This window comes from Elaeis guineensis, chromosome 7 (assembly GCF_000442705.2).
Source record: "Elaeis guineensis isolate ETL-2024a chromosome 7, EG11, whole genome shotgun sequence".
NCBI lineage: Eukaryota > Viridiplantae > Streptophyta > Magnoliopsida > Arecales > Arecaceae > Elaeis > Elaeis guineensis.
In genome coordinates this window covers 49,142,041-49,209,612 of record NC_025999.2, presented here as the reverse complement: position 1 = coordinate 49,209,612, position 67,572 = coordinate 49,142,041, and the positions used below count along the sequence as shown (strand labels likewise).

At 40.5% G+C, this 67,572-nt stretch overlaps 1 protein-coding gene across 1 annotated transcript; it reads right to left on the bottom strand.

The window, feature by feature from the left end:
- Window positions 1-28,115: 28,115 nt before the first annotated feature.
- On the bottom strand, window positions 28,116-48,658 carry LOC105035408 (DNA repair RAD52-like protein 2, chloroplastic). The gene is made up of 4 exons (XM_010910956.4): window positions 48,220-48,658; window positions 34,685-34,722; window positions 33,509-33,600; window positions 28,116-28,366 (listed from the first exon to the last, which is right to left on the bottom strand). Exons 1-4 carry the CDS (start codon window positions 48,561-48,563, stop codon window positions 28,220-28,222), a joined length of 621 nt encoding a protein of 206 aa, XP_010909258.1. The 5' UTR covers window positions 48,564-48,658; the 3' UTR covers window positions 28,116-28,219.
- Window positions 48,659-67,572: the final 18,914 nt, after the last annotated feature.

Below are 67,572 nucleotides of genomic sequence, written 5' to 3'. Positions count from 1 at the left end.
TAGGGTTTACAGACTCTAGTTTTCAGTCTGATCATGATGACAGCAAGAGTATGTCAGGATTTATTTTTACCCTTAATGGTGGGGCTGTCTGCTAGAAAAGTTCCAAACAGCACACAGTGGCTGATTCAGTTTGTGAGGTGGAGTATGTCGCTACATCAGATGCTGCCAAAGAAGCGGTGTGGCTGAGAAAATTCATCACCGAGCTCGGAGTAGCACCCTCCCTTGTTGGTCCAGTTCTACTCTACTGTGACAGGTCTAGAGCCATTGCTCAGGCGAAGAAACCAAAGGCACACCAGCAGACGAAACATATTCTGCATCGCTACCATCTCATCCGAGAAATCATGGATCGAGGTGACATCGACCTTCAGAAGATTGATGGGAAGGAGAACCTGGCTGACCCATTCACTAAAGCCATTGCGGTGAAGGAGTTCGACGACTTCAAGTCGAAGATGGGTATTAGATACTGCACCGATTGGCTTTAGGCCAAGAGGAAGATTGTTGGGAATAGTATCCTAAAGTCAATCGTCAGCTTGTTGATGGTTGTGCTCTTTGTTGTACTAGTACATAAATTATAAATAAATAAAAATTATTTTGATATTTTTCATCACAAATTGTCATCTTCTAATGAACTCCTGTGTTGTGGTGAAATTCTTAGGACTATTTAGACTCGACAAAGGAGGATTTATCGTTTAGTCCTTAAACTTATTCGCGACCAAATGATGCATTGTTACCAAGGACAACAATGTTTATCGAGCATAGGTCGTTGTGTGCCATATAGGTTGGTTGTCCTCTTAACCAAGGAGTGTGGAGACATTGGTATGGCATACAGGTGAGATGTAAGGGTACATCTGCACTGAACATGACCGACTCTGGAGCTATCTCTACTGTCAAGATTTGTTCCAATGGGATATGGGTATAAATATCCCTCCGACCTGAGACCGCCATGGTGACTTGCAAGCAACTCACTGCACTTAGGCACTGGACTACCTGAATTTCTAATTCAGTGACGGAAGGCTGCTAGGTGTAGTCAAGTACTTGACTTGTCGGTACGTGTGTCAAGATGGGATTGACCACTCCAGTTTAGGAGCTATGTATAGTCATGTTTCAATTTAGCAAAATCTTGGCCAGGGTAGTCCTAGTGAGGAGTCACAGGACTGTTTGAGTTGAGCACGATTCGGATGATCTACTCAGGGTTGACAGTTTAACCCTGAGTCATCCTAAATACAGGGATCAAAAGGGATGAATTATAGAGTAACCATATTCACGTAGGTTCTGAGTGTTGTGATTGTGACTATTCGACCTATCCAAATGTCGGGTACCATTGCTAGATGGTCACTTCGATTAGTACAGGAATTGGTTCATGTGCTACCGGCTTAGGTTCGAACCTGCGGGGTCACACACATTAGAGGTTCCTATCTAATCTGATGGCTGATGAAGAGTCTTAAAGTTCGTGGACTATGAGTCCTACATGTCTGAGACTCTGTGATCGAGAATCAGGATTCTCTGATCATGAGTCCCACATATTTTGGGTACCGGGGTCAAGAGTCGCACTGGTTTGGGACTTTTCGATCAGAATTTCATATCGATGAATTCTGATGCCCGATTGCCCATCGGATTTAGACTCAATATTTTTGAGAGGTTTAATTAGTGATTTGATTGCTAATTAACTCAATTTAATTGAGTAATTATTTTTGGATCAAGTCCAATTGAATTGAATTCAGTTGGGTTTGATCCGATTAGGTTAAGAGTTGACCTAATCATCGAGATGGTTTGGTCCCTGATTTGATCAGGGGTTGGGCTTAGTCAATTCATGATTTGATTAAAATTTTATTGAGCCTAATTAAGTCTAATTAAGTTGGATTTAATTTAGTCTAGTTGTGCTTAACCTATTTTGATTAGGTTGGTTCAATTAAGATTAAACCACCATTTGAATTTGAATCCCTGCGCCACTTCATATCTCTGCGCCCATTTGAATTCATGAGAAGAAACTTCTCGTGAATTTTCTCTCATGCAAAGCCCTTCCCACTCCCACATTTGTGCGCCACATAGGTGGATAAGGATGGTTGGTTGGCCATTCAAATTCAAAATAAAATTTGAATTTGAATGAGCAACCAATCCATGCGCCATGTCCTTATCCTCTTTAGTATCCCATATCTTACACGAGAAAGAGTTTCTCGTGAAACCTTTCCATGCACAAAGCAACCTTGCACCTTCTCTTCTCATGCCCAAGTGGATAGGGATGAGTTGGTTTGCATTTGAATTCAAATTTGATTTGAATTCAAATGTGCAACCACTTATCTTTATCCTCTCACACGGATAAGACACGTTTTGAACTGTTTTAAAAGAGATAGGGAGGTGGGGCGTGCATAGAAATTTTTTGAGGGAGAAAGTGGGGTGTGAGGAATCCTTGTGCATGAGTAGGAAGTCTAAAACTTCTAAGAGAAAAAGAAAGAAAAGAAAGAAAATTGGACGCAGGGTTTTCAGTGTGTTCCCTAGGGTTTCAGCCTGGGGTTCGGGAAGTGAAAAGGTGAGCTACGAGTGTCGTGAGCCCACCAAATTTTAGAGAGATATTCATCAACCTCTCAAGCATACTTGTTGATGATCCAGAGCATCCAAGAGTCAGCAAACATCGATCGAAGGAGTTCGATCAGCATCGATCGTCGAAAGGGCTCTATAACGAGCTAGCACTCGTGAGGAGCTGATCAGATCGGGAGCTTCGTGTGAATGATCCGCAGAGGCCTGACATACTATGTGGCTACATTGCGATGATCAGACCCTCCCGACGGTGATCAGATTGCAGAGATCGACTACCTGCATAAAGGTATTGTGTTCTGCACACAGAACAGTAAATTATTTACTGTTCGAATTTAAATTTAAATTTAAATGCATGCATGCTATATATCATATTTAGATCCTAGTGTAGGATAAACACATATTAATTAATTAGATTAATTAATAATTTTCACTGTAAAATAGTGATTTTGAAAAGGTTTTAAAATTACCATTCTACCCCTGTACTCAAATTTCGCTTCATTAATTGCAATTAAGTTAGCAAGTAATTATACCTAGACACCTACAGATTTCTTAGACCTAACAATTTAATGTAGAGTGGCTCAACCTAAATGCAAGTTGGGTCTATTATCACTTCTTTCAACTAGCCAGATAAGAGGTGGAGTCATCGGGGTCCCCCTATTGCTTATCTTAGACACTAATTGGATTGGTCAGGTAAGCTAACGGAATCAATTAAATAATCACGAATCTACTTAGGCTTAGTCTTTGTAACCTTTTGCCTTAGATATCAGTTTCAGAGATGAGTTCAAACTTACTTTGTACTTGACTTCACCATAATACTCAAACTGAACTCAACTGATCCTAGGGGCCAACGTTAATTTAATTTTAATTAGAGACAGTACTTTGATTAAAAATTTTTGATTTTATAAAAAAAATTAAAAAAAATAATTTAAGTCAAAAAATAAAAATTAAAAGTATAAAAAATAAATTTGGTACTAAGATCTACTATTTAGATCCTAGCTTCTACTTGCAATAAAAATAAATGATAAAAATATAAAATATAAAATAAATTTTATATTAATTGAAAGTAAAATTTAATTACAAAAAATTTAAAAAATAAATAAAATAAAATAAAATAAAACTATAATAAATATCTAAAGTTGATTACTGCAGCTTCATCGGGAAGATGGTTGACGATCTCTCATTCTTCCTCCGTACTCTGCAGAGCGAACTGCCTTCTCTTCTTCTTCTTCTTTGGATTCTTAAATCTCTCTAATTTTTTTATTTTTTTTACTAATTTTTTTATTTTTTTCTCTTATTTCTGGACCTTCGATTTATAGGTAAATTTTTTTATCTTTTTCTAATAGTAAAAGGAGTCCTAAAATCTTTAGAAATCGTATTATACCCATATCTTAATTTTTGCCTGTTGGATTACATTTGGACCGCCCAAATCAACCTAGAAATCAGTGTTTAAATCCTTATCATGATCGGGATTAACCGCAGCCATCGGATCGCGCATTTGATGTGTTTTCAGCTATCGAATGGTGCTCAATCTCTCCTATTCACAGTCAGAAATAACCACAATCGTCAGATTAGGCAATGGATCGAATTTCGACTGTTGGATCACGCATTGATCTCCTTCTTCATTTAGTTTTCAACTGGCAATCAACAGCAGCCATTCGATCTTGACTCAAATTAATTTGGACCATTGGATCATGCACTGGGAGAGGGCCACCACTGCTGGATATGGGATAATGTGATCTCAGCAGTCCGATCTCATATTTGGAGCGATCTCCACCATCTGATCGTGCAAAAATAAGTCGTCCACCCATGAACCACATCGTGCGTCGTGAACTATTCCTGTAGACCGCGTTCTTGAATCTGTGGATCAAGTGACCCGTCCACCATGCATCGAAGCTATTTTAAATATTTTTTGAGATATTTTGGCTTGATTTTTGCTCTGATTTTGTACCTAAAAAATTAAAAAAAATATGTATTAAATTGTTCATTAATTTTTTATTATTTTGATGCTTAAATTATTCAATTAACTTGACATCTATTTTTCATAAATATACTCTAATTTTATATTTTCTAAAATTATTTATTTTTTATAAGAAAATTAATTTATTTATGAAATTAGATTTTTTAGAAGATGTTGCACCAAAAATCATCAAAAATCTTTAAAATAAATATAAAAATATGCGACTTATCAAAGAGGGAGTACACATAATGGCGTAAAGATTCAAGAGGGTGCCTCCCTTTTCTTTCTTTCTTACAGCCAGGAGTTGGTTGTTAGGTAACTCTATCTCTCTCCCTCTTTGTCCAAGAGTTGGACATCTCCCCTCTCTCTCTTATGTCCAAGAGTTAGACATCTCCCCTCTCTTTCTTGTGTCCAAGAGTTGGACATGTACCCTCTATCTTCTTCTCCTAGAAAGTTATCCAAGAGTTAGACAAACAAAAGAGAAGAAGGAGATTTGATCTCTCCTCTTCTCTAGATCTTCTTTCAATTCTCTTGAGAAGAGAAAATAAAAAAAAAAATCAGATATGATCTGATTTCTTCCTCCTCATGTAAGATCTTTTTTTTTTAAATAAAATCAAAAGATCAAATCAATTCAACAATCGAGGGAACGATCTCTGTAAAGGAGCTAGCATCTCGATAAGATCGGGATCTCCTTATCAGATCAGCCTCATGTGGATATTTATAGAGGTGGATACTTGTGTAGCTACAATGGGACCTCGAAAATATTCACAGACCATCGGATCGTGGTGAAGATCTACCCACACAAAAGTATAAATCCAGATCCTTCCTTTTAGGTCTTTAATCTTGTATTTAATGATGATGCTTGGACTTTATTTTGAAATATGATCTTTTTATGCATGCTAGATTAGATTAGATCTAATCAAAAATTATTTTAATATCGTTCAGACATAGGGTTGCCTTGGCATAATGATAAAATATTATGTTGAATGGTTGTCCTAAAATGATACTGAAAATAATTTAGAAATTTTTATTCCACTACTTTGTTTAAAAGTTTTTGTGCATACCGAAATGCATGAGATGAGATTTTCTACATAGTCAAACTACAGCAACCCCATTATGGTAGCCGAGGTACCGTAGGTCGAATCAATCACACCACTACAGCATCGAGAGTCACTGACGAGTGAGTAGACATCTAAGTAACTTTTTGTGTTGCTTATGCTTGGTATCTTTATTCTCTAACAATCATCTGTACCCTTACTCATGTCCTCACACTATAAACTTGAGATTCATCTATCTAAAAAAAGTAATCTATGTACCAATCTTATCGGATCAATCACCATCCCTGTGATGATCCATCGATCGAAAGTATTTTAGAAATTAATCATCAATGACACATACCTCAAATTCTTAACTCTTAAGAATATGTGTCATTATCTTATTAATTCTTTAGACGATTCATGAACACATATACTACATGAATGAAATTAAACTACCTAATCTTATTATTAAATAATAAGGTCAAGTACCAAACTATTATTGAAAATTATGTTTCAAAATCAATCATCAGCCTTGTTGGTGCAAAAATTCGCTTGCGCCGGAGAAGCTGGAGTCGAGGAAGTCACGGTCACCGTCGGGACCTGCAAAGGAAGTCTAAACCGGGGTGGGGTTGCTCCGGCAAGACCCTCCGACGCTCAAGTCAGTTCTCTGCCTCAACAAGAATGGAGTGCTCGAACGGAGAATTTAGCAGAGTTTTTAGATGAAAGATGAGAGCTTATGGAATAACATATCTGGAGCCCCCTTTTATAGGCAGAGGGGGCAGTAGCCTGACAGCGACCTCTGTAACCGTCTGGCAGTGGGCTGCCCAGGGTCAGGCAGAGTTTGCTGCGAAGAGTAGTGGAATGGACCCGTGGCTATCATCGGGGTGTGCCACGTGGAGTCTATCATGGGGAGTGGAGCGTCGTCTGTTGTCGCGACTTGCCAGCGGATGGGAGAATCGCGCGGTATCCGTCGCAGGAAGTGGAGCAGGATCGTGGCCGTTATTGTGGCCTGCCAGGGAGTAGTGGAGCTGCGTGAGATCCGTCGTAGGAAGTGGAGTAGTGCTGTGACCGTGACTGCGGCCTGTCAAGGAGTGATGGAGCTGCACGGAATCCATCGTAGGAAGTGGAGCAGTGCTGTGACCGTTACTGCGGCCTGTCAGGGAGTGATGGAGCTGCGCGGAATCCACCGTAGGAAGTGGAGCAGGATCGTGGCCGTTATTGTGGCCTGCTAGGGAGTGCAGATCCGTCGGCTGAAGTTTGGCAGCGGTCGGAGCTGATGACGGAGTCTGGCTCCCGTAGGAGTCCGGGCGGAGTCCTCCTTGCGGTTGAAGTTGTCGGTGGAGTCCGGCTCCCGTAGGAGTCCGGACGAAGTCTGTCTGCAGCCATTGGAGTCGAGGATGAAGCCCGGCTCCCGTAGGAGTCCGGGCGGAGTCTTCCTGCAATTAAAGTCAAAGGCGAAGTCCGGCTCCCGTAGGAGTCCGGACAAGGCTTACCGGCAGTTGATGTTGAGGACGGAGCCCGGCTCCCGTAGGAGTCCGGGCGGAGTCTACTTACGGTTGAAGTTGTCGGCGGAGTCCGGCTCCCGTAGGAGTCCGGACGAAGTCTGTCTGCAGCCGTTGGAGTCGAGGATGAAGCCCGACTCCCGTAGGAGTCCGGGCGGAGTCTTCCTGCAATTAAAGTCAAAGGCGAAGTCCGGCTCCCGTGGGAGTCCGGGCAGAGTCTTCTTGCAATTAAAGTCAAAGGCGAAGTCTGGCTCCCGTAGGAGTCCGGACAAGGCTTACTGGCAGTTGATGTTGAGGACAGAGTCCGGCTCCCGTAGGAGTTCGGGCGGAGTCTACTTGCGATTGATGTTGTCGGCGGAGTCCGGCTCCCGTAGGAGTCCGGACGAAGTCTGTCTGCAGCCGTTGGAGTCGAGGACGAAGCCCGACTCCCGTAGGAGTCCGGGCGGAGTCTTCCTGCAATTAAAGTCAAAGGCGAAGTCTGGCTCCCTTGGGAGTCCGGACAAGGCTTACCGACAGTTGATGTTGAGGACGGAGCCCGGCTCCCGTAGGAGTTCGGGCGGAGTCTACTTGCGGTTGAAGTTGTCGGTGGAGTCCGGCTCCCGTAGGAGTCCGGACGAAGTCTTTCTGCAGCCGTTGGAGTCGAGGATGAAGCCCGCTCCCGTAGGAGTCCGGGCGGAGTCCTCCTGGAGTTGATGCTGCGATCGGAGCCTGGTTTCCGTAGGAGTCCGGGCGGAGTCCTCCTTGAGCTGATTCTGCTGAGGACTTCGACTGTGGGTATTTTATACCCAACACCAGTCCCCCTACTTCCGAGTTTGAATTTCGAACGAAGGAAGTACAGAGAGATGGGCACAGCCGAAACCGTCCCCTCGAATCCTGCGCACTGCCGCCCCCAGATATTTTGGCATTAAATATGCGCGTGCTGGAGTCTTTTCAGATCGGGGCGATACGAAGGGACCCTTCGAAATTCTCGCTGGTACACTGGCCCAGGTACGGCGCCATAATGGCCCTGCTGATCCATCAGCCGCTTTTAGCCGCCCGTCGGGGGGAGTGGGACACGTGCCTAGTGCGGACTGGCTTGGGGGGATTCGTGATCATTATGTCGTCGGATCTCAGGGTCTATTTAAACCCGTCCTCCCACCTTTAGGTGCCCTATTCCGTTCCAGAGTTTCTATCAGTGTCTGCCTTCTCTTCGAGAGCCCTGTTTCAGTGGGCATCTTCTCGAGCCGTAGGTGTCTTCCAAATCGTCCCTGTCTTCGTCCCTCTGGTCCCTCAGAGCGATATAGGTTAGTTCCAGCACCTTCAACCTTCTTCCCACCGCCTAGGGACTTCTTCTCTGTCATTATTTTTTGCATCCCTCCGAGTTAGTTTTCTGTGGCCTCTCATCCCCCATCCTGTCCATCCTCTTAGGGACCTTTATAGCCCTCCTTCGAAACTTCCCAAAATGTCGTCCGGCTCTTCCGCTCCCTGCAGTTCCGGGAGCTCTTCCGCCTCACACCCCCAGGTCCCCTGCTCTGTAGACGAACCTGCGTCTAGGGCTGGGCTCCACCCGTTTTTGCACCGGGCACCATTTCATGTTCCCTGACCTCAGAGGAACTCCTTCTGATAAGGGTTCAGTATAGAGTTCCTCCGGAGTACGACCTGGAACTGCCTGGCCCTTCTGACCGGGCCAGCACTCCCCCATCTGGTCATTTTTGTTTGTACCAGGAAGCGTTCCGTGTCGGACTCCGGCTTCCGCATCCTCCCTTTGTTGTTGCCCTCTTCCGCTCCTTAGACATCTCCTTGGCTTCCGTGGCCCCGAATTCTTTTAGGTTTTTGATAGGATTTCTCTCCCTTTGCCACGTAGTCGAGGTCTAACCATCCCTCTCCCTGTTTAGGCACTTCTATACTTTCAAGCGCCATCCTTCGACGAAGGACTGGTGGTACTTCTCCCCCAGTTCGGCAAGAAGGGGTTGCTGAAAGGTGCCCCTTCTTCAATCCACAATTGGAAGGGGAAATATCTCTTCGTCCACTGCCCGACCTTGAGACTGGGCCTGCCCTCTTGGGGCTCTCTGAGGGATTCTGTCCGCCGGGCCCCCAGCCTGAGGGAGGATGACCTCCAGGCTGCCCGGAAGCTTCTAGCTTACTCCGCTCCTTCCCTTCCCAATCTTCTGAGGAAGTAATTTCTTTTCAACATCGGCCTGAGTCCCCAGGATCCAGCGAGTATTCATCTTTTACCTTATCTTCTCTTTTCATGCCTTTCTCCTTTTCCTTTCTCTTTTTACCTCTTCTTCCTTCTCTCTCTTTTTTCCCTCTATTTCTTTCTTTCTTTCTTCCCCTTTCTTCTCTCTTCTTTTTTTCTTTTTTTTTTTTGACTCTTGACTGATTGGTTTGCTTCTTTTTCTTCTTTCCTTTTCTCTCTCTCTTTTTCTCTTTTTTTTTTTTTTTTTTTTCTTTAGGAATGGACGCCGAAGCAGCGCGGATGCTTGCCAGGGGCCTTAGGGCCCACAAGAGAAAGGGCGCTGCGACCTCTGGATCGACGAAGAGGGCCAGGGCGGAGGAGTCGAGCTTAGCTGCACCCATTCAGGTGGCCCCGGCCATCGACATTCCCTCAGATGCTGAGCCAACGGCTCCCCGGGCCTCCTCGAGGAGCCCGCCGACTGGGGCCCCCATTTCGGGGGTCTGCTCCACGGAGGCGCCCATAGCTGAGAGGAAAAGAAGGAAATCGGTGGCCCGCAAGGCGAGTAGCCGCCGAACTGCTGCGGACGAGTCCCTCTGCTCTGAAGAGGGGTCGGAGAATCCCTTCAACGATAGGGACTTGATCAAGCGGCTGATCGACGGCTGCATTCTGTCTGACGTCGTTGAAAGGATCGACCGCATCGATCCTGAGCAACGGGCCTGAGACTCTTTGGGGTCCTTCCTTGAGGTAAGCGGATCTTCATTTACATGGCTATTCGGCCTTTGTTCTAATTCCCTAGCCGCCCTTGCAGATTGGGCACCAGCTCCTCGCCTATATCGAGGCGGTGAGCCGTGCGAGGAGGGACATCCTCCAGGTGGAGGAATGCTGTCAGGCCGAGGCTGCTCGCCTCCAAGCAAAGATGGCCGAAGTAGTCGCCCTCCAGGAGGCCCTGGAAAGAGAGAAATGAGCTCGGGAGGAGGAGAGGCAGACCTTGGAGGAATCGGCGAGAAAGGTGGAGGCCGAGGTCGCCAACTTGGTCGAGCAAACTCCGGTCCTGGTCTCGGAGGCCAGAGTCCTTGCGGTAGAAGAATTCAAGGCCTCCACGGAGATGAGGGACCTGAAGGTCCAATTTGGCCAGGAAGCGTTCATAAAGGGGTTCGAGCTCTGCCAAGACAAGGTGGCCAGAAAATTTTCAGAGCTCGACCTCAGCTTCCTAGGCGAGGAGTCTGAAGACGAGACCGGTCCCTCGCCAGCTGCCACTGCTGTCGCAGCCCCCTTGCCGGGGACGTCGAGTTCTCCACCCCCCGCCCCCGAGGTCTGAGACCTCCAATCTTGTACCTTTATTTCGTCGCAAGTTTTCTTTTCTGTTTGTCTTCAAAAATCATCCAATCAATAAAGTTGAATTTCTTATTGCGGACGGCTTCTCCTCCCCTCCTCCTTCTCTCTGTTCTCCTTCCTGCAATGAGTCGTGCTTTGACGCTTTTGCCTTCCGATGGCAGTGTCCTGCAGAAGCACTCCCCCTGCCCCTGGGGGTCCCGCTGAAATCGACGATCCAGCGGCTGAAGAAGGAAGTCTTTCACCTGACAAAGAAGTTAAAGAAGATGGAAGGCGAGCTCCGCAGATTGAGAGAAGGTCATTCTGAAGCCACCGCTGAGGCCACCCACTTTCGAAATCTCCACGTGAAGGGGATCATGGAGTATAGCCGTAGGAAGGCAGACTTCACGAAGGAACTCGAGGAATGCAAAAGAGCGCCAGCGACCGAATTTGGGCCCAAGCCACCAGGATCAGCGCCCTCAAGGTGGAACTGTCAGCTACGAAGGGGAAGATCGGCCAGCTGGAAGGAAATTCATCCTGGCTCTTGGCCCGGGTCGACGGTGACCAAGAGTGGTCGAAGAAGGTCTCCGACCTTCAGCAGTAACTTCAGGAAGCCGAGGTGAGCCACGACGTGCATCGGGCTAGCTGGCGCAGGCAGGTGGAAGAATATAAAGGGAGGTTCAGGGCGGCGGCCGACGAAGTCGTCCGTCTCCAGAGGCAGCTGGCTAGCAGGGCACAGCTTACTTCCGCCCAAGATTCTGATGAGCTCCAAGCCCTAAGAGGCACCGTTGAGGAAATTTCTGTCTCTCTCGGGGAAAAGAAGCTGAGCTGCAACAACTGAAGATCCAACTGGCATACGAGCAGCGGGCCGTCACGGACGCGGAGGCAGAATCCGAGGTCTTGAGGAAGAGGCGTCGAGAGGCGGAGGCCGAGAGCCAGCGACTTCGTCGGGTGCTCCAGGATGCGCTGCAGAAAAGGGGAGAGCTAGAAGAAGAAATTGAGAATCTAAGGCAGTCCTGGTTAAGGGATGGAGTAGATAACTCTAGGTCGGAGGAAGCAGGGCCTCCTTAGAGCTCTTTTCGTCTTTCTGTCTTTTCATGTATTTACTTCCCTTTTTGTCGTTTTGCCTTTCTTTTCTTGGCCTTCCGGGCTTTGTAGCGTGTATATCAGAAATGGAATGAAAAGGGCGTTTTGTGTTACCTCATCCGCGCGTTGCACTAAATTGCCGTCTGCCGAACTTTTTTTGTCGTTTGACTTGTCTGATGTAGACGTTGTTGGGGGGCCCCAGTCGTCGATGCGTTAGCTCGTCTTTCTCGTCGTACATGGCCGCAAGCCCGAGCTTGGCCGTCCGGGCTCCGCATTATTTCGGGGATGTCGTTGTCTTCCTAATCGGTGTCGAAAGTCTTTTTAGAGGCCGGGGGTGTTCGGTAGGAACTCCCCGTTTCAGTTGGGATGAAGTCCTTTAGGTCTTTTGGTGTGGTTCATCCTTCATCTGTTCCCGTCGTAGTTCGTCATCCTTCCTTTTTAATTTTCCTCCTCTTCTCAGAGTGGGGGCCCTCCTCCTGCTTTTTGCGGGGTTGCATAGAAGCGAGGAGGTGCCGCTGAGGGGCTTTTTCCTTTCATCCGATCTTGTTGGGCAGTCGGGTTTCGTCGCCATCAGCCCTTGCTGCAGAAGTCGCGGGTGGAGCCCAGCTCCCATAGGAGTCCGGGTGGGGTTTTCCTTGGCATCGTGTACAGAGCCCGACTCCCATAGGAGTCCGGGTGGAGTCTTCCTTGGCGTCGTGGACGGAGCCCGGCTCCCATAGGAGTCCGGGTGGAGTCTTCCTTGGCGTCGTGGATGGAGTCCGGCTCCCGTAGGAGTCCGGGCCTTCCACTTTGCTCGAGCCAGGGCGAAGTTCTCCTCCCGTTCCCGGCTTGACTGCGGGGGCGTGTTAGGGCGCTGTAAGGCCTCTCCCCCCATCCGGTCTAAAAGAACCGGGCCTTTGACTTTGCTCATATCAGGACGAGGTTTTCCTCCTGTTCCTGACATGGCTGTGGGGGCACATTAGGGCGCTGTAAGGCCTCTCCCCCCATCCGATCTAAAAGAACCGAGCCTTTGACTTTGCTCATGTCAGGATGAGGTTCTCCTCCTGTTCCTGACATGGCTGTGGGGGCACATTAGGGCACTGTAAGGCCTCTCCCCCCATCCAGTCTAAAAGAACCGGGCCTTTGACTTTGCTCATGTCAGGACGAGGTTCTCCTCCTGTTCCTGACATGGCTGTGGGGGCACATTAGGGCGTTGTAAGGCCTCTCCCCCCATCTGGTCTAAAAGAATTGGGCCTTTGACTTTGCTCATGTCAGGACGAGGTTCTCCTCCTATTCCTGACATGGCTGTGGGGGCACATTAGGGCGTTGTAAGGCCTCTCCCCCCATCCGATTTTGAGATAGTCGGACTTTCATTTTAGGTATGTTAGGATGGGGTTTTCCCCCATTCCTAACATAACTTTGTTTCAAGCGTTTGGAGGGGTCATATCCAGTCGTAACAAATCCACGCCAGATGGGAAGAGTACGTCAAGTAGAAAGAAATTTAGATTCAAGGTGAAATCGTAAGTGATACATTTACAGATTTTTTGAGTTCCACGGTCGCAGTGGTCCGCTCCTCCTTGAGGCCCTCCGGTGATGGAGTCGATGGTCCCGATGGGAGGCCGGTCCCCGGGTTGCTCCTCCCTTCTTGCCGGTTCAGGCTGCGGAAGGGCCCTTGGCCGATCTCCTCTACCCTCAGGCCTGCGTCGGATGAACCTGTCGAGTCGACCTCGCCGAATGAGCTCCTCGATCTCATCCCGAAGCTGGATGCATTCCTCTGTGTCATGGCCGTGGTCGCGGTGGTAGAGGCAGAACTTGTTGGGGTTGCGCTTTCTGGGGTGTGTGCGCATCCTCTCCGGCCTAGGGAGCTGCTCCCTGACCTCCATCAACACCTGGGCCTTCGAGGCGTTGAGGGGGGCGTAGTTGCGGAATCTTCCTGGTGGGGAACCCCGCCGAACCCCGTGATTCGGGCTTCTCTGCCTGCGCACCCGGGGTGGAGTATGGGCGCGCTTATGCCCAGGAGGGGATCGAGAACGCAGCCGGGCTTCCTTTGGCTTTTTTTCAATTGCGGGCTTACTCGAGTCTCCCGCTTACCGCTCCCTCGCCGTCTCTTCATCCTTCATTTTGAAGGCTTCTTCCGCTCGGGCGTATCCTTCTGCCCGAGCCAGTAAATCAACAAAATCCCTGGGATACTTCTTCTCCAGGGAGAACAAAAGATCATTCTTCTGAAGGCCACCCTTCAGGGCGGCCATTGCGACTGATTGGTCTAAGTTTCGGACCTCCAGCGCTGCGATGTTGAAGCGATTGATGTAGGCCCGAATGGACTCCCCTTCCCTCTGCTTGATGTTGATGAGGGACTCCGAACCCTTCCAGGGGCACCGGCTGCTGACAAAATGGGCCACAAATTGGTGGCTCATTTGATCGAAGGAAAAGATGGTACCCGATTTCAAAGCCGAGTACCAGTTCCTTGCCGCTCCCTTCAAGGTGGACGGGAAGGCCCGGCATAGAATGGCATCAGGAGCACCGTGAAGCAGCATCATCGTCCGGAAGGCCTCCAGATGATCAACCGGGTCCGAAGTCCCGTCGTAGCTTTCGAACTGGGGAAGCTTGAAGTTTGGCGGGATCGGTTCCTGCATGATCATTTGGGAGAAGGGAGGGTCAGTACAAATATCCTCACCATAAGTGGAAGGTGCATGGCGGAGTTCTTCGATCCGTCGGTTCATCTCCTGGAGCCTCCGGTCCAGGAAATCCTCTCGACTTCGAGTCTCGAGGGTCCTCTGGCAGAATGGGGGTAGGGATCTTCCAGGGGTGAAGTCATGGTCTGATTGAGGGCTCTCTACCCTCGGGTTCGTTTTCCCAGGAAGGATGGGGCGGCTGGCCCAGGTGGCCCACCCCACCGCCGGATTCTGGTATTCCGGGGATGCCCTTTCCGGGCGTACCGATGCCTGCGGCTGCTGCTGCTGCATAGCTTGCACAGCTTCGGTGAGGCCTCTGACCTGCTGCACCAGCAGGTCAAACTGCTCCGCACCGACCGCCACCGTCGGAGGAGGAGGAGGAGGTTGAGAAACAAGAGGGGAGGCCGGAGCCTGAGATCTGGCCGTGGAGGCCGTGGACCGTCGCGTGGACGCCTTGCGAGGAGGCATCAAGTATGGATCCCGTGGGGGAACAAGGAGTGGGTGTCGGAGGAGACGATCGGGGGCGGCTCCGTTGAACGCTCCTTCAAGAACAAGGGTACTGCAAAGGTTCACCCCTTCCTCCGGCGCCAATCCTGTTGGCGCAAAAATCCGCTTGCGTCGGAGAAGTTGGAGTCGAGGAAGTCACGGTCGCCGTCGGGACCTGTAAAGGAAGTCTAAACCGGAGGTGGGGTTGCTCCGGCAAGACCCTCCGACGCTTAAGTCAGTTCTCTGCCTCAACAAGAATGGAGTGCTCGAACGGAGAATTTAGTAGAGTTTTTAGATGAAAGATGAGAGCTTATTGAATAACGTATCTGGAGCCCCCTTTTATAGGCAGAGGGGGCAGTAGCCTGACAGCGACCTCTGTAACCATCGGGGTGTGCCACGTAGAGTCTGTCGCGGGGAGAGGAGCGGCGTCTGTTGTCGCGACTTGCCAGCGGATGGGAGAATCGTGCGGTATCTGTCGCAGGAAGTGGAGCAGGATCGTGGTCGTTATTGTGGCCTGTCAGGGAGTAGTGGAGCTGCACAAGATCCATCGTAGGAAGTGGAGTAGTGCTGTGACCGTGACTGCGGCCTGTCAGGGAGTGATGGAGCTGCGCGGAATCCGTCGTAGGAAGTGGAGCAGTGCTGTGACTGTTACTGCGGCCTGTCAGGGAGTGATGGAGCTGCACGAAATCCGCCGTAGGAAGTGGAGCAGGATCGTGGCCGTTATTGTGGCCTGCCAGGGAGTGCAGATCCGTCGGCTGAAGTTCGACAGTGGTCGGAGCTGATGACGGAGTCTGGCTCCCGTAGGAGTCCGGGCGGAGTCCTCCTTGCGGTTGAAGTTGTCGGCGGAGTTCGGCTCCCGTAGGAGTCCGGACGAAGTCTGTCTGCAGCCGTTGGAGTCGAGGACGAAGCCCGGCTCCCGTAGGAGTCCGGGCGGAGTCTTCCTGCAATTAAAGTCAAAGGCGAAGTCTGGCTCCCGTAGGAGTCCGGACAAGGCTTACCGGCAGTTGATGTTGAGGACGGAGCCCGGCTCCCGTAGGAGTCCGGACGGAGTCTACTTGCGGTTGAAGTTGTCGGCGGAGTCTGGCTCCCGTAGGAGTCCGGACGAAGTCTGTCTGCAGCCGTTGGAGTCGAGGATGAAGCCCGACTCCCGTAGGAGTCCGGGCGGAGTCCTCCTGGAGTTGATGCTGCGATCGGAGCCCGGTTTCCGTAGGAGTCTGGGCGGAGTCCTCCTTGAGCTGATTCTGCTGAGGACTTCGGCTGTGGGTATTTTATACCCAACAAGCCTGTTGATGATTATACTCACAATTGTAATTGTATATAAATTTTTATTAATAAAAATTATTTAGTTTTTTCATCATATTTTAACCATCTTATTTGAACTCCTGTGTTGTGATGAAGTCAAGACTATATTTTATCGATAAAGGAGGATTTATCATTTAGTCTTTAAAAATATTCGCGACTAAATGATATGTTGTTAATAGGATGATAACAATATCAATTATAGGTTATTGTGTGCCATATGGGTTGGTTGCCTCTTAACCAAGGAGTGTGGAGACACTGGTATAGTATACATGTAGAATATAGATGTACATTCATACCGAATGTGATCATTTGCCAAGCATTCTGTTGTCAAGAGTAGCTCGTGATGGGTATAAGTATAAGTGTTCCTTCGATCTGAGATCACCATGATGATTTATAAGCAACTCACTATACTTTACTATCGGATCATCTGAATTTTTAATTCACTGATGGAAGGTTATTGGATGCAGTTAAATACTTATCAAGTTGGTGTATGAGTCAAGATAGAATTAATCCTCTGAATAAGTAGGATATGCATCAGTGTATTCAATTTAGTAAACCGTGGCTAGGGTAATCCATGTAATGGATTTGAAAGGTTAAAATATAATATAGTTGACTATATTAGGGTTGGCAATCAAATCCTAGGTCATCTTGAACATTAGGGTCAAAGAGATGAATTGTATGGTAACCATACGCTAGTAGGTTCTAGAATGTTATTTTACAATCTTTCGACCTATCCGAACGTCAGGTCCTATTGCTAGATGGTTACATCGATTAGTATAAAAAATTATTCCTATGCTACCGGCTTAGATTTAAACTTATGGGGTCACACACATTAGAAGATACGATCTGATCTGATGGCTGAAGAGTCCAATTGGATTGTGACTCTAGTGAAGAGTCCCACTATGACTAGGACTCTGAAACAGAATTTCACTAGACTAAGACTCTACTTTCAATAGAAATTTATTAGTAATTAGATTGCTAATTAACTCAATTTGATTGAGCAAAGAGCTTTGGATCAAGTCTAATTGAATTAGATTCATTTTGACTAAGATTGGGTTTGATTTCATCAAGCCTAATTGTAAGAAAAATTGATCCTGATTTGATTAAGATTTGAGCTCAGTTAATTTCTAATTGGATTAGAAATTTATTGAGATGATTGAGCTCGTAATTAGATTAGATTTATTTCTCTCATTGGGTTCAAATCAAATTTGATTTGGTTTAGAATCAAATTGAAAATAAAGAGTCCCAACTAGCTAGGACACTATCTCTCACCCTTGCGCCACCCTGGACCCACCTCCTCTTCTTAATGCCAAAAGGGTTTTGGTGTGTGAATTTTGAGTATGAAGAGAGAGGCCACAGAGAGGGTGGGCGGCAAGCATTATGAGTCATGACTCTTATCTCCTGCCTAATTTTGAATGCGATCCAAATTAGAAATAAGGAGATAAGAAGGAAAGAGATTTTTATGTTCGGAAAGAAGGGTAGTGCCAAGGGATTTTTTTCTTGAATTCTTTGAAAAGTTTTTTGGCATGAGAAATACTAGATCCCTTCCTCATGCCAACACTCTTTTCTAAAATTTTTGGGATGCCAAAATTGATTTTGTCATGGAGAGTTTGGCGTCCATCCCTTTGACCCAAAGCCCTAGTCCTTTGCTATAATATGGGGGTCCAATAGTTGGACGCCCCATATGGTTCTCAGTTGAAGTTTGTTTCATCTCCATATCTTCACTTGTTCCTCTCTTCCTCCTCTAATTCTTCTTCTCCTTTGGAGCATCCAAGAGATCAAAAGAAGAAGAGATACATCTGCCTTTTGAAGATCCTTGCGAGCTAGCACTCTCGAGGAGCCTGATCTGAACCACCGGACTTCTTCGTGTGGCTACAAACAACATGAAGGAACTCTCTCCTATGCAAGATTATTATGGAGATCAGCAACCCATAATTTGATAATGAGTTTTGAACTTGTTAGACTAGTTTTGATAGATCTAAGGATTAGATCTAGTCTGCAGCATTGATTAGATTGATGCAGATTTTTATTTTCAGATCTTAAGTTCATATTAAATCATATCATAGTTCTTGACATGGTAGTCTAGATTAGATCTTGTATATATAAAATAGATTAAAGTGTTTAATCTAATTAATCTGCTGTAAAAAATTTTAAAATTGTATGCATAAAACTGCCCTACTTTTTCTTCAATTGGTATCAGAACTTTGTTCCTTATATGATTTTATATGCTTTTAGATCTGATTATATGTTATTTAGATTAGATCTAAATATGTTTTAATTTTAGATCTGATATTTGATCAATCCTGTACATATTAGATTAGATGATCTAAGTAGCAAAGTACTCGAATTGAGTAATCACCAGACCGTTCGATCATAGGAGCAAGTAGGGTTACATGACCCTCTCTTTCCATTCAATGGGGTGCTCTTATGGTGTGTAGGGGTGCCACTATGAGGTCCCATGAAGAAGAAATCAAAAAGAAAAATTTACTTTCTTACAAAATTTTAGATCTTGAAATCTTAGGATTTGTTGTATATGATGTAAGTTGGAAAGAAAAGTAGTTACATCTAATCTTAATAATCAAAATTATTATGATTTGAAATTATAAAAATTTAGATGTGATCTAAAAGATTTTATGATTTAATGTAAAAAATTTATATGAGAAATAGTTTCAAAACTTAACTTAAACCCATGTTGATGCTGAAACTTAATTAAAAATTAAGTGTAGAATTGATTAGATCTAGAATTATGATTTAAGATCTAATAACATTGCACAAAATATGGGGCATAGATTAGCTCAAATCAAGTTCACTTAATTCGGTTAGACCTAAGGTTAGAATCAAAAAGTTAATAGACCACATAGAGAAATTGATTAAATCTAACCAAATATTGAATTAGATTAAATCAAGATTTTTTTAATACAATAGTTGTAGATGGTCAAGTCTATGTCTTTGATTAGACCAAATGAATCTTGATTATGGCTCAATGGTTGAATCCGAATCATTAGGCTGGTCAAATCAAAACTAATTAACCAATTGGTGTCTAAGGTAAGTTTGGTATTTCGATCGATGATTTTTAATTGAAAGTGACTCACCTGACCATTTTGATGGTGTCTAAGGCAAACTTAGCATATCCTCTCATCGATCTCACTTATCTGGCCAATTTGATGGATTATATTTTGATTAGACTCCTAAGTGATTCGAGTTGACCCATGCCATTAAGGTTGATCAGTGTGACTAATCTAAGTGCCAGTTCGACTAGCATAACCTTAATCCAATTCAATGACTTGATAAAGTCAGTGGGAGGATTGTGGTTTACTGATTGATCTCTTCTTTTTTCTTCGCTTAATTCATAAATCAAATTCTCTAAATTATTATATCCCTAAAATGATATAGTTATGGTGATAACTAAATCATAGCCTCCCATTAAGTTGGATGATAATAGATCTATTAGTATGATGCTCATTGGAGGTCCAAAGGCCTGGTGCTCATCTACTATTGAAATTATCATTCATAATATGATGATTTAGTTGAGTCTCTCTAGTAAGTGGTTAAGTTAACCGATCAAAATCGGATCTGATCATTTGGTAGTTAGATTCTTAAGTATAATCATGTTAATGGTTGGACCTAATCAGGACTTACAGAGAAGATTAAAGTCAACTGAAAAGTTACCTGGGGCTAAATCAAATACTAGAAATTGTTTGGTGAAATAATGATTAATGAACCTACCCATAAATGTACATAGGTAAGCTAGCCAAAGTGGGGTATGTGTGCAGTCTGTGTGGATTCTAGTACCCGCTAAGAAATTAAAGTAATTACTCGAATTGAAGGTAAAGACTATCAATTCGTATAAAATAATGAGAGAACCTTTAGACTAAAGTCCATATCTTTAGGCTTAATTAATTCATATACTGATTAGGTTTTAGTTTTGTGCAGATATGACCTCAAACTTGTCGCTTCGATCACTGTTGGATAGTGAGAAATTAATGAGATTTAATTTCGATAATTAATATCGAAAACTAAAAATCATCTTGGAGTATGAGCAGATCATGTACATCATTACAGATTCGGCACCTAAGAAACCCACTCCTAATGCTGTGACATAGTTTAAGACACTTGAAGTGGCTCAACGATCGCACCATGGTTCGTTGTGTAATACGGGCTTCATGAACGACGAATTTAGTCGAAAATTTGAAGAGGCTCAATCAAAAGACATAGTCGAGGTGTTGAGAGAGTCTTTTAGTACTCCCGATGATGTTGAGCGGTACAAGACTAATTATGTTATTTTCAATGCTTGGATGAGGGAGGGAGCATCGGTCACTGATCATGTATTGTACATGATCGAACAGATCAAGCGTCTGAGCAAGCTCAGCTTTTTCTTGCATATACAGCTGGGAAAGGATGCGATCCTGAACTTCTTATCCAAATCCTATCTATCATTTCTCAGTCATTTTTGAATGACGAAATTTGTAGTTAACTACCACGGTCTGTTGGGGTTGCTACAGACTTTTGAGAAAGATCACCAACTCCATAAAGAGATGGTGAATATAGTGAGAGGATTTTCTTTGGGTGGGCATCGTCCCTTTAAGAAAGAGAAGAAAAAGAAGAATAAGAAGGTGCAAAGTATTGGGAATCAGACCCAGAAGCCCAAGTTCAATGCCGATCAAAGTCAAATAGAGTGCTTCTATTATAAAAAGCAGGATCACTGGAAGAAGAACTGTCCTCAATACTTAGCTTCTCTTGACCCGAACAGGCTGCAGAAGAAGAAGTAATTGATTGCTGGACAAGATAATTATATGATAACACTTTGTAACTTCTCAATTTTTGATACAATGACTTGGGGTATTGGATACTGGTAGTCCTATTAAAATTTGCAATTCGTTGCAGGAACTTCAGGTCAGTAAGAGATTTGGAGACAGTGAGAGCTTCTTGAATGTTGGAGATAGAAGATCAGTTCTAGTTTTAGCTTTAGAAATCATCAAGCTTGTGTTCAATTCTCATTTTATTGTTCTTAATGATTGTCATTACTGTCCCAATTTTCTTTTGAATGTCATTTCTATAGGTCTTTTGGCCAAAGCAAACTATGAAATTTCAATAAAGAAAAGCATTTGTGATATCATTTTGAATGGTGTTACTATTATGCGTGGATAGATAAACAATGGTATTTATATTATATCACAGCCTAATATAATGTACATATCTAATAAACGTCCTAGAATAGTTGATGTCACGAATGCCTACCTTTAACATTGTAGGCTAAGTCATATGAACAAGAATAGGATGAACAGGTTAGCTCAAGAAAAAATTCTTGATGATAATGATTATAAATCATTGCCAATCTGAGTCTTGTTTGCTTGAAAAAATAACCAAATCACCTTTTATTAAAAAGGTGAATGAGCTAGTGATGTTCTGGGTCTTGTACATACTAATGTATGTGGATCCATGAGCACTTGTGCTAGAGGAGGGCACCACTATTTTATTAGTTCACAGATGATCTATCTAGGTATGGGTACATCTACTTGATGAAATATAAGTCTGAACATTTGAAATGTTCAAACGGTTCTATAATGAGGTAGAGAAACAAAGTGAAAAGAATATTAAAACTCTTCGATCAAATCGAGAAGGTAATATTATTCTAGTGAATTTTTGACATATCTTGAGAAAAATGAGATTCTCTCTCAATGGGCATCTCCTAGAATGCCACAACATAATGATGCATCGAAAAGGAGAAATCAAACCCTGTTGGATATGGTTTAATCTATGATGGGCTTTTCTAGTCTGTCAATATCTTTTTGGGAATATACACTCGAGTCGACTTATTATGTGCTTAATAGAATTTCTAATAAATCTGTAAATAAAATACTATATGAGATATGGACATGACATAAGTCAAGGCTCTCTCATCTTAGGGTTTGAAGATGTCCGACTTATGTCAAACATTTAAAAATAGACAAACTCGAAGCTGGTCTGATAAATATATTTTTATAGGGTATCTCAAAAAAACTAAAGGATATTACTTCTACCTTGCTGATGAATAAAAAGTATTTGTCAACCTTAGGATAGTCATTTTGGAAAAAGAATTTCTTGAGGAAGGAATTAATGTCTCTAAGGTTAAACTTGAGAAAGTTCAACAGTAGAACTGACACAATCTAGTGAACCCACAGAACTAGATTTGATAATGTCAAATCCAAAACCTGTTGTAGAGGCATCTTAAGGAGATCCGATAGGGATGGGGATCCTATTGAACTCGATGAGAATAATGAGGATCCGATCATCTATATGCATGCAATGCAGAGGTCTGACTCTGATAAATGGTTTGAAGCCATGAAATCCAAAATAGAGTTCATGAAGGTCAATGATATATGGATATCAGTTGACCCACCTGAAAGGGTTAAACCCATAGGGTGTAATTGGGTCTTCAAAAAGAAGAGGGGCACAAACGGAAAGGTGAAGACCTATAAAGCCTATTTGGTTATCAAGAATTATCGTCGGCATTATAGTATTGACTATGATGAGATGTTTTCTCCTATGGCAATGCTCAAATCTATTCAGATTATGCTTGTGATAGTGGCATATATGGACTATGAAATCTGACAAATAGATGTGAAAATAACTTTTCTAAATGGAGAGCTGGAAGAAGAAGTATATATGATATAGTCTAAAGATTTCACATCTACAGATGAGTCCAAAATGTGTAAGCTTCAAAGATCCATGTATGGGTTGAAGCAGGCATTTAAGAGTTGGAACATACATTTTGATAAGGTTATTAAAACGTATGGCTTCGTTAGGAATGGAGAAGAACCCTGTATTTACAAATAGATAAACAACTCTGTGATTGTATTTCTCATACTATATGTGGATGATATTCTCTTAATCAAAAATGACATCCCTGCATTATAAGAAATAAAAGTCTGATTATCATCTCAGTTCTCTATGAAGGACTTGGAAGAAGCATCATACATCCTTGAGATGAAGATCTATAAAGATAGATCGAAAAGGTTGCTTGGATTATCCCAGTCTACGTACATAGACACTGTGCTGAAGTGGTTCAGCATGGAGAATTTCAAGAAAGACTATCTCTCGATAGGCCATGAAATTTTTCTCTCAAAGAAGGATTGTCCAACAACTCCTTAAGAGAGAATGTATAAGTAGAGTTCCATATGCTTTGGCAGTGGATTCTATAATGTACGTCATGATATGTACAAGATCAGACGTGGCATACTCATTAGGGGTAGTGAGTAGATGCCAGTCTGATCCAGGAGAGAACCACTGAAAAGTCGTAAAGATCATTCTTAAGTATTTGAGAAATACTAAGGACCAGTGACTTATTTATGGTAAAACTAACTTGAAACTAGTGGAGTTCACCGACTCCAGCTTTCAGTTAGAACATGACGATAGCAAGAATGTGTCGGATTATATTTTTATCCAAAATGGTGGAGTAATCTACTGAAAAAGTTTTAAGTAGCACACCGTAGCTGACTCTGTTTGCAAGGCAGAGTATATCGCGGCATCCGATGCTACAAACAAAATTGTATGGCTGTAAAAGTTCATCGATGAGCTCGAAATGGCATCCTCCATTGATGGCTTGTTATACAGTGACAGCACTAGAGTCATTGCTCAAGCCAAGGAGCTGAAGTCTCATCAATGCACCAAGCATACTCTACATCGCTACCACCTCATCTGGAAGATCATGGATCGAGGTGATGTCAACCTTCAAAAGATCGATGGAAAGGAGAACCTACCTGACCCATTTATTAAAGCTCTCGAAATCAAGGAGTTCGATGATCACAAGTTGAAGATAGGTATTCGATACTATACCGATTAGCTTTAGTCCAAGTGGGAGTTATTGAAAATTATGTTCTAAAGTCAATCGTTAGTCTATTGATGATTATGCTCACATTATAATTGTATATAAATTTTTATTAATAAAAATTATTTAACTTTTTCATCACATTTTAATGATCTTATTTGAACTCCTGTGTTGTAATGAAGTATTTAGGACTATATTTTATCGACAAAGGAGGATTTGTCATTTAGTCCTTAAAAATATTTGTGACCAAATGATATGCTGTTAATAGGATGATAGCAATATCAAGTATAAGTCATTGTGTGCTATATAGGTTGGTTGTCCTCTTAACCAAAGAGTGTGGAGATACTGGTATGGCATGTAGGTAGAATGTAGGTGTACATTCGTGCCAAACGTGACCATTTGTCGAGCACTCTGCTGTCAAGAGTAGCTCGTGATGGATATGGGTATAAGTGTCCCTCCAATCTGAGATCACCATGGTGACTTATAAGCAACTCACTGTACTTTAGTATCAAACCATTTGAATTTCTAATTCAGTGATGGAAGGTTACTGGATGCAGTCAAGTACTTATCAAGTCGGTGTGTGAGTCAAGATGGAATTGATCTCTCTAAATAAATAGGAGATATGTATCGATGTATTTCAATTTAGTAAAATCTTGACCAGGGTAATCCATGTGATGGATTTGAAAGGTTGAAATACAATGTAGTTGACTATATTAGGGTTGACAGTCAAACCCTAGGTCACTTTGAGCATTAGGGTCAAAAGAATGAATTGTACGATAACCATACGTCAGTAGGTTCTAGAATGTTGCTTTACAATCTTTCGACCTATCCGGATGTTGAGTTTCATTGCTAGATGGTTACATCGATTAGTATAGAAAATTATTCTTATGCTACCAGCTTAGGTTCAAACCTATGGGGTCACACATATTAGAAGATACGATCCGATCTGATGGCTGAAGAGTTCAATTGAATTGTGACTCGGGTGAAGAGTCCCACTATGACTAGAACTCTGGAGGAGTATCCCACTGGACTAGGACTCTGCTTTCAATAGATGATTTATTAGCAATTAGATTGCGAATTGACTTAATTTGATTGAGCAAAGAGCTTTGGATCAAGTCTAATTGAATTAGATTCAGTTTGACTTAGATTGGGTCTGATTTGATCAAGCTCAATTGTAAGAAAATTTTGATCCTGATTTGATCAGGACTTGAACTCAATTAATTTCTAAGTGGGTTAGGAATTTATTGAGATGATTGAGCTTCTAATTAGATTAGATTCATTTCTCTCATTGGGTTCAAATCAAATTTGATTTGGTTTAGAATCAAATTGGAAATGAAGAGTCCCAGCCAGCTGGGACTCTATCTCTCTCCCTTGCGCCACCCTGGACCCACCTCCTCTTCTCAACACCAAAAGGGTTTTGGCATGTGAATTTTGGGCGTGAAGAGAGAGGGCACAGAGAGGGTGAGTGGCAAGCATGATCAGTCATGGCCCTTATCTCCTGTCTAATTTTGAATGCGATCTAAATTAAAGATAAGGAAATAAGAAGGAAAGAGATTTTTATGTTTGGAAAGAAGGGTGGCGCCAAAGGATTTTTTTTCTTGAATTCTTTGAAAAGTTTTTTGGCATGAGAAATATCAGATCCCTTCCTCATGCCAACACCCTTTTTAGAATTTTTGGGATGCCAAAATTGATTTTGGCGTGGAGAGTTTGGCGCCCATCCTTTTGACTCAAAACCCTAATCCTTTGCTATAAATAAAGGGGTCCAATAGTTAGACGCCCCATATGGTTCGCAGTTGAAATTTGTTCCATCTCCATAGCTTCTCTTGTTTCTCTCTTCCTCTAATTCTTCTTCTCCTTTGGAGCATCCAAGAGATCAAAAGAAGAAGAGATACATCAATCTTTTGAAGATCCTTGTGAGCTAGTACTCCCGAGGAGTCTGATCTGCACCGATCTTCATGTGAACGATCTATAGAGATCGAACTTCTTCGTGATGCTGCAAGCAACCTGAACAAATTCTCTACTATGCGAGATTATTGTGGAGATCAGCAATCCACAATCTGGTAATGCGTTTTGAACTTGTTAAACTAGTTTTGATAGATCTAAGGGTTAGATCTAGTCTGCAGCATCGATTAGAACAATACAGATTTTTATTTTTAGATCTTAAGTTCCTATTAAATCATATCATAGTTCTTAGTATAGTAGTCTAGATTAGATCTTATACGTATAAAATAAATTAAAATATTTAATCTAATTAATCTTTTGCAAAAAATTTTAAATTTACATGCACAAAACTGTCCTATTTTTTCTGCAACTGTCCTAAAAAAAATAAATATGTCAGTCTAATTGACTTCTAGGACATACATCTAACAAGTTCAATCTCAAAGAGGTAGTGAGCAAGAAAGGCAATTATTAAGCACCAAGAGTTTGACGCCGCACTACAAGGGCTATTTGAAAAGTCTCAAGGAGCTCTATCATAAAGAAATGGAATAATTTGAGACCGACCTTCAAGTACTCTTCATAGAGTCTGACCTAACCTTGAGAGGGCCTAGCTATCCAATCTCGGGACTGACAAGCTCTAACTTAAATTCTAAAGAAATTTGGTATCAGTGATGCATGACCTCTAAGTCCTCATGGGAAAGGATAGAGGCCATCTAGAAAAGGCCAAAATTAGGCACTTCCTCAACCTCCAAATCCTTCAAGAAAGACCCACCATCGAATCAAAGACCCTGATTGGCCAGGTCACGATCAGAGGACCGAGTACCATGGGACAACCTTGATACACTCATCCAAGGCAAAACTTAAAAAAGGGAGAAAGAAAGAAGAAAGAAAAACTAACCTAAGACAAAGACGGTCAAACAAACCCAAGGGCTAGACTTTGAGATTCAGAGACCGGAGCATGATTAGAGCCAAGGATGATGACTGCAATGGTGATCACCAGAGGTTGCCGAAAATCACTTAAGAGCTCCACTCCTCTCCTAGGAAGCTAAAACTATGAACAACAAAAATGATCCAAAAAAACAACCACCTATTAATAGGAGCTTGGCCACAACTGATAATTGCCTAGTGGCAGCCTGAGTTTGGCCATAGCTGGTCTCACATGGATCCACGACTTCAATAGACTATATCAACAAATTAGAAAAGTCATCATTGATTCTTGACACATCCTAATTTCTATTTGCACCTGAACTTGGTTGCCAAAAATGCACTCGACTTTACCAAGTCGACCTTAGCTTCGAGTTGCTACTTTCTTCGACCGACTTCAACTCAAGCTTAGAATCAAAAGCAAAGAGCAACTATTATTGACCACCATCTCAACCTTGACAAATCGAATCCTTCATCGTAGTCGAGATCTCGATAGCCTCGATCCTCGCATACAGCCAAGATAGGTACAACTACGCCCGTACATATAATCCAAATAAGGCAAGCATCCCAATCTACTAAAAAGTCCACTCTTGTTAGAATCCTGAAGAAGTCGGATAAAAAAATATTTAACTACAAAAATTAGATTTTACCTCAAATCACAACTAATGGCAAGTCCCATATCACAAACATGAAAATATGATCTCCACCAACACAATCCACACATACTTTTCGTAAGCAACAAATCTCCTTATCACATACAACTTTTACTCCCCCTCCATAAATAAAAAAAAAAAGAGCCCAGATAAAAAATCTTGAAAAGCCACAAAACACTCTTATTGCTCTCCAATTCTTTACTAACTAGAACATCGAAAGATCCCCACCCAAAAACACTCCGATCAAAAACTTTTTACAAATCTCGCTCCATCTTCCACTCGATTGAAAGCGACCCCTTTAGCACCTCATTTCATAACCGAGGATCCATCTTCCTCATCCCAGCCGAAGACCCATCTTCCTCGTTTCAGCTGAGAAGTCTCCAAGCCGAGGCCACCACCAACCAACTCCCACCCGAGCAGATCACCTCCACCCTCTCCGACTTAAGATTTGACAACAACAATTCTCATATACAGCCACACACACACACAGTCCTTTGAACCATTTCACAATCGGAACGAGGCAACTAAAAATTTGAAATAAAAATTGAACTCTTTTATCTTGGTATGGAGATTCACTTGCAACATCACCCATCAATAGCATCTAAGAATGTTAAAATGTTTATCACCGGGATTGCTTCTAACACCACCTCATCAACATCGTCTCAGCCAGTTACACATCTAACAGAATAAATTGGAGCGGAGGGCCTACAAAAACATAAGATGCACAGTAGCACCAGGTGTGATATTTACACCAAGGGAATATCCATGTCCTATGCAAGAGTAAAATTTTAATAGATTTAACATTTTAAAGATAGTTCAACTCATAACCAACGACAAGGTCGTAGAATACTTGAAAGGAGAGAGAATCCTTTCTACAGAATCTCCTCTTCATGATACAGGTACAATCCGAAACCAAACCGAGCACAGGCTTTGCAAAAAGCTATTTCTTCTGCTGCAGCGACGGGGTCTTCAAACCGGCCATCATTTAGAGACACCGTTCCAGTGGACTCCCGGTGTGCCTGCACTCATAAAAGACAAGCAAAACTGGGTATCATACTTGACTGCTTATTTATTAAAAACCATGTTTCCTGTTAGCCTTTATAAGATTTTTATATTTTTTATGCAGCTGCATATCTTCATCTGAAAGGATATGATGAGAATTTTATATCCTCAATGGAGAAACCGAAACCATACGCACCACTATATTGTCATTGTCAGGTCAGACAACAAAACAAAATTTATTCATATCATGTTAGATATTCTTCAATGTCGATGTCTCAGACTGAATCTATATGCAATCTACTCTGCCTATGCATCAAACTTTGAGAAGTCAATGATTAGAAGGTCCGATTAGTAAAAGGATGCAGATAAAATGTGGCCTCATTGTTCGAAGACTGAAGAAAACCAATTAAAAAGAAGAGGAAGAATGGTTGCATTTGGCATCATCTCTGGTCTCTTAATTTTAAGAACCAGAGAAAAACCAGCTAATTTTGTTTTGTTTTCAGCTTTTTAAAGGAAAAAAGAAATACCCGCAATTATTTTGAAACAACAGAACAACATTTTTGCTAGCAGTAGGAGGCCCAGTGGTGGTGACAGCAGTGTTATTCATGCAGCTGCAGCAATAGTGATGGCAGTAGTGAACTTGCAGTGCTGGATGATAAAGGCAGGCAAGTGGCTGTGGTTGATGGTGGCAATTGACAAAGGCAAGCTATTGGTGGTGACAGTGCAAGTGTGAAAATGATGGTAGGCCTTGCCCATAGCGGTGGATAGTCATGGTGATGGTTGTGGCAACTGCTGTGGTCGGTGGCAGAAGGTGGTGATTATAGAGGTCATGGTGGTTGCTGCATTTTCAAGAAAAAAAGAATCTAGGTGAAAAAAATATTTGATTGACACCAAAAAAAGAGAAAAACAAGCTTTGTCAACCAAATCCTAGTGGCTTAATTGGCTTTCCTGGCATTTTCTTTTCCTTGTTGTCTTCTTCCGTACCAGCAAAGACTGGGTATAACTAGGCTAGGTAGATGTCGACATCTAATCCTAGATTGAGAAGGATTTGAGAAGATGGGGCCAATTTTGTACTTAGGGAAGGCCTTACCTTAGGAAAAGTCCTATAGACGTTAGGACTCCACAACTTTCCTTGGAGCAAACCCACAAGCCACCAATCAATCACTGACCAACTCTCTCCTCTTCCTCTCCCCTCTCTGGTGCTCTTTGTCCTTTCTTGGGTTCTCATTCAAAGTTTTCAAGTTGTGATGCGGGAGAAGGCTCTTGCAGTTCTCCTCTGGTCAACAATGGCTCTTGGAAACCATTGATTCAGCAATGATAAGGGAAAAAGTGATTTGAGATATGCTTTTGCACTCTTATCATCTATTTTACATTTTTGAAATTAGAAAACTAGTATAGCAGCCTAAAACAATTGATTTCTAATTTATAAAGACAATTTCACAACCTTCAAGTTCCAAAGTAGGATTATCTACATTAAAAATATTATGTTACCATCATTAAACACTATTGCTATCACAGGCACCACCACCAGTAGGTTAGCCATACCGCCCCATACAAGACAGTAGACGCGGGACGTACCATACCGTACTGATATGCCGAACCACCCCGTACCAATATGGATATACGATACCGTACCGTATACTGATATTATAGTAGAATTTCACCAGGAGTCCCGTATTAAGATGGCGAATCTTGACCACCACTGTCATTGCCAATGCCAGCCAGCGACGTCAATGCCATCACTACCAATATCACACATGCTTTCCTTATTTCTTGTCTTTAAATTATGAAAAAGTGGCGACTACTCAGCATGTTTTTCAGAGTCTTCTTTTTGAGCAATAACATGTTTTACCTTTCAAAAACAGGAAGCAGGACACAAATGGTAGGCTTACTCCTAGTTTTTAGAATCAAGAAAACCAGCATAGCCAAATACACCCATAAATAAGTTTATGATGTCTTGCGAATTACAGAGCTGATAAACTGACAACAAGATTTCAGCAAAATGGACTTCTTTAACAGAGTATGCATTTGCCATTCCTCAATTGGAATGGCATTGTTTTCAACATATGATTTTACCTAAAATAAAATGCATCCAGAAGAACATCAAATGCATGAAGATGGAACATTAACATGCTTTATCATTTACAACCATTACATCAATAAGACATCCGCAATCTCCCAATTATCAATTTCTTTTTGAAATATACATGGCTCTTTCTCTGGTCAAATATTCTCAACTTATTCTTAGGAAATAAATCAATAAAGATTTACTCAATATCCGTGATTTATTCGTGACTAATTCAAGAAACACTTGTAGCTAACAAAACAATGGTACTATGTGCTAGTATTGCTGTTTTGCTACTCTTTACTGATTTAAGTGCTGTTTTGCTACTCTTCGCTGATTTTGCCTCCCGTATTTTGGTTTCACATGAAAAAACATACCATAGACATAGCCGTACAGCTTTTAGCAAATATTTTAGTTTGACATTAGGGATCCTCATGCCCCAAGTACTCCTATTTAAGACCACTTCTAATGATATTCCAGGCTACTTCATGTTTTTCCCCATAACCTCTATCTATCTTACGAGGTCCTTCCCTTCTTTTCTGCAACCTATATCATGAATCATGATACCTCTCCTTAATAATAGAGCTACTTATCTCTTTGCTGTACATTACCATATCATCCCAATCTTTTCCAGCACTTTATCTTTAACCTGTGCAACTCCTATAGCTCCTCTAATATATAATTTCTTAATCTATCCACTTTAGTTTTACCATACATCTTAACATTCTTATTCTACCACACAACTTTCTTTCCTTAATCCTCTCTATTGTCCAACATTCCAAGTCATACAGCTCTGCCAGCCTTATTATTGTTCAATAGAATCTTCTCTTAAGCCTCCAAGGTATCCATCAATCACATAATAATGCAAGACACCTCTCCGCTTCATCCAACCAGCTCTAAACCTATCATATATATCATAGCTCTAAACCTATCATATATATCATAGATCTATCTTGTCACTATTTTACATAATAGATCTTAAATAATAAAAGCAATCACTTTATAGTACCTCTTGTACATCAATCTTTAATTGGACCCCATCTTTATCTCTGGTTTCACTAAAATTGCATCAGATGTCTTTGTTCACTAGCTTTAGACCCCTCATCCTCTCATTTTTTCTTTCATAAGTTCAGTTAGTATGTAATCTACTACTTTATTCATCAATTAAGACTACATTGTCTGTGAATAACATACATGAAATACATTTTCTTGAATACTAGCGGTAAATAAAAAGACAGAGGCTTAGTGCTGATCCTTAGTACAAGCTTATTGTGACTAGAAATATACTTACCATAGCAACTCCTAACACCACCATGGCTAGGGTGAAGCCTGGATGGGAAAAGTAGACGGATGATGTTAGGTTGACAACTAGTCGTAAAATATATGTCAAACTATGAAACCGATATAAATTGAATATCAAAAATATAAATGACAATTTTTATTTTTTAAAATAATTATTAAATTCATTCCAAACTTTTGTCAAGTTCTCGTATTTTCCCCATTCCCAAATCTTCAATCAAGTAACTCTATCACTAACTATGCTCAATAGGCTATCCAATCAGATATTTATCTTGGGCTAGACACAAATTCATATGCCTCAGAAGTTCCTGTCTCACATTATGAATTTTCATTTCCCATACACCAAAATGTGTTATCTGAAATTTCAATAGTTAACATGAACTCATGCACTAAAGTTGAAACCCAAAAAATGTCTTTAAGCCATTCACAAGTAGTAGTTACACCTGTTATCATTCTCATTTCTGTCTTTGATCTAGCCAGCATATCCACTTTAAGACTTATGTTTCCCACCAGCCACAAGCACTACTCTGCATTTTACTTTCCCAAGTATACATAGATCTTCCTTTATGTCTAGGTTCCTCAATAATTACTTTGTGAAAATTGATGACCATTCTATCTTGCACAGGACATCATACATTACTGGAGAACTTCATTTTTGATACAGGTAATATGTTCCACCTCTGTCATACATCCTTTGTATTGTTGCTAGTAAATGTAATTTCATAATTGTAGATGCTTGAATCTGCCACTTCACCATCACCATTTTTAACAAACTTCAGAAACTCAACTAGTGGTAGCAGACTACCACTTTCTCCTGATCATCTTTCATGTCCACCGGAATACCTTGATTTATTGACATCTAGGGCTGCAAGTAGATTGGATTGACCAATTCTCAATCTAGAATCAGTTGAAACTTAATCTGCGTCAACCCAATCCAACGTTATTTGGATTAGGATCAAATTCAAAAACATGATCTATTTCAAATATGGATTGCATTTGGATCCTTGAACTCACAATCCAAACATGAACCGACCCAAACAAGCCACAACTACATAAATATGTCATTACCATTATTTTATTGCATAATCTATTTATGATATAATCAAGTAAATAATTTATATGTGTTTATTACAATTTGTCTAGATTACCTTCAACCAATTTACGATGGAAATCCAGTGGTTTGATAAAATTTATATAAATCTGATCCGATCCAGTCTGAATAACCTGATTCAAAAGTGGATCAGATTTGACTTACGCCCATCACCAATCCAACCTGACCTGCTTGCAGCCCTATTGACATCCACTAAAATAACTCCTACATTGCATTTTATTTTCTTAGGTTGACTATGGCTCACACATATGCTTTTCTGTCTAGAGGCTCCACAATATAACCCCTTTCTCTTATCTGAGAACTATAGTTAATGATCTTTCAATTTGGCATGTGGACAAAGTAGTTCATGTTTATGAAATTAGTTAGTTGTTCCACTTATCTTATAGTGTTGTCACTAATAAGCCATCACTTAAATTCATCAGAAAGCTGCTGCAGGTCTAACATTTTCTTGTCATTCTTAATAACAAGGTTAATTTTATTTTCTCATTTAAAAAATTGATGGTCAAACAAAATACAACATTGCATCTTTACAAAAATTTAGCCAGAGAGTGATACTGGATGCAGTTATGTAGCACTAAAAGTAAAAAAGCAGATGCTTTAAAATCAAGCATTTTACTCATGTTCCAAGGAGATGTGGAACACAATATCATGAATCAAGAACAAAGCTGTAGTGTTAATAAGTACCTCCCCATCTGATCCTCGAATTGTAACTCGATATACCACCGTCACACTTCCATTGTTGGAGAATGTAACATCACGTACTTCTCCACACCAGCCTTGAGAAAGAAAGATCAATAAATATATAAACTAATAAAGTTCAAAACTTCAAATTATGTGCAGTGCATTCAATAGGCATTTCCAACATGTATCAAATGGCCAATGGTACCAGCCAATGCCAGTTTGGCCTCTACTAGAAGGTCAACAGTCAAAAGCACAAATATGTACAGATTTGGCAATTAAAAGAGAAAAGCAGCACATAAATATCAAGAACCAGTATCCAGATTGCGCAATTGATAGGTATACGTAGCATAAAAGATCTTTCTGCACCAGCTTACACTAAGAATCTGTTTGGATGTCAAAAGATCTTATCAGATCTTCTGGAGGGAACTACTCTTCTGAAAATTTGTTGGAAATCTGGGTGATTCAAAAGACTGGGAAGCTGGAGGAGCATATAATCCCTTGTTTTAATGCAGTGATTTATCTTATCCCTAAGTAGGAATTAGTGACTCCTCCAACTGCCCTGACCTCCTTAAACCACCCTAGCTTCCATCATATTTTCAGAAGAAGTGCCTTTTTGGGAGATCTTATCAGTGACAAGATCTATCAACATCCAAACAGGTCTAAAAAAATCAAATGTGATATGAATTCACTCCAACCAAAGAAAATGATTTTCTTAAGATAATAATTTATGCAGTGAGAAATGAATCATCCAAATAAAGTAGCAGTGCTACAGTAGAATATGAACAGGGCCTTGTAGTGACTATTTAGCAAATTCAGAAACAAATCTTCCATAAAATTAAGGAGAGGTTGGCCTCAAGATTCTAGCATTCAATGACTTGCAAGTGGCAGATATAACTTATCAAGTTTGCAGATTTTATTCTGGGGAATTATTACGCCAATTGTGTGCATGATGTCATCCTGTACTCTAGATACTAGCTTCAAAGTCATGGTTTCCAAATATGAATGCTTGACAAAGAAAAGTTTAAGAAGGGAAGAAGGGAAGCTTCAATGAGAAAGGCATAGGAACCCAAAAAACCTAGTAGCAACTCCGAAATGCTCTTACTTGGAATGTCATGATACTTGGAATACAAATAAGACTATCGGCACCAATATTATAGTAATACAGGAAGAGAGGCTCACCTGGGGCATAAAAGCTCAGCATTCTGTTAGTATGATACCTAAACATAGAAACAGTAGAATTAGCCTAGACAGGATAGTGGGAAAAAATAGCATTACATCATGAGAATTATCATGAAGTGCATGCAGTGGTGCATGTCAAAATCATTTACATAGAAGTAAACATACATTCCAAGTTTCATCACCTGATTGATTCTAGCATAAATTAATATCTTTTTCCTTTTGATAAACATTAGAAAACTTCACTGAAATTCAAAGATATCAAGAGAAATATGCTATCTATATTCAATGGAAAGCAGTTCTATATACTTAATTTTATTGCATTATTCCTTTTTCCTCATATTGCTAAGTGTACAAGTACACTTAGATAACGATTTTGAATACTATGCCAAAGTTCAATCATATAGGACATGTAATGAATCAAATGTGAGCTCTCTATTTGGGAATTTCTTAGAAAAAATTCGGAATGCAAGCCAGAAAAGCTTGGCATTCTGAGTTCTAGCAGTGAATGTATCAAAACTAAATAATACCTCTTAAGACTATGCCATAAAACACCACTCATATTAAGTAACACCTAGGGACAGATTAAAAGAAAATGGAGTACAACTCAACTTACCTCTACTCTACTCAACTAAACCTTGATCCTAGACTAGCTGTGGTCAGCTACATAAATCCTTTTCCTCCATTCCACTCAATTTAGGACTATATTTTCTAAAAGATGTTGCGATATCAAGCCCTTTCTTACTACTTCATCCCATTTGATTTTTGATCAACCTCCACCCCTCCTTCCTTTTACATATGTCAAAACACTTCCTACTGGTGCATCCCTTGGCCTAAGTTGTATATGTTCAAACCATCTAAGTCATCCTTTTCTTAATTTCTCCTCAATTAGTACCACCTCCACCTTTTTATAAATGACTAATATCTTACTCTCTCTTTTTATTTACCATATATCTATCTCAAGAATCTCATGTTGAACATACTTATCTCATGCACATGTTTTCTGATTGCCCAACATGCTGTATCATAGAACATAGCTGGTCATATGGCTATCCTATAAAATTTTTCTTCCAATTTGGTGAATATCCTACGACTACATGATATACTACTTGCACTTAACTTTTTATCCAACCTACTTTAATTCTATGGGTAACATCCTCTTCAATCTTCCCTTCTTTATGAATAATCGATCCCAAATATCCTAAACGATCACTCATAAAAACTTCATGATCCTCAATTTTTTACACCACCTTCATCTCTATTTCCAATTTTACTCCAACTACATTCCATATAGTCCGCTTTGGTCCCACTTACCTTAAAATCCTTGGATTCCAATGCATCCATAATTCCAATTTATGATTAACCCCAACCTCATTTTCACCCTCTAAGACTATCTATCATTTGCAAATAACATGCACAAAGGAATGTCATCCCAAATATGCCCAATAAACTCATCCATAACCATCGAAAAAACATAAGACTTAGAGCCTTACGAGTGGAAACTAACTAGTATTGCCATTAATATTTCTCACACAAGTAACCGCTCCATCTTACATGTCTTTAATAACATTAATATATTTAAAGAAAACTCCTTTCTTTTCTAACACATATTATAAGACTTCTCTGAGGACTCTATCATATACTTTATTTAAATCCATAAAAATCATATGACAATATTATCTCTCTTCTCCATACATCTTCATTAACCTCCAATGAGAGAAGTAGCTTCCATAGTCAATCTTCCTAGCATAAAACCAAATAGATTCTCTGACATTTTTGAGTCCCTCAATCTATACTCGATAACTCTCTTCGGAAATTTCATAGTATGGATCATGTGTTCAATAGTCCAAAGAATAATTTTGAATATTGCCTTTATTCTTATAAATCGATACTACAGTGATCTTCCTGCATTTATCTGGTATTTTTCCCGATATTTAAAATCTTATTAAACAAATTAATCAACCAACTTACTCGCACAACACTTATATACTTTTAACATTAATAAAGATCCCACCAGTCTAACTGCCATTCCTTTTGTATCTTACTCATTGCCTCCCTTACCTCAGATTCTCTAGTGTATACTCAACATTTCTATCATCAATAGAACTAGTAAAGCATCCTAAATCATCTACATGATTTTGATTAATAGCTTATTAAAATAACTTCCTCATGCTTTTCTGATCTCATCCTCCTTAACCAAACCTTTTTAATCTTCATTTTTGATGCGCATTTAACTTGAGAAGTCTCTAGTTTTTCCTCTCGGAGTCTTGTAATTTTATCAATATCTTTCTTCCAATTCTTAGTTTTTAACTTGCGATATAACTTTTCCTATGCCTTATGCCTTGAATATAGCCTCTCATACCCCCACTCTCAGCTTCCTTCTTAGCTACTTAATAACTTTCAGACACTTCTCTATTCCTACATTTAAATAGTCTTCTATAGCATTCTCTTTTAACCTTAAATGCTAACAAGACTTTCTTATTCCACTTCCAAGCCATTTGTTTCGCTCCTTGCAAATTCCACCACCTAGTCCTTGGGTTCCTATTTCTTTAGTCATTTTCTCCCATTTTCTGGTACACACATCCAAAACCACCAATGCATGTTGGATGGTTGAACTTTCACCTAGTATAACATTACAATCTTCAGACGAAACTCAATCAATCTTCCTAGTAAAGAAGAAATCTATTTGACTAGTATTATACCCACTTCTAGAAAGTATTAAGAACAAGTCATTATTTTTAAAGTATTAAATAATGCTAGGTCATATGCAACTGCAAACTCCAATAATGCATCTCTTTCCTCATTTCTATCTCCAAAACCATAACCTCTGTACACCCTTTCAAAATCTATCCTATATTTCCTCATGTGTCCACTCAAATATCATCTAATACATATTTTTCTCCACTAGAATCACTTGAATTAGTCTATCCCTGTTCTCCAAAAAGTGTTGCTTTGTAGCATTATCCAATCCTCCTTGAAGAGCATATGCACTAATGATATTAATAGACTATTCTCCTAACCCTAATTTTATCAAGATTATTCTATCCTCGATTCTCTCAATCAATGTTTGCAATTTTTAGTATCAACTTCCATATCATACCAACACTCGGTATGTAAATGCATACAAGATTGGCACTGTTACAGATTTTTTTTTTATTTTTCAATTTTTGTTTTGAAGATTATTTTAAGCTCCATGGATGTTTAAAAGAAAAAAAATAAAGAAAGGACAGAAGAAGAAAAGGAAAGAAAGAAAATAAAGAAAGAAGAAGAAAAAGAAAAGAAAGGAAGAAGGCCTTATGATCCTAAAAGATCCTAGTCCCAAGATGTGAACCTGAATATATAAGGCTATTCTCATCCGGATCATAAAATCAAGTTCATGTATTAAAAGATTTTATTAACAATAATTCTGATGTCTTTTGGTATTTCGTCATGTTTAGTTTTTTTTTAATTTAATTAACATAATCTAGAAAGACTTAGTGTTGTAGTTCTCAAACTTAGTATTTTAGTTGGAGACTGATTTGGTGTTTATATTGATTTAACATCCAATTATTTTCTTTGGAAAACATCTTATGCATCTATTGATGAGTTTCAAAAAATATAGGAAAAATATTGTAAGCTTGGTGTACTTTTAATATTTTAGGTTTTAGTTAATTCATGGCATGTAGCTTCTCTCTGTCTTTTCAGTTTTTCTGCTTCTTCCATAAATAGTGGTAGCTTTTTCATGAACTGTACGAGCTATTTATTACCGGCCTCAAAAATAGAGCATCTTTTCTTATATCTATTCTCCTTGTATGTTGATTGTTTTATATACTACTTAACACCAAATTTAGGTTGCAATGGAAAAAGGAAATAAAGAAAGAAAAGAAGAAAGGAAGAAAACAAAAGAAGGAAAGAAGAAAAGGAAGAATGAAAGAACCGGCCACGAAAAAGAAAACAAGGCAGGAAAGAGAAAGAAAGGATGGAAGGAAGAAGGAAACAAGAAAGGAAGTATTGCCACTAAACCCCGACGGGCAGCACATCCGAAAATAGATCAGGCGCTTCCGAAAGATGCGGACCTCTCACGATGGTAGAAGGATCTACAAAAAAAGTCGACTCGCCAGAGTGTGTCTGATGGTGAACCCTTCGATGCTTAAGTCAACCAGAATCTAAGAAACAATCGAAGAGAGAAAGGAGGGAGAATAGAAGCAGGATTTTTGTTCTCTAAAATCGAGCTTACCTGAGAGTCCCCTTATTACCTCTTTATATAGAGATAGCCATGGACTGTTATGCCGACATCTGGTATGCCGTTAGGGCTTATTAGGCCATGATCTGACAAGCCATTAGTATAAGAAATCCATCCACTAACCTGTGAATCAAGGTTGTTAGTTGTGGATGTCAACGACGGGTCGTGCCCACATCCGAAAGTTATTGGGAGATTTTCAGAATCGTCCGCGTGGTCACATAGGCTGGGCGACTTGAGGTCGAGGCAGAACCGAGGTTCTACCTTGGGCATATTGGCACCCATATAGGTTGTTGGGCCTTATTTCCTATCATCGATTGGATTCCAACCTTGAGGTCAGTAAATGTCCGATCCAGAGATCGGATAAAAGCGATGACGTGGCACCATTCCACCTCAGATTCTTGAATCATTAGTAGATACTTGATCACAATTTGAGAAGGAAAGGCCGGATCGGATAGTGGGTAACCAACACAACAGTTGTCCCCAACTCCCGAGTTTGGAGTAGTTTCACTACTTTGGACGAAGGGAGCAGTTACTCCATGGTCAATCGTCAGTCACCGATCTGACCTTTCTCCTTGAAATATTTGTTCCGCGGTGTCTGACGGAGGGAATCTGAGGACCTTCATGGTATGCGATCAAGGTGGAGAATCTAGATAAATCTTCTCGATATTGATCTGAGGTTGATACTCCGAGTTCCTTAATGGTCGGTTGCCCCCACTCCTAAGCTTGAGTCAATCTCGCCATTTTGGACGAAATAGCAACCTCGTCGTTGTCTTGACTTTGGTTTTCAGTACCTCTCCAAGGAGTTGTCTTTTCAACCATCCAGCATTTATTGCTATCTTTGGAAGGAATGCCTGGATGTTTTGTTATTTCGTGAGCTGTGCAACAATAATAATGAGCGAGTAGAATAAAGCATCATGTTTTCTTTATTTCAGCTGATTTGATGATCTGTAGGATCACCCTCGAATCAACCGCAATTTTCCATATGTCGGGCTATTATTGGTGGCGGACTATTATTCCATGGATCTTATCCCATGTGGCATTATCATAGGATAGGTTTAGTGAAAAGCCGGGAGATCTGTCGGTGCAAATTCGCTCAATGTGTCGACATCAGCAAAGGTAGAAACTAGGGTTTTAATTACGACCATCCAAAGAGAGTATATGTAGCTGACTCTTCGTTACTCTTTTCCTTCTCCACAAAAGCCTTTTCATTGCAGTCAAGTGGGAGACTTCCATTCTTTCATTCTTTCCAATCCCATCATTCCTCCAGCCTCTCTTCCGATCATTCTTACAACTTCTAAAGGATTTATTCTCCTTCTCCCTTCTTTTTTCATTTCTATACTTCTCTTTTTGTAGTTTTCCCTTAATTTTTATGTTGTCTTCCTTTATTTCTTGCATTTCCACTTCTTTTTCCTTTCCTTTTGGTTCCTTTTTCTTCCATTTTAATGTCAAGTCCTGGGGACAAGTCTCGAGGTGGGAATTGGTTAAGGGATCAGGCTCCTCACCATTGGGAGATGTCTGAGGATCTTCCTCAGTCATCCACCAAAGCAAGCTCTTCATCTCGCCCCGGGCATTCGCCGGCTCGAGAATCGGACTTTTCGATCCTCGAGCATTTCTTGAATCCGGGAAGTGAGTCTAGACCGATCGAGGTCGATTTGGGACAACTTCGAGATTAGTATCGTATCCCAGATCGATACCAATTGTCAGTCCCGGGTCCAGAAGGTCGGGTGACCCTCATTCGAGAGGATTGCATCGGCATTTACGAAGAGTTTCTTCAGTCAGGCTCTGATTTTCTCTTCATCCATTTGTTTGTAACATATTTGATCTCTATTGGATCATTTCTGCTCAGCTTGCTCCAAACTCTATTCGAATTCTTTACTGTTTTATTGTCCTTTGCGATATTCTTCACATTCCCCTAAGGTCATTCCCTTGAGGTCGTCTTTCGAGCTTTCTTTATTCTTAATAAAATCCTCAGGAGGGGCTGGTGGTACTTCGATCCCCGATCTCATCGCCAATTCATTATTGGTCTCCCTTCTTCCATCCACGAATGGAAGAATAGATTTTTCTTTATTTCGACTGACCACCTGTGGGGCTTCAACTAGATTTGGGCCGAACCTAGTCAACTGGCGAATAGGAATGACGTGATCCTTGACGAGGACTGAGATGACTTTTGACTTCTGCTCGGTGTCAAGGTGCCTCCTCAACATCAATTGCTAACCAAGTAGAATCTGCATGATGCCCGATTAAGTCCAATTAATTCCCTCAGTATAGCTTTAGTTCCTCTCTTTATCTTTCTCACGACATTCATTCTTTGGTGTTATTTGACTAACCCCCGTGTTTGGTTTTGCAGTCATGAGGCCTTCTATCGAGATGATCTAGAATGCCGTAAAGACGTTAGGGTCCTCTCGAGGAGATTCTTCTCAAAGGACCTTGGGCTCAAAGTAGCAAAGTGAGGTTGGGAGCTCCCCGGTGCAAAGGGTAGCTCGTGAACCGATTCTGAGGTTCGGGGCCTCTAGCTTAGCTCCAAGATGATCTTGTGGCCGTTGCAATTGCTCCCACCGACATGACCCCACCAGCACTTGCTCCACCAACATCTTTAGAGCCAAGCTCATCCTGAGCTCTCGTTTCAGCCCTACGATGTGTAAGGTTGCGGTATCATAGCAGAAAAGTGATGTTCAAAAATTTTTTCTTAATAAACACCGTGACAAGCAAACTCTAAAACCCAAAAACCCCTTGACAATCTCAATCAAAGCAGAATTTAAACAAGTTGTTCAGAAGCATACCTGTGTTGGTCGATCAATTTCCACGAGGCATCCAAGCGTTTGCCCTCAATGGTGATCCACAACGGACTTGATCAACGACACTCCTTTAAGGAACCTTTGTTGCTGAATTCTTCCTCCAAGAATTCTTTTAGCCTCTCTAGAATCAAACCCTCCTCAAGGATCTCCTGGAACACTCTTCCTCCTTGCTTAATTCTCCCTTGCCCCTCTCAATCCTCTTCCTATTCTCTTTCCTATACTTGTTTGAAGAACACTTGTTTTAACTAGAAAAGACTTGTCTTAACCAAGACTTGTTTTAACAAGAGAAAGAGAATTGGTTTGGATTGAATTGACTTGGACTCTCGGATGAATCCTATTTATAGATAGAGAGAAGGCGTCACTTAAAGCAACGCATCCCAAGTCCTCGCACCCCAAATCTGAATCCGCAACATTCAGATTAGTTTCTTCAAGCAGGACTTCTCCAAGGGTCAAGGGGCGTGCCTATTTCTTCCAGAGAAACAACGATACGTTGTTTCAGGAGATACTTGCAGCAGAAGGATGTTTATACGTCTCTATCTTGCTAATAAATTTTCCATGCCAACCATGTGTCATTTGACCAGACCAAAAGAAGAAATCCTCGAAGTCATTAATTGTGAACCATTGCCGACCTGTGAATCTTATCTTCTTGAAAAAATGACAAAGTCACCCTCTACAAGAAAAGATGAATGGGCCGATGATGTTCTGAGTCTAGTACATAGTGATGTATGTAGACCCATGAACACAAGTGTCAGAGGTGGATATTATTATTTTATTGCCTTCACTGACGATCTCTTTAGGCATGGATACGTCTACCTTATGAAACATAAGTCTGAATCTTTTGAAATATTCAAACGATTTCATAGTAAAATGAAAAAACAAACTAAAAAGAGTATTAAAACTCTTCAATCAGACCGAAGAGAATACTTCACTAATAAATTTTTGACATATCTTAAAGAGAATGGGATTCTCTCTCAATGGACTCTTCCTGGGACACCATAACATAATGGAATATCCGAAAAGAAAAATCAAACATTGTTGGACATGATTCAATCCATGATGGATTTTACGAATCTACCAATCTCCTTTTGAAGATATGCTCTAGATACTGCTTATTATATACTGAACAAAATTCCGAGCAAATCTGTCAATAAAACACCATATGAGATATGGACAGGACGTAGGCCAGTACTCTCTCATCTTAGGATTTGGAGATGTCTGACTTATGTCAAACGTTTAAAGATAGATAAACTTGGACCTAGGTCCAATAAGTGCATATTTGTTGGGTACCCAAAGCAAGCAAAAGGATACTATTTCTATCTCGCTGAAGAACAAAGGGTGTTCGTCAGCAACAAGACAGTCTTTTTGAAAAAAAAATTCCTTGAGGAAGAAACTAATGCCACTGAAATTCAACTTAATGAAGTTCAATAGGTAAAAAAATCGACACAATCAAATGAACTTACAGAACTGGATTTGATTAGAGAATCGAACCCTAATCTCTTCATAGATGTACTTTGGAGGAGATCCGATAAAATACCATATCAACCGGACAAATACTATGATTTTTTGATCCGAAATGATGATCCTGTTGAACTAGATGAGAATGACGAAGATCCGATCACCTATATGGATGCTATGCAGAGGACAGACTCTAAGGAATGACTTAAAGCTATGAGATCTGAGATGAAATCTATGAAAATCAATGATGTATAGACACTCATTAATTTATCTGAAAAGATAAAACTCATAGAGTGCAAATGAATTTTTAAAAAGAAAAAGGACGCTAATGGAAAGATAGAGATCTATAAAGCCCGTCTGGTTGCCAAAGATATCATCAATATTATGGTATAGACTATGATGAGACGTTTTCTCCTGTAGCAATGCTCAAATTCATTCGGATTATACTTACGATAGCAGTATACCTTGATTACAAAATCTGACAAATAAATGTCAAGATGACCTTCCTTAATGAAGAGCTAGAAGAAGTGTATATGATCGTCTGAAGGATTCACATCCACAGATGAATCTAAAGTACACAAGCTATAGAGATTTATTTATGGATTGAAGCAAATCTTTTGAAGTTGGAACATGTATTTTGACAAGACACTCAAAATGTGTGGCTTCGTTAAGAACGGAGAGGAGCTTTGTGTGTACAAATGGACTAATAGTTCTATGGTCATATTTCTTGTACTATATATAGATGACATTCTCTTAATTAAGAATAACATCCCTGCATTACAAAGTGTGAAGCTCTGACTGTCATCACAGTTCTTCATGAAAGATTTGGGAGAAACATCCCACATCCTAGGGATGAAAATCTATAAAGATAGATCTAAAAAGCTGCTTAGATTGTCTCAATCCACGTATATTGATACCGTACTGAAACGGTTCAGCATGACTAATTCCAAAAGAAGCTATCTGTCGATAGGCCAAAAAATATCTCTATCTAAGAAGGATTATCCGACAACCTCACAAGACAAAGCGTACAAGTAAAAAATCCCATATGCCTCTGCATTGGGATCTATCATGTACGCCATAATATGTACAAGACCGGATGTGGCCTACTCGCTAGGGGTAACGAGTAGGTATCAGTCTAATCTGAATCAAAAGCATTGAAAAGTTGTAAAAATAATCCTTAAGTATTTAAGAAATATTAAAGACTAATGACTTATTTGTGAAGACTCTGACTTAAAACTTATGGAGTATACAAATTCTAATTTTCAGTCGGACCATAATGACAGCAAAAATATGTCTGATTATATTTTTACCTTTTATAGTAGGACAATATGCTGGAAAAGTTCCAAGCAACACACAGTAGCTGACTCTGTATGCGAAGCAGAATACATTGCGGCATCCGATGCTATCAAAGAGGCTATTTGGTTTAGAAAGTTCATCAGTGAGCTTGGGATGATTCCCTCCGTAAATGGTCCAGTTATACTATATTGTGATAATACTAGAGCCATAGCTCAAGCTCAAGAATCCAAGTCCCATCAGAGAACCAAATACATTCTGCATCGCTATCACCTTGTTCAAGAGATCGTTAATAAAGGTGATATTGATTTACAGAAGATCGATGGAAAAGAAAATATAGCCGACCCCTTCACTAAAGCCCTCGGAATTAAAAATGTTTGATGATCACAAATGGAAGATGACTATTAGATACAAATTCGATTGGCTTTATCTCGAGTAGGAGATTGTTGAGGATTTATCGAGTAGTTCTTAAATTATATTCGGGACCAAATGATATGTTATTATTATGATGATAACGCTTATCAAGTATACGTCGTTGTGTGCCACATGAGTTGATTGTCCTCATAATCAAAACATGTGGAGACACTGGTATGACATATAGGTGATATGTAGGAGTACATTATCACTGAACGTGACTCAGCTACAGAGCGCTCTACTGTCAAGAGCAGCTCGTGAAGGATATGGATATAAGTATCCCTCTAATCTGAGATCACCACGATGACTTGCAAGCAGCTCACTGTGCTTTGATACTGGACTATCTGTATTTTCAACACAGTGATGAAAAATTTCTAGACACCGTCAAGTACTTGCAAAGTCTGTGTGTGAGTCAAAATGAAATTGATCGCTCCAGATTATAGGAGATAATGCTTCACTGTATTTCAATTCAGTAAAATCTTGATCAAAATAATCCTTGTGATCAGCCACAAAATTTGTAAGGTTAAAATACAATATAGAAGACTGATTAAAGGTTTGACAGTTTACCTGAAGTCATCCTAAGCATTGAGGATCAAATAGATGAATTATGTAGTAACCATATGCCAAAGTTCTTGCATGTTACTTTGTAATAATTCAATCTATCCGGACGTCGGGTATCATTGCTAAATGGTCGCTTCAATTAGTACAGAAAATAGTTTCTTTGCTACCGGCTCAGCGTTTGAACCTATGGAGTCACGCATATAATCGAGCTATGTGGGAAAATTTGACCTTAGATCTATATGTTCAATTTGAAAGCAGATGACTTAATTGAACAAAAAAATTTACTTAATTAAGAATTAAATACTAGGTCATACGAAATTAAATACTGATTATATCTAGCTAGCACTGGGCATTAACTACAGGCTTAATTCCGGGGTGAAATTGGATTAGCCTGCAGTCCAATTAATAAGGCGCTACCGAGTACGATGAGAGGGGTTTTGGGTTCGAGTCTTAATTGGTTAAGACCTGAACTTAATGCTACAAGCTTTGAATTTTGAATTCAAACAGAGTTGAATTTAAATTCAAAACAAGTTTGAATGTTAAAATCCAAAAGGAGTTTGAATTTTGAAATTTAAAATAGATTTGAATTCAAAACTGGATTGAATTTGAATTCTGAATTCAAATGGGTTTGAATTCTGAATTCTAAATTCAAACGGTTTTGAATTTAAATCGGGTAGGCAATCTGTTCTCGTGCTGAGAACAGTAAGTCTATAAATTCAAAAAAAAACACCATAAATCTCTCATCAATGAAAAACAAAGGAGGAAGCAAGGAGTCGCCTTCATCCTTTCCTGCAAAACTTGGCATGTGTCCGAAGTTAAGGAGCTGCGCTTGAAGCTCTCGCAAAGCAAGAGATATTCCTTGGCCTGAATTTTCTACTGCATTTAAGGTAATCTTCCCTTAATTTCTGAAAATTGATGCTGATCACCTTCCTGGGATTCTGACCAACACCAGAAGGTGGTGTCCATGAACGTTGTGGAGTGGTCGGAATTTCCTTTCAAATGTTATAAGGAATGCCCCAAAGGTTTGCTCAAGATTTATGCTGATATAAATCCATGCTCATACAAAAATGAATCCAAGAGAGCTAATAAAAATTAAAATAAGAAATGCAGAGCAAAGAAGGAAAACATACTTGTACTTCAACAACATAAGTTAATTGTATTACAAAAACAAGCAATAAAAGAAAAGAAAGAAAGCAATAATGATGGTTAATAAAGTGGATGGTAAAAAGACATCACATTAAGCAAATAATTGTAAAGCGAGAGCAAGATCAGAGCTAGTAATCCCCAAAGCTTCCAATCTAAATGGAGGCATCAGAAGTTTTCTCAAGATTACACAAGCAGAGGACAAATGATTCCTATCCTTCAAGCCCCCCACCCAATAGCATGGAGTGAAGTCCACCGCCAAGGAAAATCATCCTTGCCTAGTGGGACATAAAATACAACAGAGCCTGATATAAACTGGTAGCAAAGCAGAATAGAGTCAGCAATGTCATTTTTCTAATAACAAAACAAAAAAATCAATATCAAGTATCTACAAATCTCCTGAAGCTTTTTGGGAGCAGAGTAACCATAGAATGGGCACTTCCCTTCATGTCCACACCTCTTTTCATATAATTATCATACGTTATAAATGCCTGAAAACAAATGAACCGAAAACATTACCGTATTTCCTACAAGTTAAAAAAGAAATTGATCAATAGGGTGGGCAAATTCCTACACATAAAATCCTACCACCCACAAGGCTACAATCTCATCAGTTTACCAGAGTCCATAAAAATAAATATACACAAACTCTAGTGCTTTTCTCACATAGAGGATAATTATCCATCGGGCAGTGAGATTAGAGTAAATAACACAACCCAGGGAAATAAACAACAAACCCTAAACCACCAAAACAGATATTAAAACCTCACTCCTCCTTTAACAATCACAAACTGGTATTCCCGCTTACTATGTTTTTCTGAAGCATTGTGTTATCAGCTAGCAGTGTGGCATCTCAAGATCAGGACTCCGAATGTAGTTATCTTCAACTAAGGATATTCCTCCACAAACACTCATCCTCATTATCTTCTCTAGAGATTAACATTCCTCATGATAGCTGCCTTCCGAACATATAAGTTATCACCTCTCTCTTCTTTCAGGGATACCCATTAATACTCCACTTGCAAGAAAAATAGATAACCTTATCACCACCAAATGGTCACTCAATACCTCCTGTTTTAGCCAAGAAAATAAGAGAATACATACAAAGAACCATCAATATTGCTGTGAAACATCAGCCTTGTTCATTCCACCAGAAACAATAAAGAAGCCGGTGAGCTTTAACTAGCCTTTCAGCTTCCAGATCAAAATCATACTAATTCATGATCTCTTCTGATTCATCTAACTCACAACATCCTGAATCCTATGATCACAGAGATTCTGATCTAAGAGATCTTACCATAATGAACACAAGACATTGACTTCTGTACATAAGATGTCCCCTCGAAAAGGAAATGGATATAGTTTACCAGAAAAAGAACACACATATGATTAGCTCCACATGCAATGTTAGCAGCAGCAGATCCATAATCCCTCTTCCCATTTCCACACCCAACTTATCAAAAATTTCCACCACACGTCAGATCTCCCAGAAACATATGCCATCACCCAACTCACCAAAAAAAAGTCATCACCCAAACCCTTTATATACTAATGGCAACAGCTTCCGAGAAAAAGAACAGAGCAGATCACACACACACAAAGCAATTGTAGAGAAGAGAAAGGGGAGGGAGGGAGGGGGGAGGAGAGAGAGGTACCAAGGGATGGAGTTGTCGACGGTGTTGATGATCTTGTCGGGGACTCGCTTGTTGAGGTCCCGGAGGATCTCGGCAAGCGGGCGGGTGAGGCAGGACGCCTTATCGAGAGGCACGACGTAGTTGGAGTTGGGCACCGCACCGCCAGCCTTCTTCCCCCCGTTTCCGTTGCCCTTCTCCAGCGCCGCCGCCACCATCACCGCTCCCCTCCGAGCCCAGCTGACCCTCCCCCCTTGCCGCCTCCCGGCCACGCAGAGCGTCCGCATCTCCTCGGTGGCGGCGGCGGCCGGAGGAAAGGCCGACCTGCTGGTCAAGAAGAAGGCGGCGCCGCCGATGGTGGCTTCCATGTACGCCAGCTGAGAATGGAAAAAGAGAAAAAGGAGACGGGTTTTGAAGGGAAAAAAGAGAAGGGGGGGTTGAGACCTGGGAAGAGTGACTACTGGCCTGGTCCACTCCTTGCCCCTTATTTATTTTGTCTTGTTGTTTATTCTACCTACCAACTCTTCTCTAACCCAACTCCTCGCGAACTTTCGTTCCTTTTCTCGTGCGTGGCGAGTGACGACCCCAGCCTTACGGTCTCGTGAAGCACACGCTTCCACGCACTGGCTGAGAAGCGGGGGTTGGTCTCCTCTCCAAAAGGAGGGTGGTTGGGGTTTGGGTGTGAACGGTTGCCAGCACTGTTTGCGTTTTGGGCCCAGGTTTCTCGGCTAATTATTGAGCATGTGCGATGCATGTGTGGAACACATTTAATATCACTATATTTAGATTCTTTTCAAAAAACAAGAGGTGCATGTGATGCATCCAAGTGAGAATTGACACTTGGTTATCACTTCGGATCTGATTGGATAAATACATTTTCAACTTTATTTGATGCATTTCATTTATTTCCTCTAATAAAAATGATATAATTGAATGTATTTCTATCACATGAAAATAAGGTAGGAATATTACATCAAAAAAAAGGAAACTAAGGTAGGAATAGTTGTAACCATGGTATTACATGAGAATCAAATTTAAGTGTCTCCAAAAATTGCTGGGCATACGTAATATATATAAGAGAAAAATATGAGATGCTGGACATATGTGATGCACGTAAGGGGAGAGTATCAGTGGTAGGAAGTAGGAAAACGTGGATTTTTGCTTATTGTTTTGGTTCTTATCTAAATAATGTGCTTTAAACCTTTTTTTGGATGTAAAAAGAACACTTTATTCATATAATAAAAGAGTACAAAATAGACCAGGTGAATAGGCTGCCATATAAACAAAATGGCCATCCAAAAATGGCCATCCATTAGTAAAATACAAGTAGAAGCATAGGAGAAAGACAAATAAAGTATTAAAGAAGTATAACAATGGAGAAACGAGCAAAGATAGAAAATCCATACTTTATAGAAGATACACAACCCAAAAATGAGAAGTTGAACAACCATAAAAGAAATACAATTGAAAGACGGTGAATGAAACATGATCTATCAATACTGCTTTTGTACTTTGATAGCATAATGGACCATGAAATGATGCTATGGTTAACTATAGAACAAAAACTAAAGTACCGTTAGAGTTTTGAAGGAAAAACTCAAAATTTTCTTCCCTCCAAAGATTCCTAAAATCTTTTATTTTGGATTTAGTCCCATATTAGAAAGGAATAATTTCCTTTTGATGTTTGTTGCGGCAAACTCCCTATCACCTATCGCCGGTGATGAGCACCTGCAAAATAATATCCTCACAGACTGGAGTTGTGTCCGGCAGGGACCCTCCGATGCTTAAGTCAGAGAGAAAATTAATGAACAGTAGATTTTTGAATGTCAAAAGTAGCAGAGCTCTAGCTCAGAAGTGTCTTACCGGTACTGTTCACTTACCCTCCTTTTATACATGATTTTGATATGACCGTCGAACACATAGTCTCGCTTTTTATGGCGCTAAATTATCAGACCATAATTGTAAAGTTAGTGGGTTGTTAATTTTCACTAATTGCCGTGATACGTAGTCGATAACCGTTCATAGGATTATAGTATGTGGAACAGATTGGCCGACTATATGTTGGTAGTGTCGATATGTCTGTAGAAGGTTTGAGCGAACCATCGGCTAGTAATTTTGATGTGCCGACAGTCTTGGGTCGAAGGTTATTCAAGCTGTTTGCTGTTGATCGGTAGTAACCGAATATCGGTTAGTCTACTGAAAATGAGTCGGTGTGATTTATCCAGTCAGTCGAAGAATAGTCGAAGTTGTTTGTTCGATCGGTCAACCTTTGTTGAGTCGAAGTCAGTGTTGGTTGACTTGAGTCGGTGTTGGTTGACTCGAGTCAAAGATCGATTGACTTATCCCAACAGTTGTCTCCCACTCTCAAGTCCAAAGTGACCTGCCGTGTGCCACCATGTGATTTTGTCACATTGGATGAATGAAGTTATTTTGTGTCATATCGAACCCTGATTTGGCTTCTAATTTTTTTGGGATATGAGCATCGACTATGTTGTCGTTTTGGTGAGTACAGAACCATCATTAAACTGTCATATTGACAAAATGACTCAGTATCGGATGTTAATGTCAAATGTCATTTCGGGAAGACGATTCGACGCCGGACGATATGATTCTGGCAAGTAGATCCTTACCACATGTTCGAATGTCATTGGGTTGGAGCTGTTCACATGGATAGTGGTGACGTGGGTCGATCTGGAGTAGGTGCATCGAACCATCCAATCAATAGTTGGCTTAGATGTCACCATGTGTCAACATCTGGTGAGATCTTGATTTGAGTGTTTCGATCCTGACTGTTGATGGATCTTATATATATAGGGTCAATTTTAGCCAACTTTTTACTTTTCATTTATCTTATTTGCTGCAGAAGCTCTGTCGGAGAATCATTCCAACATCCGAAGACTTCTTTTCCTTGTCTTCTTCTTCTTTGAGTTTCAGGTTAAGTCTCTGTCTTTTTGAGTTATTCTTTTTTAGTTTTCTTTTCTCCAATGGCTAGGGATTCCTCTTCCCGGGATGGTCAGTTGGAGAATCTAGCTGACGACTCCCCGTCGGGTCCGAAAGTGGAGGCTTCTTCACTTTCAAAATCGAATGTCGATTGGCTCAGGAGCAGTATCACATCCCAGAGTAATTTCAGCTCTTTGCCCTTGGTACCTATGGTCGGGTGAATGCCCCTCCTTTGGGTCAGGTTGCTTTTTATATCGAAGATCTTTAGGTGGATCTTCGATTTTCGATTTCGGAGTTCGTCCAGAATATTTTGGACTACTATGGTCTTTATCCTATCTAGCTGGCACCAAATTCGATCTGGTTAATAATCAGTTTTGCTCTGTTGTATCGTTACTGCCGATCGAACCTCATCTTTTCCTTTTTTATATTTTTTTATCCTCCGACCTCATCCAAAGGTCAAGGGTTGGTGGTTCTTCTGAAGCGAAATTCAGTGCAGGGGTAAAATGGTAATTTTAAAATTATTTCAAAATCATTATTTTACAGTAAAAATTATTAATTAATCTAATTAATTAATAAAAATTTATCCTACACTAAGATCTAAATATGATATATAGCATGCATGTACTTAAATTTGAAATTCGAATTTGAACAGTAAACACTTTACTGTAATGTGTTTAGAACACAATACCTTTATGCGGATAGTAGATCATCGTAATCTGATCACCATCGGAAGAGTCTGATCGTCCACACGAAGCTCTCGATCTGATCGACTCCTCACAAGTGCTAGCTCGTTATAGAGCCCTTTCGACGGTCGATGCTGATCGAACTACTTCGATCGATGTCTGTCGATTCTTTGGATGCTCTAGATTGTCAGTAGATGTGCTTGAGTGGATGTTGAAGATCTTTCTAAAATTTGGTGGGCTCACGACACTCATAGCTCATCTTCTCACTTCTCGATCTCCAGGCTGAAACCCTGAAGAACTCACTGAAATCCTGCGCACACTTTTTCTTTCTTTTCTTTCTTTTTCTCTCGAAAGGATATAGACCTTCACCTTATACACAAAGATTTCTCATGCCCAGATTTTCTTTCAAAAATTTTCTTGCACACACCCCACTCTTCTCCTCCTTTTAAAACAATGTCAAACGTCTTATCCACGTGAGAGGATAAAGATGAGTAATTACACATTTGAATTCAAATCAAATTTTGAATTCAAATGGAAATCAATTTATTCCTATCCACTAAGGGCATGAGAAGAGGAGGGCGTGGCTTAATTTGTGCGTGAGTAATTTCATGAGAAATATTTTCTCGTGTAATAAATGGGGCGTTAAAAGAGGATAAGGTCAAGGTGCTAAGATTGGTTGCTCATTCAAATTCAAACTTTGTTTTGAATTTGAATGGCCAACCAATCATCCTTATCCACTCATTTGGTGCATTAAAGTAGGGCGTAAGGAGGGCTTTGCATGAGAAAAAATTCATGAGAACTTCCTTCTCGTGAATTCAAATGGGCGCAGTGAAAGTGAGGTGGCGCAGGGAGAATGGGTCAAGGTGGTTTCATTATTTAAACCAACCTAATTGAACCAAATAAGTTAGACCCAATTAGACTAATTTAAACTCAACTAAATTAGGCTTAATTAGGCTCAATAAAATTCTAATCAAATCAAGAATTGATTAAGCCCAACCCCTGATCAAATCAGGGATCAAACCATCTCGACGATTAGATCAACTCTTAACCTAATCGGATCAAACCCAACTGAATCTAATTCAATTGGACTTAATCCAAAAATAATTACTCAATCAAATTGAGTTAATTAGTGATCAAATCACTAATAAAACTTCTCAAAAATATTGAGTCCAAATCTGATGGGTAATCGGGCATCAGAATTCATCGATATGTAACCCTGATCGAAGAGTCCCAAACCAATGGGACTCTTGACCCCGGTACCTAAAATGTGTGGGACTCGTGATCAGAGAATATTGATTCTCGATCATAGAGTCTCAGACATGTAGGACTCATAGTCCACGAGCATTAGGACTCTTCATCAGCCATCAGATCAGATAGGAACCTCTAATGTGTGTGACTCCGCAGGTTCGAACCTAAGCCGGTAGCACAGGAATCAATTCCTATACTAATCGAAGTGACCATCTAGCAATGGTACCCGACGACCAGATAGGTCGAATAGTCGCAATCGCAACATTCAGAACCTACGTGAATATGGTTACTGTATAATTCATCCTTTTGACCTCTGTGTTTAGGATGACTCAAGGTTAAACTGTCAACCCTGATTAGATCATCCGAATCGTGCTCAACTCAAACAGTCCTGTGACTCCTCACTAGGACTACCTTGGCCAAGATTTTGCTAAATTAAAACATGACTGTACACAGCTCCTAAACTGGAGTGGTCAATCCCATCTTGACACACGCACCGACAAGTCAAGTACTTGACTACACCCAGCAACCTTCCGTCACTGAATTAGAAATTCAAGTACTCCAGTGCCTAAGTGCAGTGAGTTGCTTGCAAGTCACCGTAGCGGTCTCAGGTCGGAGGGACATTTATACCCATATTCCATCGGAGCAAATCTTGACAGCAGAAATAGCTCCAGAGTCGGTCACGTTCAGTGCAGATGTACCCTTACATCTCACCTGTATGCCATATCAGTGTCTCCACACTCATTGGTTAAGAGGACAACCAACCTATATGGCACACAACGACCTATGCTTGATAAACGGTGTTGTCTTTGGTAACAACGTATTATTTGATCGCGAATAGATTTAAGGACTAAACGACAAATCCTCCTTTATCGAGTCTAAATAGTCCTAAGGACTTCACCACAACATAGGAGTTCATTAGAAGATGAAACATTTTGTGATGAAAAATATCAAAATAATTTTTATTAATTCATAATTCATGTACATATACAAAAATAAGCACAACCGTCAACAGGCTGACGATTGACTTTGGGACACTATTCCCAACAATCTCCCACTTGGCCTAAAGCCAGTCGGTGCAGTATTTAATACCCATCTTCGACTTGTAGTCGTCGAACTCCTTCACCGTAATGGCTTTAGTGAATGGGTCGGCCAGGTTCTCCTTTCCGTCGATCTTCTGAAGGTCGACGTCACCTCGATCCATAATTTTTCGGATGAGATGGTAGCAGCGCAGAATATGCTTCATCCACTGGTGTGCCTTAGGTTCCTTCGCCTGAGCAATGGCTCCAGAGCTGTCACAATAGAGCAGAACTGGACCAACAAGGGAGGGTGCTACTCTGAGCTCGATGATGAATTTTCTCAGCCACACCGCTTCTTTGGCAGCATCTGATGCAGCGACATACTCCACGTCGCAAACTGAATCAGCCACTGTGTGTTGCTTGGAACTCTTCCAGTAGATAGCCCCACCATTAAGGGTAAAAATAAATCTCGACATATTTTTGCTGTCATCGTGATCAGACTGGAAACTAGAGTCTATAAACCCTATAAGTCTCAAGTCCGATTCACCATAAACAAGCCACTGGTCCTTAGTATTTCTTAAATACTTCAGGATGGTTTTAACAACCTTCCAGTGATTCTCTCTTGGATCAGATTGGTATCTACTCACTACCCCTAGTAAGTATGCCACATCTGATCGTATACATGTCATGGCATACATGATAGATCCCACTGCCGAAGCATATGGAATCTTATCCATACGCTCTCTCTCTTGAGGTGTTGTCGGACAATCCCTCTTCGAGAGAGAAATTTCATGGCCTATCGGTAGATAGCCTTTCTTGGAATTATCCATGCTGAACCTCTTCAGCATAATATCTATATACATAGACTGGGATAAACCAAGCAACCTTTTAGATCTATCCTATAGATCCTCATCCCTAGGATGTAGGAAGCTTCTCTCAAATTCTTCATGGAGAACTGTGACGACAGCCAAATCTTTATTTCTTGTAATGCAGGGACATCATTCTCGATTAAGAGAATATCATCCACATACAATACAAGAAATATCACTACTGGACCATTAGCCCACTTATAAATGCAGGGCTCTTCTCTGTTCTTAACGAAGCCATACGTCTTGATCGTCCTATCAAAACGTATGTTCCAACTCCGGGATGCCTGCTTAAGTCCATAAATGGACCTCTGTAGTCTGCACACCTTAGACTCATCAGTGGATGTGAATCCTTCAGGTTGTATCATATACACCTCTTCATCCAGCTCTTCGTTTAGGAAAGCTATCTTCACATCCATCTGCCAGATTTCATAGTCCAGATGGGCAGCTATCGCAAGCATAATCCGAATGGATTTGAGCATTGCCATAGGAGAAAATGTCTCATCATAGTCATACCATAATGTTGACGATATCATTTGACAACCAGACGGGCTTTATAGGTTTCCACCTTTCCATCTGCACCCCTCTTCCTCTTGAAGACCCACTTACACCCTATGGGTTTTATTCCTTCGGATGGGTCAACCAATGTCCACATATCGTTGACCTTCATGGACTCTATTTCGAATTTCATGGCCTCTAGCCATTTCTCAGAGTCGGATCTCTGCATTGCATCCATGTAGGTGATCGGATCCTCATCATTTTCATCAAGTTCGATAAGATCGTCGTCCTGGACTAAGAAATCATAGTATCTGACCGGTTGATATGGTACTCTACCAGATTGCCTTAAGGGTGCTTGAATAATGGGCTCCGGATCTGATCTAATCAAATCCGATTCAGGTTCAACAACTTGTGTCAGTTTTTTCACCTGTCGAACTTCGTCAAGTTTGACCTTAGAGGCAACAGTCCCTTCACCAAGGAACTCTTTTTCCAAAAAGATTGCCTTAAGACTGACAAACACATTTTGCTCATCAGTCAAGTAGAAATAATATCCTTTGGTCTCTTTTGGGTATCCTATAAAATTATACTTGTCAGACCTAGGTCCTAGCTTATCCGTAATTAAACGTTTAACATAAGCCAGACACCCCCAAACCCTAAGGTGCGAGAGTACTGGCTTACGTCCTATCCATATCTCATATGGCGTTTTGGTTACAGACTTACTCAGAACTCTATTTAGAAGGTAACAAGCCGATTCGAGCGCATATCCCCAAAGGAAGATCGACAAACCAGCAAACCCCATCATGGATCGAACCATGTCCAACAAGGTCCGATTCCTCCTTTCAGATACATCATTATGCTGTGGTGTTCCAGGAGGAGTCCATTGAGAGAGAATCTCATTCTCCTCAAGATATGTCAGAAACTCATTGGAAAGGTATTCACCTCCTCGATCAGATCGAAGAGTTTTAATACACTTTTCAGTTTATTTTTTTACCTCATTTCGGAATAGTTTGAACATTTCAAATGACTCTGACTTATACTTCATTAAATAGACATATCCATACCTCGATAGGTTGTCTATGAAGGTTATGAAGTAGAAATATCCATCTCTTGCACTTGAGCTCATGGGTCCACATACATTAGAATGTACCAGACCCAAGAGTTCACTGGCTCGCTCACCTTTTCCAGTAAAAGATGACTTGGTCATTTTACCAAGAAGACAGGACTCAGGTTGGAAGTGATTCAGAATTACCTACTTCAAGAATTCCTTCTTGAGCCAACCTGTTATCTTATTCTTATTGATATGACCTAGCCTATAGTGCCAAAGGTAGACTTCTGACATATTATCTATTTTAGGGCATTTACCGGAGGTTTGAACCACATTAACAAGTTGTGATAGAAAGTAAATTCCATTATTAAGTTGTTCAACAAACATTGTAACACCATTCAAAATGATATTGCAAATGTTTCTTTTTATTAAAAATTGATAACCATACATGGCCAAAAGGCCTACAGAAATAATATTTAATAAAAAACTTGGACAATAGTGACATTCACTCAGAATTACATTTCGAGAATTGATTACAAGGTTCATGATTCCTAATGCTAGAACTGGAACTTTGCTTCCATCTCCAACATTCAGGAACCTCTCGCCTTTATCAAATCTCCTACTGACCTGCAGACCCTGCATCGAATTGCAAATATGATAAGGGCTTCCGGTATCTAATACCTAGGCACTAGTATCACAAACGAAAAAGTTGCAAGGTGTTATCATATAAGTATCTTGCTTCTTCTTTGGCCTGTTCGGATCCAGTGAGGCAATGTATAGAGGACAGTTCCTCTTCCAATGCCACTGCTTCTTGCAAAAGAAGCACTCCGCCTGGCTCTGGTCGGGCTTGCACTTCTTGGTTTGATCCTGTGCAGACGTCCCAACATGCAGCTGCACCTTCTTATTCTTCTTCTTCTTGTTCTTCTTCCCTTTCTAAAAGGGTCGACGACCAGAAGAAGACCCTCCCACAACATTCACCGACTCCTTATGGAGCTGATGATCCTTCTCAAAGTTCTGCAGCAACCCCAACAAGCCGTGGTAGTTCACTGCAGGCTTTGTCATTCGAAAATGAGTAAGGAAGGGAAGGAAGGACTTGGACAGAGAATTAAGGATCGCATCCTTATCGAGTTGCTCGTGCAGGAGAAAACCCAGTTTACTTAGGCACTCAATCATTTCGATCATGTACAGTACATGATCAGTGACTGAGGCTCCATCCCTCATCCGAGCATTAAAAATGGCACAACTAGTTTTGTGCCTTTCAACGTCGTCAGGCGTGCCAAAAGAGTCGTTCAACATTTGAAGCATCTCCTGTGGCTGGACATTCTCAAACCTGTGGCTGAACTCATCATTCATTGCTGCCAGCATTATGCATCAGACGGTGGTGCGATCATGGAGCCACTTTTGGTAAGTGTCTCGGACCGTTCCTCTAGCGTTCAGGGCTGGTTCTTCAGGTGCCGGATCCGTTACTACATAAAGGATCTGCTCATGCTCAAGAATAATTTTTAATTTTCGATACCAGCTATCAAAATTAGGTCCCATGAGCTTGTCATTATCTAATAATGACCGGAGCGAAAGGGTAGTGGCCATAGCTGCATAAAGGAAAACTAGACCTATATTAGTACATAACTTATTAATACTAAAGACTTGGACTTTAGTCTAAAGTTTCTCCCAGTATGTTTACGAATTGGTAGCCTCAACCTCCAATTCGAGGAATTACTTTAATTCCTTAGTGGGTACTAGAATCCACACAGACTACATACGAGCCCAACTTTAGTTGGTCAACCTATGTGCATCTATGGATAGGTTTATAACCAGTTGTTTCTCAAAACAACTTCTAGTAATTGATTTTGCCTCAGAACCTAATCAGTAGGCTTTGGCCTTCACTAAAAAGATTTGGTTAGGTCCAACCATTAACATAACTTGATTTGGTGAATCGGACCAATAAATGATCAGGCCCGACTTTGGCTGGCCAACCTGACCACCATCAGAAAGACTCAAACCAAATTATCATATTATGAATGATAATTTCATTAGTCAATAAGCACCAGGCCTTTGGGCCTCCAATGATTATTAAACTAATGAACTGATTATCACTCACTTAATGGGAGGCTATGACTTAGTTATCACTATAACTTAATCATTTTAGGGACCTAATAATTTTAAGGATTTTATTAAAGGATAGATAAGAAGAAAATATCATATCCAGCCAATTTCAATCCTCCCACTGACTTCACCAAGTCAGATTAAAAAGGATTTAATTAAAGCCAGCATTAGGAGCACCTAAATCAGTCACACTGATTTACCTAATGACATGGGTAAGCCCTAATCACCAAGTGATCTAATCAAAACCTAATTCACCAGGTTGGTCAGGTAAGTGAGATCAGTGGTAGGGATAAGCCATTAACTCGTTAGAGATCGAATCACCGCGAGTAGCTCCCACTTAAAAATCACTGGTCAAACTGCCAAACTTACCTTAGACACCAACTAGTTCATTAGTTTTAATTTGATCAACTTAGTAAATAGGGTTCCACCGCGTAGCCATGAATTAAGTCCATCTTGGTCTAGTTAAAGATATGGACCCATTCAACTACAACTATTGGAGTTGAGTCAAGAGTATTCTTAACCTAATCTAATTCAACTTTTGATTAGATTTGACTAATTACTCTAATTTAGTCTATTTCTTTAAGCTAACCTTAGGTCTAACCCATCTAACCCATTGACCCACAAGTTTATGCAATTGTCTTAGGTCTTAATTCACAATTCTAGACCTACTAGACAACACTTAATTTTTTTTTTTAATTAAGTATTTGGGCTGATGGGTCAGGATTTGGCATTTCAAAAATAATTTTCAAATTTGAAAGGTTTTATTTTCTATTCACCAAATATGTTGACTCATTTCATACAAAGATCAGCACATTTCATAAATAGCAATCCTATTGCTAATTATATAACAGAAAATAACTCAATCAAAATAAATCATGAATATTTCTTTAGATCTAATCTAACACATTCATGATAAATTTCACAATTGAACCTATATAATTAATTCCTTTCGCTGCTTCATCTGCATGGGATATAATTGCAGCGGTACCCCAAGCACCATAGGAGACCCTATCGAATGGGAGGAGAGGGCCTTTAAACCCTACTTTTCTCCTATGACTGGACGGCCATGGCAACCAACCCAATTCGATTACTTGCTACTTGGATCAAGTATATCTAAATATACCAATTTCAAAATTTAAATTTCAAATTTTAAATTTTAAATTTTGAATTTCAAATTTCAAACAAATTTCAAATTTCAAATTTAAAATTTTGAATTTTAAATTTTAAATTTTAAATTTTAAATTTTAAATTTTAAATTTTAAATTTTGAATTTCAAATTTGAAATTTCTATCAAATTTCAAATTTTAAATTTTAAATTTTAAATTTTAAATTTTTGAATTTTGAATTTCAATTTTCAAAATTTAAATTTTAAATTTTGAATTTTAAATTTTAAATTTTGAATTTCGAACAACTTTCAAAATTCAAATTTTAAATTTTAAATTTTAAATTTTAAATTTAAACTTTTAGATTACAACTTAATCTATGCATGAAAATATATATATCATATCTTAGAACCTTGCTCTGATACCATTTGAAGCGAAATTCAGTGCAAGGATAAAATGATAATTTTAAAATTTTTTTCAAAATCACTATTTTACAGCAGAAATTATTAATTAATCTAATTAATTAATAAAAATTTATCATTGTGCGGATAGTAGATCGTCGCAATCTGATCATCGTCGGAAGAGTCTGATCATCACGATACAGTCATACAATGTGTCTGGCCTATGCGGATCATCCACATGAAACTTTCGATCTGATCGACTCCTCATGAGTGCTAGCTCGTTGTAGAGCCCTTTCAACGGTCGATGCTGATCAAACTTCTTTGATCGATATCTATCAATTCTTTGGATGCTCCAGATCATCAGCAAACATGCTTGAGAGGATGTTGAAGATCTCTCTAAAATTTGGTGGGCTCACGACACTCGTAGCTCACCTTCTCACTTCCCGAACTCCAGGCTGAAACCCTGAAGAACTCACTGAAATCCTGCACACACTTTTTCTTTCTTTTTTTTCTTTTTCTCTCGGAAGGATATAGATCTTCACCTTGCACACAAGGATTCCTCATGCCCAAATTTTCTCTCAAAAATTTTCTTGCACACGCCCCACTCTTCTCCTCCTTTTAAAACAATGTCAAACATCTTATCCACGTGAGAGGATAAAGATGAGTAATTGCACATTTGAATTCAAATCAAATTTTAAATTCAAATAAAAATCAATTTATTCCTATCCACTAAGGGCGTGAGAAGAGGAGGGTGTGGCTTAATTTGTGCATGAGTAATTTCATGAGAAACATTTTCTCGTGTAATAAATGAGGCATTAAAAGAGGATAAGGTCAAGGCGCTAAGATTGATTGCTCATTCAAATTAAAACTTTATTTTGAATTTGAATGGCCAACCAATCATCCTTATCTACTCATTTGGCACATTAAAGTAGGGCGTGAGGAGGGCTTTGCGTGAGAAAAAATTCATGAGAACTTCCTTCTCGTGAATTCAAATGGGCGCAGTGGAAGTGAGGTGGCGCAGGGAGAATGGGTCAAGGTGGTTTCATTATTTAAACCAACCTAATTGAACCAAATAAGTTAGGCCCAATTAGACTAATTTAAATCTAACTAAATTAGGCTTAATTAGGCTCAATAAAATTCTAATCAAATCAGAAATTGATTAAGCCCAACCCCTAATCAAATCAGGGACCAAACCATCTCGATAATTAGGTTAACTCTTAACCTAATCGGGTCAAACCCAACTGAATCCAATTCAATTGGACTTGATCCAAAAATAATTACTCAATCAAATTGAGTTAATTAGTGATCAAATCACTAGTAAAATTTTTTATAAATATTGAGTCCAAATTTGATGGATAATCGGGCATCAGAATTCATCGATATGTAACCCTGATCGAAGAGTCCCAAACCAGTAGGACTCTTGACCCCGGTATCCAAAATGTGTGGGACTCATGATCAAAAAATTTTGATTCTCGATCACAGAGTCTCAGACATGTAGGACTCATAGTCCACGAGCATTAGGACTCTTCATCAGCCATCAGATCAGATAGGAACCTCTAATGTGTGTGACCCCGCAGGTTCGAACCTAAGCCGGTAGCACAGGAACCAATTTTTGTACTAATCGAAGTGACCATATAGCAATGATACCCGACGATCGGATAGGTCAAATAGTTGCAATCTCAACACTCAGAATCTACGTGAATATGGTTACTGTATAATTCATTCTTTTGACCTCTGTGTTTAGGATGACTCAGGGTTAAACTGTCAACCCTGATTAGATCATCCAAATCGTGCTCCACTCAAACTGTCCTGTGACTTCTCACTAAGACTATCCTGGTCAAGATTTTGCTAAATTGAAACATGACTGTACACAACTCCTAAACTAGAGTGGTCAATCCCATCTTGACACACACACCGATAAGTCAAGTATTTGACTACACCCAGCAACCTTCCATCACTGAATTAGAAATTTAGGTAGTCCAGTGCCTAAGTGCAGTGAGTTGCTTGCAAGTCACCGTGGCGGTCTCAGGTCGAAGGGACATTTATACCCATATTCCATCGGAGCAAATCTTGACAGCAGAAATAGCTCCAGAGTCGGTCACGTTCAGTGCAGATGTATCCTTATATCTCACCTGTATGCCATACCAGTATCTCCTCACTCATTGGTTAAGAGGACAACCAATCTATATGGCACACAATGACCTATGCTTGATAAACGTTGTCATCCTTGGTAACAACGTATCATTTGGTCACGAACAGATTTAAGGACTAAATGATAAATCCTTCTTTGTCAGTCTAAATATCCTAAGGACTTCAACACAACATAGAAGTTCATTAGAAGATGAAATATTTTATGATAAAAAATATCAAAATAATTTTTTTTAATTCATAATTCATGTATATATACAAAAATGAGCACAACCATCAACAGGCTGACGATTGGCTTTGGGACACTATTCCCAATATCTTCAACTCTCGTAAAGATCTTTCTTTCATTACCGATCTTCCATCGTCTATTCATGGATGGAAAAACTATTTTTTTTTGCTTCTTTTTCTCTTCCTTTGGGCTTTCCTTCTCGCTGGAGCGATCCAGAAATCGATCCCAATGATAACAGTCAGATGGAGGTCGGTGATCGGGAGGACTTTCATTGATTGAAGGTTATGACGGTCCCACCGTAGAGAGAGCTTATGATCGAACAAGCTCTCTATGATGTTGGCCTCAATTCAGTCACTAACTTAGATATAGTATAGTCGGTTACTTCCAACTTTATTCTTCTTTTGTTTATTTCTGGATTGTACTGACTTTTATGCTGATTGCAGCCATGCAACCGAGGATATGAGTGTTGAGCACCGATATTTGTCAACACGCTGCGAAGAAGAGGACAGCATCCGAAGCTGATCCTTTCCGACCATCCAAGAAGAGTCGAGCTGCTGCTTCAATGCCAGGTCGAGCTACTACTTCAACGCAAGCTCCAACTGCTGCTTCAATACCGACTGAAGAATTCGATGTGCCATCTGCATCGATTCTAGAGCCGATCCTGATGCTGTCAGCCCCGATAGTGCTTCCCACTGCGCCATCAGAAGAAGGGGCAGTGAGAGAAGGAGCTGCTACAGCAACGTCGGTAGCTCCACCAACCGAGAAAGTTGGGTTGAGATAGAGACTGCGGTCGAACCTGAGTAATCTGCAGCTACACGGTTGGTCCTTCAGCAGGAGTTTCTTTGGTGCAGTCGAGTTCAAGCTTCTCCTCACTTTTGAATATGATGCCGCTGACAGAAGATCGGAGAAAAGGTCTGATGACTTTGGTGGAAGACGTAGCATCGGAGGGCCATACGGTCCACTTCAACCTTGTAGTGCCCCGAGATGAGTCAGCTCTAACCAATTCGGCATTGGCTAAGCAGCTTCTCCAAGCCGCTCTTCTTTTGACTAACTTGGAGAGTTGAAAAAATCGAATGGTGGCTGAGATGTTCTCATCCTTTTGTCCGATGATACTTGGGGTAAGCTTTCATTTCATTTTTTTTTTAATCTGATCCGACTTATCTTTTGTCTGCAGTTGGTCCACGACATGTTCGATCTGGAAGTCGGTTATGTGAAGTTCAACGACTTCCGTTGGACATGAATGAATAAGGTGGCGGCCGCTGATGCTGAGAAGGCAGTTGCCCTTAAGCAACTTAAGTCGGTAGCTGAATGGGAGGCCAAGCTTTAGCAGGAAGTCTCCTGATTGACTGATGACTTGGAATCTTCTAGAGCTAAGCTTGGTCAGCTCATCAAAATATTTGACTTTTGAGTTGCGGGTCAAGAGCAAGAAACACTCCATCCATCGACTTCGATGGGAACGAGACAGATGTATTGCTGAACTCGAAGTTGAATATAGACGATATCGGACCAGCCTGAAAAGGGTGGCACTGGCCAAAGAGGAGTCATCTTCTGCACGAGCTAATGCCGAGTTGGCCAAGGCGGAAGCAGAGTCGGTGAGGGAGGTATTGGGTCGGGCAATCGAGGACTTCAAAAATTCAGAAAAATTCAAGGAAGAGATCCTCGAAGGCGGGTTCGCCTCCTACTGCGTTGGGTATGAAGACAGTCGAGATGCGATCAAAAAATTATATCCAAACCTCGATTTGAGCACCATCATTCCTCCAAGGTTGGAAGATGGAGCTGCTGAAGAAGACACAATGTCGGCTGAAGGAAGGACACCGACAGCACCAAAAGTCATCCAAGTCTCCGAAGCTACTCCAGAGCAAAGAGACGAAGGCGACAACTAATGATCGGTGTATCTTTATTTTTTCTTTTATAATCAAATACTTGTAATCGGACTTCGGTCCAATTTTGTAATCTTCTCTTTACAATGAATGAAAAAAAATTTTCCAAGTTGAATGAAAAGAAATTTTCCAAGTTCAACCTTTGCTTTACTTGTCTGTTATGTAAGTAGTTATTTAGCTACCGAACATTAATCGATGAAATGAATGTTCGATAGAAATTTGTAGAATCATCCATTAGTCATGTAGTTTTTTTGATGTACTTTAAGAATTAGGATAAACAGTAATAAGTTGAATACTTTGGGTCTGATATTTTGTTAGATTTGTACGTCAAGTCATTTGATAATCGATGGCAAGCCGAATATCCTTCGACTAGCTATAGCCAAGTCGGTACAATTTTAATCCGATCTTGATCGTACTGACATAACGTTCTGCTTAGTTAGGACTAAATCAGCATGATAGTCTTTCGACTATGATCGACTTTTACAGTAGAAAGTCGAAGTATATTTAATACCGAGACATAGTTAGTATTATGGATTTTACAGTGAAAGCCAGTATGATTAATATCAATTTTTACAGTAAAAAATCGAGGTAAATTCTAAGTTGAAGTATAGTAAGTAGTTCGATTTTTACAGTGAAAGTTGGTGTATGGTCGATGGTTGATAGACATCGATCATTCACCTATCAGCTCAAAATTATTCCATAATTGATCGAGACTTGTGATTCTGAAAATTTTGCATTTCATTCTGAACAATGTATACATGGGGACTTTATTGATGATACTTTTTTAAATTGTTGACATTCTATATTCGGAGAATAGCTGACCTTTCAAGTGTTTCTAGCCGATATGCATCCGATCTGAGTGTTTCAACTATTCTGTAAGGTCCTTCTTAATTTGGAGATAGTTTTCTTCGATCCAAAGGTTTTGAGATTTTTACTTTTTTTAGGACCAAATCTCCTGGCCAGAAAATTTTTAACTTGACTTTTGCATTATAGTACTGGGCTACCCTTTGTCGATATACAGCCATCCGAACTTGAGCTTGCTATCAGACTTCTGAAAGTAGATCTAAATCGGCTCTCCAATATTCGGAATTGCTCGGCTCACCGTATTGCTCGACTCTTGTCGATAGCAATTCGATCTCAAGTGGGATCATTGCTTCTGTCCCATAAGCCAAATTAAATGATGATTCTCCTGTCAGTATGTGAGGGGTTGTTCGATATGCCCATAAAATTAGATATAGTTCTTCCACCTAGATATTTTTAGCTTCATTTAGTCAGATTTTGAGTCCATACAGAATTGTTCGGTTGGTTATCTCTATCTTTCTATTTGATCATGGATGGCCGACTGATATTCTTTTTTACTCGATTTTTTTTTGAATGTGACTACCGATTGATCGATTCAGAAGAGTCTCGACGTCATTGATCAATTTCACTGGGGATGCTGTTACTGTGGAAGGAAAAATTTCTCCCCTTAACTGTAGAAACTGAACCACTGTAGAGTACTATTCTTGTGACATTCATGGTTGTTCGGATTCCTTCAGCCTATAATGCCATACTCGGATGACCTAGTCTTAATGCATTGAGAGCGGTGATCTTGACATACCATCTATTAGTTCAATTCCCGATAAGGAGTGGAGTCGGAGAAATACGTAGAGACCAACAGTTAGCCTGATGCTGCTTCTTAGTCTCCACACAAAACAATAAACTTGAAGACTCTCTGCCCATCGACAAATTGGATCAAAGAGAGAATCAGGAGAGGGGAGAACCAGCTGAACAATTGGTTTCCATCCCATTAAAAGAAGAAGACTCCGAGAAGACGGTCCAAATTGGATCGCAGCTGTCTAATCAAGAGTGACAGCAACTAATAAATTTGCTAAGAGAAAATATCAATATTTTTGCTTGATCAGCCACCGACATGTTGGACATTTCTCTAGATGTAATAACTCACCGACTTAACATCAATTCGAATGTCAAACTGGTGAGATAGAAGAAACGACCTTTTGCCCCCAAAATTCAGAAGGTTATTGACGAAGAGGTCGACAAACTCCTCACAACAGACTTCATCAGAGAAGCTACTTATCCCGATGGGCTCGCCAACGTAGTGATGGTGAGGAAGGCCAATAAAAAATAAAAAATCTGTATCGACTATATAGATTTGAATGAAGCTTGTCCAAAAGACAGCTTTCCATTATCGAAGATCGACCAATTGATTGATGCGACTTCAGGCTATTGATTTTTAAGCTTCATGGATGCTTTCGTCAAATACAATCAAGTTCGGATGGCACTTGAAGATGAGGAGTACACAGCCTTTGTAACTGATAAAAGCATATACTGTTATAAAGTGATGCCTTTCAGTCTAAAAAATATCGGAGCCACCTACCAACGACTTGTCAATAAGATCTTCAAGACACAGATCAGACAAAATATCGAATATATATGGACGACATGCTGGTAAAAAATTTTCAAACTTCAGAGCATGTTCGGGACCTAGAAGAAGCCTTCAGTACACTCCAAAGATATTAGATGAAGTTGAACCTGACTAAGTGTGCATTTGAGGTGATCTCTGAGAAAGTCTTTGAATTTTTTGTGTCCGGTAGGGACCCTCCGATGCTTAAGTTAAAGAGAGAATTGGTAAACAGTAGATTTCTAAATATCAAAAGTAGTAGAGCTCTGGCTCAAAGGTGTCTTACCAGTGCTGTTCACTTATCCTCCTTTTATAGATGATTCTGATATAACCGTCGAACACGTGATCCCACTTTTTATGATGCTAAATTATCGAATCATAATTATGAAGTTAGTAGATTATTAATTCTCACTAATTACCATAACACTAGTTAATAACCATTCATAGCGGTTATAGTATGTGAAACAGATTGGCCGACTATACGTCGGTAGTGTCGATATGTCGGTAGAAGGTCTGAGTGAACCATTGGCTAGTAATTCTAATGTGCCAACGATCTTGGATTGGAGATTATTCAAGCTGTCTGCTGTTGATCGATAGTAGTCGAATGTCGGTCGGTCTACTGACAGTGAGTTGGTATGATTTATCCAGTCAATCGAAGAATAGTTGGAGTTGTATGTTCGGTCGGTCAACCTTTGTTGAGTCGAAATCGATGTTGGTTGACTTGAGTCGGTATTGGTTGACTTGAGTCCGGGGTTAATTGACTTATCCCAACAGTTGCCCCCCACTCTTAAATCCAAGGTGACCTGTCGTGTGCCA

What these genes read in the sequence shown, in the direction of transcription:
- LOC105035408 (XM_010910956.4), bottom strand. Translation starts at nt 48,563, where the DNA reads ATGGAAGCCACCATCGGCGGCGCCGCCTTCTTCTTGACCAGCAGGTCG. An exon ending in GTCGACAACTCCATCCCTTG is followed by an intron (nt 34,723 to 48,219) that starts GTACCTCTCTCT and finishes TTCTATGTTTAG; the next exon opens with GTATCATACTAACAGAATGC. An exon ending in TTCGAGGATCAGATGGGGAG is followed by an intron (nt 28,367 to 33,508) that starts GTACTTATTAAC and finishes TTATGAGTGCAG; the next exon opens with GCACACCGGGAGTCCACTGG.